This window comes from Arachis hypogaea, chromosome 11 (genome assembly GCF_003086295.3).
Source record: "Arachis hypogaea cultivar Tifrunner chromosome 11, arahy.Tifrunner.gnm2.J5K5, whole genome shotgun sequence".
Classification (NCBI taxonomy): domain Eukaryota; kingdom Viridiplantae; phylum Streptophyta; class Magnoliopsida; order Fabales; family Fabaceae; genus Arachis; species Arachis hypogaea.
The window spans coordinates 2,486,544-2,558,632 of record NC_092046.1 but is presented as its reverse complement, the minus strand read 5'-3'; the positions used below and the strand labels follow the sequence as shown (position 1 = coordinate 2,558,632).

The following is a 72,089-nucleotide window of genomic DNA, read 5'->3' as shown; positions in this document are numbered from 1 at the left end:
CTTTTAATTTAGCGCCAAAATGTGTACAATGTCGTTTTAATATGTCCAATATGATAAGACTTAAGCTATCAAACTAATGACATTGAAGAGGAACTATATTGGTGCACTTTTTTAAATCTAAGAGACCAAATTGTAATAATCAAAAAGTCAAGGACCAAATCAGTGCAACTCGTCAATTTCAAAGACCAAAGTGGAGTTTAACTCGTAAATATATATATGACATGTTTTATCTAAGATATTTACTAACTTAAGTATCAGAATATCTTTGTAGATTGTCCTCCCAATTTAATTTTTGGTATTGTTAGAAAATAAGAAGTAAGTTTTCCATCAACTTCTCAGTTCAAAAAATCCACAATTAATCCGAACACATATAAATATGTAAATGGTGATTGATTTTTAATATTTATAAAATAATTATTAAAATTTATACTAACAAATTAAAATTTGAAACTCATACCTTTACATAAGATAGAGAAACTACCTAAAAGTTACGGGTCATATATATGGTCGATGAACATATATATATGTATAATAAGAAGAAATTGGTTGGTGGTTAAAAAATAAAAGAAGGCATTAAAAACAATTTTTTACTTGAAAATAAAATGATGCTATTGATGATCACTTGAATTTATTTGTCTTTTAGCATGTAATGCATCGAATACAAAAAGAGTGAATGAAGAAACAAACAAAATTGCCGAATGAGGCAACGACACTCTTTCCTTTTCAAGTACCTTAATAACCTTATCTGCAACTCCAAGCTGTGCAAAAGAGCCAGCAAATTAATCAATATTCATATGGACTTTGGAACCATATATATATTGTGTCAACTTTCATAATGGAAAATTATTGTAGTAACATATTATACATTTCTCACGTTTATTTGGTTTATGTAACACAATTGCTTTTACTAGTGCAATTGTAAAAGTTGCAAGTTAAATAATATGTAGTTGCTTTCTTAACAAATTCTTTTTATTATTATATTTTATAGGTGAAAATATTTTTTATACATATAATTAACATAAAATATTTCAAACTATATCAAAAAATTTACATTTTATAAAATAATACCATATAGCAGAATTATCACCAACATAAATTTTGGATTTTGAATGCGTAGTTATTGAGTTTTTAGACTTTTAATTTGAATATGGAAGTAAAAATGGTGTTGAATTTAAACATGGGGAATACAGGTGCTTCACAACCATACGATGTTAGTAGAACAATTTAGAGGGTCCGAGTTACGTTGGATATTCCATTTTATGAAAAAATTGACAATAACAAACAACTCGGAGAGTCTGTTTTCTAGCTTCCGAAATTCGTATTTGTCCAACCACAGGTCGAACCATGCGATTTCTTAAGCAAAATTTTAAAATCAAACAACTCGTATGGTCCGATTTATGTACTCTGAGTTTTTCAATTTTTTTAACACAAATCGGACCCTCCGATTTGTGTACTCTGAATTTTTCTCGCTTTTTAAAACACAAATCGGAGAGTCCGAAATTTGTGTACTTCCACAATTTTAAAAAACACAAAAAATTACTATGTTAAAGTATATCACTTATTTTATTTCCATATCAAAATTTTTTAAGCGGCAATTCTACACTACTACTACTACTACTACTATTATTATTATTATTATTATTATTATTATTATTATTATTAACATAAAGGGTTTGTTTAGGTGGGTAAGCTTTAAAAAAAATTTAGTTATATTTTTTAAGAAATTTTATGAAAAAATAAAAGTAATTTTATATTTAAATATTTTATATAAAAATATCTTTTTATTTATCAATTATGTTTAGGTATAATAATATAGAAGTAATTTTTTGTTTATTTATTATGTGAAAAATATCTTTTTTTTAAGAAAAAAGATGTAAGTTGTAGTTTTTTAAATAATTTTTTTATTTTTTAATATTTTTACTTTTATTATTAAAAATTTAATAAACACGTTAAAAAATATAAAAAAATTATTTTTTATTAACTTAACAACACTCAAACAAATATAAAAAATATTTGATTTTCTGTCTACTTTCAGCTAATTTTGTCGTTCACTGAAAAGAGAAAATTGTGTTTGATTAATGTTTCTGTTGGGTGACAAAAAACATTAATGGCCTAATTGAATTGATTATTAAGAATAAAGAAAAGATTAAGAGTTGATTAGAAATAGTTGATGGCGGCTGTGATGTATAATAATAAGGTGGTGGTGGGTCGTCACATTTTTGAGCTCTTTCTAAGCTTCATATCTGTTTGGTTACCCACCTTTGGATACATCCAATGTCCTTTCAACATCTTTATTTTAACCCCAATAATTTCGGGGATTCTTCAATTCTTCTTTCTTTTTCTTTTTAGTTTTTACCTTGATTGATTCAAAAGACTCTTCCTCATAACCACAATTTACATGCTTTTCTTTTGATTTTTTATATAGGCTAGGCAAATTATATATAAGCCTCCAAAGCCTCAAATAGTGATATTTTGTATAAGATATTTTTTGTTTGCTTTTTACTGTATTTTTAAATTTGATAAGTTAATGATTAATTTATCACATATCTGAATTTTATTTAAAAATTTATTATTAATCAATAAATTTATGCATATATAAAACGAGATTTAAAATTTCAATATTTACTTAAACGAACAAATAAAGTGACACTTATAATTATAAATTCGGACTAGACCAGCTAATTCGATCGAAAAACTGATGAACCGAATTTTAAACCGATCTAAATTAACCATACAAGTAAACGAATCAGTTAAACTCAAAAAATTTGATCAGACTCAGCCTAAACCGAGGATCGAATCGGACCGGTTACCCGCTGACCTCAACATGCGCATCACTCAAATTTCAAAAAATTCAAGAATATTCTAGGCGCTGGTTCGAACTTGAGACCTTCAACATCTTTGTAATATATAGTGCCTTTTTATAAATATATTACAAATTATTAGACATGTCCTAATTAATTTTATTATTAACTCTTTTAGTCATGCAAATTTAAGATATTTTTTATTTTTTTATTCTAATGAATAGTGTTCATATTAATATAATTTATTTTTTATTTTATATTTACTCTATTTTTAAATTAATTATTTTTTAATTATATATAATTATTAAAATAAAAATTAAACTTTGTTAAATATCTATAAATTAAAAAAGATAAACAAAAATTTTTTATTAATCATAACATATTTTTGTTATTGATAATTATATGACATTTATTAATATTAATATTTTTTAACATATATTTAAATAATGTAATAAATACTAATTAATTAATAAATTAAAAAATAAATTAATTTAATATAAAATTAAATTTTATATAATTATTTAATTATGACCGAATCAACCGATTTAATTTATAATCTACCAGTTAAACTAATAATTTAATGACCTAATAATATGACCGAATCGATTTTCGATTCAATTCTTATAACTATAGTGACACCTATCAACTTAAGATTTGAAGCCACCAACTCAGCAAATAAAATAGGCCTATAGTTGAACATATTTCTATGAAGTTAACTCCCATTTAATTCCATTAGCTAATTCGGCAGTAATTTAATATTGCTGAGGGATTTAAGTAGAAAACATGCATTATGATTTTGCCATTTAAAAGTTCAATAGTCTACCTAACTCATAATACAATAGACTTCATTATAGTAGCTTAGTTATTAGTATGAGCGTTAATAATTGTAAAATTCATGAAAGTAAACTGTGAAAAATACTCTTGAATTTCCTGTTTTTGAGATATATATTCCCCTTCTAATTATTGATTTTGAATTTCATTTTTGATAGAAATTACATTCTATATTATTGATATGGTTTATGCAAACCTACAAGTATGGGAATTTATTGGGAAATTTTTTTATATACTTATTTTTGCTCAATTTGAATTCTAAAAAATACATATAACACAACTATTCATAAAAAGTTTACTTTTATTCTTCTGTTTTTATCTGAGCAATTTCACTCATAAAAAATTTATATAGAAAATTGATAATTAACTCATTATTAGATAGATGATGATTACATTATAGGATCTGATAGTGACAGGGTGCGATGTTGTAAGGACGGGGTCGGAGGAAAATCCACAAAGTGAGATATTTTTATTTATATATGTTATAAATAAAAATTATTGATAACAATTTTTGTGAAGAATTTCTTCAATTAAGTAACACTATGCATCATGATCAAGTTTAAAATGTAAAAGATATGGAAGCAAAGAATAATTTTTACATTGAACCATTTAAAAAAAAAAGTAATCATTAAATTAGAAGTTCATATGTTTGTCTTTAAAAAATTTTACATTGAACCATTTTAAATTAAAACCTTGGCATACTTTTTTAAAAGACAAGCATATAAAATTGCGGTAGTTTTAAATCACTGCAAATTTTTTAAAATCCTATTAAACAAAATAGAGATAATTTTAAACCATCTCAAATTAATTCACCCGTCTAGTTACAGTTATACGAGCAGTTGTTTGAAATTTTAGGGATGAGCACGGGTCGATTTGGTTTGTATTTGTATTTTTTTGTACATGTATCCGAACCAAACCAAACCGACTAAGAACGGATTGGTTCGGTTCAAATAATTGGGTACCCGATAACTTTGAAATTTATAAAAAAACCAAATTTTTATCTTAAAAATTCAACAAGTATAATAAACATGTAATATCAATAAAAATAATCCAAACATGTTAAACACCAAATACATTAAAAACTAAATTTATTAAAATCCAAACATATTAATAGTGAATAATCTTTGTCTAATGAAAAAGTCATATATATTTTTTATTTTTTTATTTAATTAATATATGATCGGGTTCGCGGGTTGGTTCGGATTCCACACTCCCAAAACCGATATCCGAACCAATCACTAACAAAGACTATCGGTTTGGTTCAGGTTGAACCCGATTACTCGTTGGTTCTAGAACCAATTTAATTGGTTTGGTTCAGATTCAGATGGGTAATCGAGTTCCCACTACCCGTGCTCATCCCTAAAAAATTGCGAAAATTCATTTTTCTATACCTTAAAGGACGACGATTTATAAGGAGCCACTAATAATACTTTACGCGATTTGAAACCACCACAAAATTCATAAAAGAATTTCAATTTTAATTTGATATAAATGATTTTCTATTATATATTTTATCAATATTATCATTTAATAGTTAAATTGACAAAATATACATCTTATTAAAAATTATATATAAATATAATATAACATAATTTAAATTGACACTGATATTATTTGTTCCTAACTCATACATGCGTTGTGACTTGTGACACCCAAGAAAGCATGGTTCATACATATCTAAATTTGTGTTGTGAGCCGCCGGCAGCTACTTTATATGGTTGGGGGAGGGTCATAGGCCATTTGAAATGCCATTATGAAGGAGCATGAATTAGTATTATGGACCCACCATTATTATTCTTAACTTGTTATCAACCACTAGCATCCATCTCTTTGTGCTTTCATAGGGTCCCACTTCCTTGTTTTGTTGCATATATGTACTACTATTACGTTCAATTGTACCACATTTGATTATTATAGTAAAAAAATCAATGTAAAATTTAACTCAAATTAATTAAATTTTTATTCAAAAAAAATATTTGTGTAAAAATCATACCCCAAATTAAAAGTCTAAAATAAGATTCGAAATTAAAAATAACAAAAAAATTATTCATCTATACATATTTAATTATTTATTTTTTATTTTTACTAGTACCTGATTTTAGTATCAATTTAATAAAGTCATTATTGTCTAGAGTTTGTGATTATATAAAAAGTATATTAACATTTCTTATTGTTAAACAGATAGCATTTTGCAGTGGTTAATAACCGCTGTCATTTTTCCAAGCAGTCCTAATTACGATTTCGTAGCGGATAGAACCGCCGTAAAACTATGCCGCTGCAAAGTACCATTTAGCAGCGGTTACTATTAACCGCTACTAAAAGTTTAGCCGCACGCTATCTTTCAGCGAATTATCAACCGCTGCTAATCGACTGTATAACCGCTGCTATTTGTTAGATGTGGTGTAGTGATCTAAGGAGTATGCTAACATATCATTTTATTGACACAAGGAAACTCCGATTTTTTTAACCATGATATATAATTGATATAGTTGTCTTTTATAGTGTCAAATTTTCAACAAAAAATATTATACATACACAAAATATCAGTCGCTAATTTAATTATCACATATTTATGTATGTATAAATAGATGTATTATTTCATATATTTTTAATATATATTTTAGAATTAACATATATTTACGCAAATAACTAATTTAATACTAATTTTTAGTATACATTATTATACACCAAAAATAGTTAAATATATTTTAATTATTGTTAAGGTTGTAACTCACAATCATTCCTTCTCTCATAACCATCATCTATCTATGTTTTTAAATAAATGATAAACATAGTTTAGTTAATTTTGATCCATCACCATATCGTTTTAATCATATTGATTATCGTCACTATCAATTCCTCAATAATTATCAATTTTGCTAGTTAATATTCGTTAAAATTTTTATCTATTGGAATATTAATATATGTTAAAGGATATTTGAGGAAAAAGAAAAGTCCATCCTCATAGTCATACAAAGTTGCAGGGTGATTTTCTTAGTAATTAATTGGTGTTGCATCATAAATCATAAGACTCAGACACCAGTTAATTGTGTTACATACATTGAATGCTTAACGTGTAGGTAGCAAACGAACAAAACGTGACATAATAAATGATCAAAATCTACATAGTCATGTTTTCTAACAAACAAAAATCCTATCTATGTATTACTGTTTTTCACATTTTTATATAAAAAAGGAGTTTACAAGAATAATTATTATGTTAACAAAATCCTACCTGTTTTGGAAGTCAACATTACTATTTCTAAATTAATAATATCACTTATAAATTATCACACTTATTAAATTAGGAGTAATAATCTCACTATAGAAACTAGTGCATTGTTGGACTGTCAAACCATATTTTATGTTATAAAAATACAAATTCATGAATAAATAAAATTAGTTTTACGGTAGGTCATTTATGATCAAAATAATAGTTTATTTATTTTTTAAGTATAAAGTTAATTTCATTTAATTATAAATAAATTTATTAATATTCTAAATTTTATGAATAAAAATAATAGTTTAATCTAATACGTAAGTATGAATATGAAAAATAATATAAGGATATAAAACATTAAGTAATCTCCCTAATTTTTCATGTACTAATTTGTATTTTAAGAAAAATCAAAAGTCTATGTCACTCACAAAAATAACTTCAACAAATAAATAGATACCACAAATAATCACTCAAAAGACTTAAACAAAACAACAATAATAATAAAAAGTTATATTCTTTGTAAATGACACTTTTGCATTTTGCAAACAACTTATCATTTAATTTGAATTTTTGAAAAAAAATAGATAATTATTTTAAAATTTTATTTAAATAATTCTCTAAACCTTTTTTTCATTTTTAAAGAATTTTTCTGTCATTTAAAAAAAATCAATTGACATAATAAAATTAATAAATTTTAATAACATTTTTTAATAATACTCGAAAAATTCAAATTAAAATATAATATCTAAAGCCTCTTAAAAAATCTAATATCTAATTTCTTTTAAAAAAATATTTAATATTTAACTATACCTAAGAAAATTTATTAATGATGTTACAGAATTAGCATCTTAATTAAAAAGGGAACAATAGCTCTTAAACATTTCACACATATCTTTGTTGGAATAATAATAATAATATTAGGCCAAAAAAACAAATGTTAAAAGGTACCCTCCAAGTACCTATAGAATCCCATGAGAAGAATCTTGATACAAGCATCTTATAAATAGAAAGAAAAAAAAAAAACAGGCAATATTCAAATATCATATAACTTTGTCCCTTGCCAACTTGGATCAGCATGTAACATAATAATATATGCCAAAATTAATAGAACAATTATATAATTTTTTACACTAGAATTCTTACTCAAACTATATATATCTTGCATAGTCCCTTACTCACTCACTTGATTACATATTTTTCTTTTCCTTCTATTCACTTAACTCATTTTCCTTTACACAATAATAATTAAATTAATTACAAATTAACATTAGGACAAAAATAGTTTCTTCTTCTAGTCATCTATTGCTCTGCGAGGGGCAGTTTCGGAATTCCAACAAGCACAAGCATAACGCGATAGAAACCACAATCCCTTCAAAAAGACGAAAAAGCCCCCTATTCAGGCCACGTCAGGAAATCTTCCGGGTCTAACTCGCCGAACTCTTCCTTCCCAAAGCGCTGAGTCAATACCGAGTTAACGCCCATCAAACTTAACGGCACGTCAATGTCAAAACCGAAAGCATCCACATCGCCGTAACGGAGACCCTCAAACGGCGTCGTCTCGCAACCACCAACAACGCCGTCATCGTAAGCAAGGACCGAAGTCGGAGAGGCAAAACCCTCTCTGCTCCCAGAAACCGCCACAAAACCCTCACCGGAAACCACCGCAAAACTCTCGCCGGAAACTTCCGAATCGCCACGGGGAAAGTTAATAGCTGCGCCGGGACCCTTGAACTTAACTGCCGCGGCGTCGTAAACAGCGGCAGCCTCCTCCGCGGTGTCAAAAGTGCCCAACCAAACCCGTTTTCTTCGGTTCGGGTCACGAATCTCTGCCGTCCACCGCCCCCACGGTCTCTGACGAACGCCACGGAACCTTCCAGAACCAGAAATGGTGCGTTTTATTTTCCTCTTGAACCGGTTCCGGTCAACATGGTTTTGACCCGAACCGATTGAAGGAGAAGAAGGTGATGAAGATGCGGTTGGAGAAGAAGAATGCGAAGAGTGAAGCCGAGGGGTCATTATGTGAGTGATAATTTCCCTTTTTACCCTCGGTGATGGGTTTTGCTCTTCTGCTTCATCGTTGGAAGATTCTGAATCGGTGGCGTCGGGATCGGTGAGTATGATTCGAAGGAGCTTCTTCGATCGAAGCCTTTTTGCTGTTTTGCATGGTGGGTCGCCTTCAAAATCGAAGCTTGAGCTTCTTATGGCGAGAGTCTGAAGCTTCAGGGTGGATTGTGCGGACATGAGAGTGAGAGAGAGTAAAAAAATAAGAGAAGAAACGGTTTTAAGCTTTTCTTTGTGAAGGTTGTAGAAATGATAAGAAATAAATTGAAGATGTTTTGGTAGTTGTGTTGTTTGGGAGCATGAAGAAGTAGAAAGAAGAAATGATTTTTGGTGTTAATTTTACCAAAGACGTTTAGTATTTGGGTGTTGATGGAGAAGAAAAAGAAGGGAAAAAAAGGAGAGAGAAACAAAAAAAAAAAAAAAACAATCTTGGTATTTTGTATAATCTCAACACACCACCACCCTTGTGAGGGGTGGTTTAGTGAGAGAAAAAGAGGTGAGGTTGGAAGCTTGTGATCAGAATTGGCGGGAAGGTAGAGGTGGTAGTTTAGTAATTAGTAGTTAGGAGTGTAGAGTGAAGGGAAGAGAAGGAAAAGAGAAAGGGAAATGAAGAGGAGGCACAAAAGAGAAGGAAGAAAAAAAAAATAAGAAATGAATGGAAAGAAAGAGAAGAGTAAGGTCATAAAAGTAGAGAGGAGAGGGTATTTATGGTAGCAGGAGGAGGTGTGCTCCCATTGGAGGAGAGAGAAAAAAGGAGGGAAAATGGGTGAGTGATGGAGGGAAAAGAGAGTGATCTCATGACTGATGACTCACTACTATTACTACCACTAATCTACCACAGCATTGTCTACTGTGTAATTAGAAAGATAGGAAAAAAAAAAAGGGGAGAAATATGAATATCCTAATATAGTGGGGGTGGTTTATTAGTTTAATAGATGACACTTCTCCTAATTAAATTGTAGATATTTGAACGGTGGAAACTCAGGTGTAATCGACTTCACGTGAAGTTGATATCTAAGAATCGTTAAATAATTTGACTGATTTGACTAAATTTTCATCTAATAGTTCTCAATATAAACTTCACGTGAAGTCGACTTGACCTGAGTTTTCACCTATTTGAATACTTCATCTTTCATTTTTTTTGTTGTTGATATTGTATTTATGGTCAGTTATGTATCTTTTGATTTATTTAAAAAAAAAAACTAAAAAGGGAAATACAAATATTTTTTTTTCAATATATCATTAAAAACAAAAGTACTATATACACATCAAAATTAATCATTAATTCAATCATTATATATTATTTGTGTATAAAGTATTTTTTTATTTATTTTTAATATATATTTTATAAAATAAATAATTTAATAGCTGATTTTTAATATACATATGATAAAAAATTATTTTTAAATGCAATTCATGTAAAAAAAATTACAGACAACTAATTGAATATTTTTATCTTAATTTTAAGTAAATTATATTTTTCTTATTTAAAACTATATATAAGAAGGTGAGTATGTGTGTGGTTGTCGGTAGCAAAGGGAGAAAGAAAAATCCGCAGGTTCCAGCTGCCTCTATATATTGAAGTCTTCATCAAATCAACCTTTTCTTATCCTCATTAATTTTAAATTTTCATTTTTGTGTTTGCAAAAATTTTATGTAAGTTTGATATTAGTAATCTTATTTAGGTTAAATTAGTGTAATAGAATTACATAAAATAATAAATATCTCAATTATTTAAATTAAAATTTTGAGTTCAAATTTTAAAGTTCGTTCTTAAATTTTTTTTACTAAGTAAGGATTATAATAAATTTTTTATTAATTAAATAAATTTTAATTCTTTATTTATTATATTTTATATTAATGACTTAAATATAGAATTTAAAATTTAAGATTCAAGTTTATTATTTACAATTTAGAATTTAAAAATTTAAAAATTTTAAATTTTAAATTTAAAGTTCAAAGAGTCTTACACCTTTTATTTTTTTTTTAATGTATTAGCATTAGCCAAATTTTGAAAATAGCAGTCAATTTTGTTTTTTAACAATAAAACTTAGTATCATTGGAAGAAATAAAAGTAAAATTTTATTATTTAAAAGATTTAATTACTTTATTAGTTCTTATAATTTCACTAAATTTATAATTAGATTTTTTTAGTTAGATTCCTACGTTACTTTTCATTTTGTAATTTAGGTAACTTTTTAGTGTAAAAAATATCAAAATTAACCGAATATTTTTCTACAAATTAAAGGTATCCACAATTAATAATCAAATTAGATTTTTAACTACATTATATTTTTTAGAAGAAATAGTATAGAGATCTAATTAAAAAAAAGGTAAAGTATATTTTTTGTCCTTGAAGTTTGATAAAAGTTTCAAAAATATTCTTAAGTTTTATTTTGTTTCAATTTTGTCTCAAAAGTTTTCGATTTGCATCAAATATACCCTTGACGATCAATTTTTCAAAAAATTTAAGACCAACTCAACAATAATTTTATAAGAACAGTCTTCAATACAAGCAAATTAAGTATAATTTTTATGCATTATTGTTAGATTAGTCTTAAATTTTTTGAAAACTTAGCCGTCAAGGGTATATTTTTTTGGTGTCTTTTCTTTGTAAAGAGAGGTATTTTGCGTCAAGGTATATTTGATGCAAATAGAAAATTTTTGGGACAAAATTAAAACAAAATAAAATTTAGGGATATTTTTAAAACTTTTACCAAATTTTAAAGACAAAAAATATACTTTACCCTAAAAAAAATATATAAAAACTTAATTAAAAATTTAGTAAAACTATAAAGATAAATTGAATAATTAAACCTATTTAGAATAATAATTCATCACGCCTAATAGTTAAGGCAAAAACAAAAACATTCAATATTTTCAAAGAAAAGGCCCATTCATTTTCTTGTTCTACCTAAACATAATGTTTAAGAAAGTTCAAAGGAAGCCATGTTGTTTTGTGTATTAGACAAAATTCAATTGAAACCCGAGTAGATAGCAATAAGAGGGAGCACAAACAATTTATTAATATTAATAAAGAGACAAAGAAAGTAAGCAAGGGTGGAGTCCAAAGAAGGTACCAACTTAATTAACTTTCCACGTTCATGAATCTAAGACCACGCAAATTGACTACTTGTTAATTACAATTTCTTATTTCTTTATGAAATATTAGTGTAACAATAACGTTGAAGTTGGGCTATTGACGTGGCTTTGTAATATGTTTACAAGACAAATTCTTAGGTATGTAGTAGTTAGTAGATTTTGTTAATATTTGTATATAGGACATTTGTTAAAAAAAATAAGATATTGAAATTTTTAATACTAGTAAATATATTAAAATTTTCTTTTCTTATGAATAATATCTATTTTTAACAAATAACAAAATTATAATTTTTTTACAATAATTCTAAACTTGACAAAGTAAAGATTAATTAATTACAGATCTAAATTCTATTTATATAAAAGTGTATTGTTGTCTAACAAATTATAAAGTAAGATTTAAATTTATAACACATTTAAATAAATGAATAAACTAATTATTAGAATGACTCAATAACAAGTAACAAAATTTATAATTAAACCAAACTCGAAAAAACACTTGTTGATTGTTTTTTTTTTTTTAAATATTAAGCCGTTTTATTTTTTGTTGACCTAAACGGATTTTTTTTTCGTTAATAATTATCTTTCATGTTATAAATTTTTAAGTGTTAAGTATTATGATTTTGAATAATGGGGCAAAGTAATTCAAATATGGTGATCATGATGAATACTTTATAAGGAGGTAAAACAACAACTTTTATAGTAAAGACTTTTTTTTTTTTTTGGTGTCACATATTAAAGACATTTGAATATTAACATTGCTATGTCAAGAATTTTTATTTTTAATATTGGAGTGGTAGTGATATTTTTTTAAAATGTGAATTGTTGGGGTGTTATACTCAAATGTGGAATCGCTTAACTAGAGAAGCAAAAATTGGACCGTCCAATTTGTGTTAAAAAAAAATTAAAGTAAAGAAATCGAACCTTTCGATTTATGTACTTTCCATAGTTTTAAAAAACACCAAAAATTACAATGTTAAGGTATATCACTGTTTCTACTTCTATAACAAGAAAAATTAGCCCTATTTCAACCATATATATTTAAAAAAGCAAATACAAATAAAATAAAGGTACAAAAAGATATATATCGAACTGAATTATGAAAAAAAAAAAAAGTTACCTCGAATAATGGAATGTAAAATTTTCTTTTTCTGTAAGAATGGCTAAGGATGTTTCATTGTGTTGGCGTATAAAGTGGTAGAATATATATAATTGAGTAAAATCACCATTAATTGTGGAAAAAGAAGAGAAAACAAAAAGAGGTAAAAAAAGGAAAGGGAAATGTGTCTATGACAATGTTCAATGCTGGCCCAGTTCCAACCAATGATGATGAAATGTAAACTCTTTTCAGTACAATCTGCAGAGTTTGTCTATCAACACTGCTCAGCTGGATACCTTAATTAATTTAACTTAAATTATTTTATTAATTTTTATAGCTTGATTAAATTTTATATTTAAAAATTTTTTTAATTAATTTTTTATATTAATTTTACATTTATAATCATATTATTATCTTTCAAAAAATATTTAACTTAACATAATGTATTGAGGTATATTTACTCATAGTGTCAGACAGATTAAAAAAATAGTTTTTTAATGTTTATTGTTAAAAAATATCTAATTATAAATTTAAAATTAGCGTAAAAATTCAATTAAAATTTTTTAAAATATAGAGACCAAATTATAAATTTAAAAAAATTATAAAAATTAACAGAATAATTTAACTATTAATTAAAAAATGTATAGAAAATCAATTTATATCTGTAAATTTCTACTTAAAGTAAGTTTGTACTCTATTTTTCGAAAAAAAAAGCACTCTATTTGATAATAGTAATAAAAATAAATTATTATGATATTTTACTACGTGTAACACAATTCTTGTAAAAAAATTGCCAAATTTATTTTTCTAAATTTTTTTCTCTCTTTCTTTTTTGAATTGACATACAAGGATCAAATTCATGTGTGATCAAAGTGTAACCAACAAAGTAATTTACTTGTATTTTTTAAAAAGAAGCTTTGATGATCTCAATAATAAAAAGATAATTAAAATTTATTAATTATTATAATAATTAATAAATATTAAACAAGACAAATTTTAATTATTTTTTATATTTTTTTAACATTATCGGAATAATTATTAGTTCTCAAATGGCACTATCATGAACTTAGAAAAGGAAACTTCATTTGAATAGTGACAAAAACATAGAAAAATCTAGGAGATCACACTAGATTTGATAAGCGTTATTTATTACTATGTGACCATCATTTTCGGAAAGTGCCAAAGATCAATGTCCAAGGTTGAACTAATTCCAAAAAAATAAAAGAAAAGGTTAACACGTCCTAAAAAGCATTAAAAAAGAAAAACAAAAATATTATGTATGCTAAAAATCAATCATTAAAGTAGTTAATGTATATTTAATATTATATTTTATGTGTTAATAGAGAATTTAATTTTCATGCACTGTTAGTGTAAAGTAATTTACATGTGCATTCAATTATGTAATATAATAACAATAAAAAAATATCAAATCCGACCTTGACAATTATCTCGAAAGGACAAGGTCCCAAAAAAAAAAAAATTCAATCCGACCCCTAATCTTTTTTTTTGGGACTGATTAGTCCTGTGTAAAAAAAAATATTGAAATATTTTTTTTTGCACACGACCCTCATTATCCTTTTGAGCTAATTGTTAGGGACTGAGTTGGATTTTTTTTGTCAAGAGCCTCGTTATCTTTCGAGATAATTGTCAGGAGCTATTTTGTGTTTTTCTCTAAAAATAATTATTTATATTAACTACATGAATAGTCATCTAAAAAAACAAATGTGATTGTATGATTATGTAAAATATTTTACAATGTTGTGCATGATTATACAAAAAAAAAAAAAATTATTATAGGCAAATTGGTGAAAAAGATTTAGTTAGGTTATGGCTTGGGGAAGAAGCAAAGGCAAATAAGCATGCTAGCAAGTCAAGCACGTGTCTGCTATTTTCTATGTTATAGGGAGTTAACACATTTCATAAGGGTGACCACTTTCATTCCGTACACATTGCTTGTGAATCAAGTTATTAGTCTCACTATTTTTCATTTTTTATTTTTATTTTTTTAGGCCAAACTAGATTAAGTTTCTTTAATCATTTTAATTAATCTTTTGTAATTAACTTTCCTTACAAGGTTATATATTGGCATTCCATTGCAGTTTCTCCAAGTAATATTATACTTAATCTGCTTTTATGTCTTATAAATTGTGACACTAATAATATTCGAATAATATATTCTATCACAAAAATAATAATAATAAAAAAGTTATTTATTGGAGACAATTTCATTTAAATATTAAAAACCTTGTAACGAGTATCTCCCTACCAACACTACTTAAAAAAGAACGAAATTTCTACCACAAATTCCTTAGCCAAACATATCATGTGTTATTTTATCAGGTATATCATCTTCAAATTTCTTTTCATTTCTTTTTTTTTTCTTTTTGATAACTTTTTTCCTCAGCCACTATTATTATTTTTCTTTGCGGTTACACAGAATTAATGTCGTTAACCAATGGCATGTATTGTAAGAATTGTTATCTTAATACCAAATGATATTATGAATTATATTTCATATATTTTTTTTAATTTTGTATAAAGTAATTAACAAAAAATAAAAAAAAAATTATATTATAAAAAAAAATATATTTTTTTTTATAAATTCTGGTTAGTTATAGGCCACACTGACCTCAAACGTGTCTTTTCAGGGTGGCAGTGCTAGTGCTTTCCAGCCAGCATCTTTGAGGCTACAACATCATATTAAATTCTCATAAATTCTAAAGGTCAACTCAATTCCTCAAATGTGCTATCAAGATTTTTCCTTCCATTTCATCACTTGCCCCCATAAGGGCATTTAGTTGCTTCATGTAATTTACCTTCTTTATTTTATTTTATTTTTATTTTTTAAAAAATTAAATTAAATTTGTCTAGTGGTTAGTTTATTTAGATTTTGATTTTTTAAAGTTTGAATTTTATTTTAGAGAGTAAAGTGTGATCTCTTACCATTTATTTTATAGGTAGGACCAAAAATAAATATGAGAGAGAAACCATTCAAGGGTAGAATATCACACTTTACCCTCTAAAGTACAAATTTAAAATTTAGAGGATCCAAATTCAGTTTACTAATCCGTTTAAACTAGTGTTGAAGGTTCAAATCCCGCCTAGTGCATTAAGCAATCCATTAACCAGCAACAAACTCTTAAATAAAACTCCGATCCGCGACAAATTAGTGCTTGTCATGCCAAGTTAGGAGATACTGTGAAAAACAAAAAATAAAATCCTTTTTTCCCAACCGAACAAAATATTTTTAATTCAAGTCTTGCAAATATTATTTTAGAGATTAATTTTGAGATAATGACAATGTAAAAACGTTTTATACAATCGTCTAATTATATGTGATTTTGGATAATTATTCACAATTTCACATGATAAATGTGAAATGTAATTAAACGTGTATTTAAAATATATTTTTTTTTTGAAAAGTTTACGCTCTATTTATGTAATGGCAACTACATATATTAGGAAGAGTTTCAAGTGTATCGGAAACACCGGTATTCCAATTGTTTTAACCGTTGATCTGAATTATAAAAAATATATATTAATTGAAATCAATGGTTAAAATAACTAGAACACCGGTATTCTCCGGGACACTTGAAATTTTTTCCATATATTAAACCTTATATACTAGTCTCTAGTGGTAAAAAAGTGAAAAAAAAAAAAAGATAATTAAACATGTGATAATATTTCCCTCGGAATATCTCTGTAGTGATAACTTTGGCAAAATGTGCTATATAATACCCCATGACTAAGTGTCTAAGTAGATTATAGAAACTCTGTATCAAAACTTATCAATGGCAATCATAACAATCTTTTTGACATAAATATGTTTAGGATACTCACTTTAGTCGTATACATTTACTTGATTTAACTTTCTTCTACCATTGAAAAAGATTTTATATCTCATTCAATGATAAAAGAAAGTTATTCAAACAAAGACAGATACATATAAATAATACAACTCTGGTGATGTTATAAAACCTAACAAATTCAGAAGTCAATAGAAAAAAAGTGAGAGAAAACGGGGGAAAAGGAAAACTTTGTCAATTTGTAGCAAAAATTTAAATGAAAAAAGAAAAGGATTTTCCAAGAAATCATATGAAAGTTCTTATTGTTGAAAGTTGCCTAACATAATTGACTTGTCATTATGCTTCCATTTTCCAAGTAACTTAGGCTCTGGCATTTTTTTTTTGACATATGTTTTAATGAGAGGCATGCATAAAACATGAGTTGAACCAAGATGGTGAGATTTCACTTTCTCAAAGGACAACTTCTGAATTTCATTTCATCACCACTATGATCAAATTGAGGTTGCACTGTCTCATTTCAAATAGTACTCAATGGCACATAGTGGATATATTTAGCATAAATAAAATGATGGAGATTTTATAGAGAACTTGAATGCAGCCTGGGCCCAAAAACAGTGTCACGAGAACTTTCACACTACCATAAATTCACAAACATTATCATGCTGTCTATCTATGATGTTACAAGATCTCTCATAATAATAATAAAGAAAATCAAAGGATACATGAGGCATCATGGTGGCATAATAAACTTTTAAATCATGGTTTGAACATTATAGACACAATATTTTCAAGCATTTTTTACAAGGTTTAAACATCCTCAAAATAATTCTTACCAAATAATACAGTTGCAGCTTATTAAGCCAAATCTTTGTGATCCCAGTAAGTTTTTCTTTTCCGAGGAACGCATCTAAGTGAGAAGAGTAGGAGGGGTAACCTGAATTGTTGAAGCAAAACTTGCATGGTAATTTTTAAAGTCGTCATTTGATCACATGATAAAACTACATGACATTATATCTTAATCTTAACCATTGATACAAAATCATTACTCCACTTACTCATAAAACTAGTTTAAAATTTTAACAGCTATATTACTTTATCACAGGTTTGGGAAAGGTCAACAGAAAAGGATGTCTGCAAACGAATACATTACAACTTCCATCACCATCGTCTTACAAAGAAATATTCACAAATGATAACCAACCAATTCCCTTACCATGGCTTAGTTCCACTGATAAGAGAAGATAGAACATTCATTCAAAATATCATTTTGTTTTGACATAATTCGTGATTACGCAGCTACATTAAACAGCAAAGCAAGAGTATTTATAATCATCCCATGGCATACTTCTGTGTCCAGCTGCGTGCGGTGGCTTCATACTTAGCCCTGTCAGTCTTGTACATGTGCGCAATTTCAGGCACAAGAGGATCATCGGGGTTGGGATCCGTCAACAAGGAGCAAATTGACAAAAGAACCTGAAATAGCACAAGACAAGAACTTATGTTTCCCAACATTCAAAACAGGAACAGCATTGGTGAGGCGTCTACATCACATAGAGCTCCATTCAAAAAATGTAAAACAGTTCGTCAGTTCCAGTTGTTATTTTCAACAATTTATGTTTCGGGCTGAGCACATAGTGAATTATCAAGTTTGCATTAGAACTATATATGACACTCAAAAGGTCAACATTGACCAGATACTCATAGAGAAGTACACAAGACATGCAATCTTATATTTCCAGATAACATTTATTAGTCCAGCATTACCTAATGAGAACTGTCTCCAAGATGAAATGCCAAAATATATCTAAAGACCACACACCGGAAAATACGAAATTCCATCTGGCGGCAATCAGCTAGATAAGTAAGCAAGAAAATCAAACCTTGGAAATCGTTAGTGCAGGGCTCCATTGCTCTTTAAGAATGTCAAGGCATATACTTCCATTACTATTGATATTTGGGTGGAATACCTTGGTCCTAAATGCAACCTGATAAAATTTAAAAAGCCACATAACATCCATATATTAGAGAAAATTAAACTAGGAAATTCTCCAGTAATTGAGCACATAAAGATTGCACAAGAATAAAAGACCACAATAGGATGGATACAAAAGTAAAGGATATATGACTGATATTCATAGAACATAATACATGACCATATCGAAACCTATCAACAGTTACATCTAAGCATCTAGTTGCAAGTCTGCAACACATCTTTCTTTCTAATACTGTTGTAATCCTTACTCATTGGTTTTTTGTGCATATGCACACAAGTGAAATGGGCGGCTGGGATGGTGAAACAAGAACTCATAAACAAAAAGAGCTGTAGTTATGCTACACTATTACATAAGCTACACAACGGACAAAATATTCTTTTCAAACTCCACAGTCCGATGCTATTCAATCTTTCCTGTTAACAGACAGATGGCTAGGAAGCATCAAACCAGAGGAAGCAAATCACTGAAAGACAGTTACAAATCAGAAAACAGTGTTATCAAAAGGTACTCGCGCTTAAGCCACCTCAGCAAGCAAGGCATGTTTCCAGCCTTGAAAGTCACATGGCAATAGGTGCCATATGCAAACCTTTTATGAAGAATCCAACAAAATCATAGCATACAATGATAATAAGACAAGCAGAATGAGTAGCAAACACTTTGGCTACATTTTAATCCAGCCATTCGATTCCGTACCAAATGACCAAAAATCTCGATTGAACCTGTGGCGGAGGCTAACTGCCAAGACGTCACCTGACTTGAACTCTTTGCAATCCTCTATTCCTCTTACACAAATACATCTTGTGTAATACAAATGTAAAATGATAAACATAAATACAAGTGCAAGGTCAAGCAGTTCAAGCAGGCCAAGCTGAACAAAAGATTAGTTGCAAACTTGGCTACAAGCAATACGAACAACCCAAGGTTGTCAAATATCTGGTATATCGGGGCCATAGCACTATTGCATAGTGGAAATTTAGCAAAATGCAACGAGCAACAAGCCATGATCCACTATTGATACCTTGATCTCCCCTAAAGGTTGTCAAATATTCGCTATTTGGCGCAATAGCACTATTGTGTAGTGGGAATTTTGACTGCTATCCATTATTAATAACCTTGGAACAACCACCAAGGAAGCAACATTAATTCGTCGTAAGTAGGACCGACTAAAAATTACCAATGCAAGGAACAAAATACATGATAGATTACCTTCGGCGGCTTGAATGGATAGTCCGGAGGAAAATGAATCGAAACAAGGAATACACCACCCGTATACGGGCTATCAGCTGGTCCCATGATTGTTGCTTGCCAGTGAAACATGTCCTCAGCCACAGGACCTAATACAGCACAGAGCTAGCAAACTTCATAAAACAGATAACTAAAATCCAAGAGATGAATACAGACTTCAATGGTGAAAATTGGGAAAAACCCTTGAAGCCTCACATAGTAGTCAACTCCAATCACTATATCATAAAAAATTGACTTTTATTTGTATTTTTGCTATAGAATTCTTCCCTCTTAACCACAATACCTAGATACAGAAAACAATACCCCTCTAAAAATTAGATCACTTCGGCTATGAAAACATAACGAAAGGGGTTGAATAACCAAGAATCAATTAACTATTAGGGGTCCTAAAAGTAAAAAAATTTTAAGCGTTCAATTTCTTTAATATAGCTAAGGTATGAAATTGAAAAGGGATCACAAGGTGGATTACCGGCGCTGCATGACGTAGGAGGGTCCTTCTGCAAATCTTTGAGCTCCTTCAAGATGCGTTTCGATGCCATGCCTACAAAACTACAGTAAACAAAATTAGTTAATTAATTAATTAATTAAAATTGCAAACGAGAAAATGAAAGAAGATGAAGGAAAAAAACCTGAAAGGGTTGAAAATATCGAGAAGGGTTTGGTTTATAGCTGATTACCGGAAAAACGAGAGGAAAAGAGAAATTTGTAATGAGGAAAATGATAGAGAAGGGTAGGTTTTCTAGAACGTTCGGTAATTCGGATTCGCGTGTTCCATGACAGCGTAAGATCAACGTCAAATACCAAACACGGAACACGCCAATTTTATTTGGGTTTAATTAACTTAAGATTTCGATCCTCTAAATCTTAATTTTACTTTAGATAATAAAATATAATTTTTTATTATTTATTTTATAAATAAGACAAAAAAAATAAAAGAATAAAAAATTATATTTTACTTTCTAAAATAAAAATTTAAAATTTACTAATTTAGAGATCTAAATTATTAACTCTAACGTGTCTTAAAGTTATATACTTAGAAAATTTTTATTAAGAATATAAAATTTAAAATTTTAATGTATTTATTAAAAAATTTTAAAATTTTATTAATAATAATTTTAATATACGTTTTAAAGACATATATTAACTAATTTTTTTTTTTAACAAAACCCCATTCATAATTGACTATTTTCATGAAAGACGTTACAATTTTTGACAAAAGAAAAAAAATAGAATAATTATCTAAATTAGTCCCAAAAATTTTAAAAACAAATATTTTAATCTTAAAAAAAATTAATACACAAATTAATCTCTAAAATTTTATAATTTTCAGTTCATTTTTTGGCAGAGTAATTACCAGATCAATTTTCAAGAATTTTAAAACGAACATTTTAATCCCAAAAAAAAATTAATACACAGATCAATTCCTAACATTTTTCTCCGTCAGACATAACAGTCCTCTATAAAAAAAATAAAATTATTATTATTATTAATTGCACAATAATATTATATCATAATTTTTATATTTTTGGACAAAAATAATAATAAATTTATTCATTAAATTTTTATGTATATATTTATAATATAAAAAGTATATATACATATATACATATAGTCACTCAATAATAATAATAATAATAATAATAATAATAATAATAATAATAATAATCAATAAAATTATTAAAGATTACTCTATAAAAATTCAAAGTTAAAATCATTTGATATTTTTGTATTTAATATATTCAAAAGATGTCCTATTTTAAAAAATATATTTGTATTAAAAGAAAATGTTTTAATTTGAATTTCAAAACATCATTATTAATCTTACTTGTGTCTAACAAAAGGAGTGTATTAATATGCTAGTGTCATTAGCCACATGCACAAAGTTAACACATGCATAAAGTTAAATTAATAATAATAAAAATCGATATATAGTAAAAGTAAAATGGACAGGAAGCTGTTATGTTTGACAGATAAAAACGTTGGGGATTAATCTATATATTAATTTCTTTAGGAACAAAAATGTCCGTTTTAAAATCTTTGAAGATTAATTTGAGTAATTATTCTGCCGGAAAATAAATTGAGAACTAATTTGTCTACCTTGAAGATTGATCTATGTATTAATTTTTCTTGAAAACTAAAATGTCGACTTTTAAAATCTTTCGTCTGATTTGGATAATTACTCAAAATAAAATAATTTGGTCATCTTATTCTTTGTGAGACAATATGGTCTTTCAGTCATTTTTACTTATAACTCGCAATATAAAATACACAGCTGTCAAATTAAGATGATAAGGTGATCGTTATTAAGATTGGTCATAATTCATAAATCAGTTTATCTCTCTTCACCATGATCTTTACTTTCTTCTCATTCTCTCTCTTAAGATCTCATCATCCTTGTCAAATAAGCATCACAAAAAATAAACAACTGTATTGGTGATCATGGCTATGGTACTGCAAATGACGATGATGATGATAATTACAAGAATGGTGGCGGCAATGGTAGGTGGTAGCAGTCTAGCAGAGGTGAGGCACATTGTGTTTTGTGTTGAATGGAGAAGAATGAAGATAATTAGTTAGATGATCTTAGTATACATGAGAACGGAATTAGAAATCTGGTCATTTTTTGTCTGCCTTTGATTTTAGACTAAAACAAAAGATAAATTTTCATTAGAATTGAAATCTACATTCTTTAGCTTAGAAAATAATTTTAACTCTTGAACGAATTAAAATCACAGGTTTTAAACACACCTGAACAATTATTTTCCAATGAGTGATTTTATGTAATAATGGCTATTTCTTCAAGTGTTAGTGTTTTCTCTTTTTTGTCTTTTGAATGTTATGCTTACTCTCTCTATGTTGAGAAAAGAAGAATGAAAGAAAGGAAAAATTAGTAAGGATAAAGAATAAAAGTGTCTTTACTGATAAACGAATCAGCCAAACACATAATTATCAAAACCAAATCAATAATCAAACTGGTCAAACTATTAGATCATCAAATTACTGATTCAAACGGTAAATCACTAATTGAACCAATTAAGCCAACCATCGTTAAATAATTATATAAAATTTAATTTTACTTTGTGATCTACCATTTGTGATCCAATTAAGGCCAAATCTAATTGTTTCTCATCCCAGTAAGGGCAGGTTATTATACCAAATCTAATTATTTGTGAACCAGTAAGTCCTTTTTTTCCCTTGGAATGCAACTAGTGAGGAGTGAAAGGAGTAATTGTTGAACCAAATATGCATGGTGATGAAAAAAATATATATACTTGACCACTTAAAACTACATGACATTATAATTTAATCTTAACCATTGATACAAAATCTAATAGCTCAAAATACTCCACTTATATAAGTAGTTTTCACAACTATATATTACTTCATCACAGGTTTAGAATAGAAGGTCAATTTAAAAAAAAAAAAGGAAATCTGCATGCCAATACATTACAACTTCCATCACCATTGTCTCACAAAGAAATATTCACAAATGATAAAAACCAATTCCCTTACCATGGCTTAGTTCCCCTGATAAGAAAAGATAGAACATTCATTCAAAATATCATTTTGTTTGACATAAGTCGTAGTCGTGATTACGCAGCTCAATTTAAACAGCAAACCAAAAGTATTTATAATCATCCCATAGCATACTTCTGTGTCCAGCTGCGTGCGGTAGCTTCATACTTAGCCCTGTCAGTCTTGTACATGTGCGCAATTTCAGGGACAAGAGGATCATCAGGGTTGGGATCCGTCAACAATGAGCAAATTGACAAAAGAACCTGAAATAGAACAAGACTAAAAACTTTATGTTTTCCAACATTCAAAACAGGATCAGCATAAATTAGGTGTTTTCATTCACATAGGATTCCATTTAGAAAATTTAAAAAAGAACAGATCCACTTCTTATTAAGTATCTGCAGACCACATAGTGAATTATCAAGTTGGAACTAAAACTATAATTCAAGTTAGGATTAATGGATGTCTATTTTTAAGTGCAGCTTAGCAACAAGCAAAGCTTCAATTGATAGAAAATCAGAAAACTGAGACTTGAAGTTAATATCGACCAGAAGCTTTAAACAGGTACATAAGACTTGCATTTTTAAATTTGACATAACATTTAGTAGTCCAGTATTACTTAATGAAAATTGTCTCCAAGTATGACAGGTACTAACATCTAGATGTGTATTAAGGAGATCAAACCAAAGATAAGATGAAATGACAAAACATGTCTAAAGACCACACACAGGAAAATATGAAATTCAATTGATGATCAACTAGATGAGTAAGTAGGAAAATCAAACCTTCGAAATTGTTAGTGCAGGGCTCCATTGCTCTTTAAGAATGTCAAGGCATATACTTCCATTACTGTTGATATTTGGGTGGAATACCTTGGTCCTAAATGCAACCTGATATAATTTAAAGATAACATCCATATATTAGAGAAAATTAAACTAGGCAATTCTTCGGTAATAGAGGAAATAAGATTGCACAAGAATAAAAGAGAACAATGAGACGGTTATAAAAGTAAAGGATATATGATATCTCATAGAACATAAGAGATGACCATATGGACAACTAGCACAAATTACAATGTAGCATCTAATTTTGCTAGCTGCAACACCTCGTTTTAATACTGTTGTCATCTTTACTCACTGTTTTTTGTGCATGTGCAAACAAGTGAAAAGGGTGGCTGGGGTAGTAAAACAAGAACACAAAAGATAAGACCTGTAGTTATGTTACGTAACACATAAACTACACAGCTGATGCAATATTCTTTCCAAACTCCACATTCCAATACTAATCAATCTCCCCCGTTAACAGATATATGGCTAGGAAGCACCAAACCATGGAAAGTGAATTACTGAGCAACGTTTACAAGTGAAGTCAGAAACAGATCAGAGTTATCAAAAAGGTTATCACCCTTAAGCTGCCTCAGCAAGTCAAGTCACACATGACACTAGGTGCCTTATGCAAACCATTTATGAAAAATCCAACAAAATCATAACAACAACAACAACAACAAAGCCTTGTCTCACTAGGTGGGGTCGGCTACATAAATCAAACGACGCCATTGAGCTCTGTCATGTACCATGTCTACAAAGTAGTAAACAAGCATAACAAAATCCAACAAAATCATAACATATAATGATAATAAAAGCAAGCATAACAAGTAGTAAACACTTTGGAAAATTTTTAATAAAGCCAATTGATTCAATAACAAATGACCAAAGAATCTCTCCATTGAACCTGTGCTACAATAGGAGATTTCAGGAGGGTGGTAGGCTGACGAGCAAGCCATAATTCCACTTGAGCTTTGTCCAGAATCTCCTTACACAAACGCATTTTATGTAATGCAAATGTAAAATGATAAACATAGATGCAAGTGTAAGTGCAAGTTCAAGCAGGCCAAAACTGGTTTGCAAACTTGCGGCAAGAAATATGAGCAACCACCAAAGAAGCAACATGTCATCATGAGAAGCACCAACCTAAAAGCTACGAATGCAGGCAACAAAGTACATGATAGATTACCTTTGGTGGCTTGAATGGATAGTCCGGAGGAAAATGAATCGAAACAAGGAAAACACCGCCAGTATATGGGCTATCAGCTGGTCCCATGATTGTTGCTTGCCAGTGAAACATGTCCTCAGCCACAGGACCTAATAGAGAACAGAAACTAACATTTTTTACCAAACTTCATGAACAGCTAGCTCAGAAACAACAGATGGGAAAAATCATGAAGCCTCAAGCCTCACATAGTAGTCAGCTCCATATCCAACCCCCCCCCCTTCCCCCCAAAAAAAAACCCAACAAATAAAATAATAAAATAAACACAATAAAAACATTGGGTTTGATTTTGAATTTTGCTCTATAATCCTTCTTTCTTCCTTCTTAACTAGAACATAACAGGCAACAAGGGCTGAATCTTAACATACCTAGATAATAAAAACAATAGAATCAACATGGCAATAATTAACCCCCAAAAATTAGATCCCTTCAGCTATGAAAACATTAAACGAGAGGGGTTGAATAACCAAAAATCAATTAACTTTTACGGTCCTAAAAATTAAACAATTTCCTTAATATGCTAAGATATCAAATTGAAAGGGGATCAAGGTGGGTTACCAGCGCTGCATGACGTAGGAGGGTCCTTCTGCAAATCTTTGAGCTCCTTCAAGATGCGTTTCGATGCCATGCTTAAAAAACTGCGACAAAAAACCCTAAATAGAATAAGTTGAAATTGTAAACGAATAACTGAAGAGGCACGAATATGATAGAAGCGAAGAAGAAGAGAAAAACCTGAAAGGGAAAAGCTAAAGAAAGGGTTGAAAATTTTGGTAAGGGTTTGGTTTGTTGCGTTGATTGGGAAATCAAGAGAGAGAGAAAGAGAAGAAATGGAAATTGGGGGAAATTATAGAAGGCTAGGTTTTCTAGAATGTTCGGTTTTCCGGATTCGCGTGCTCCATATTGATAGCGTAGGATCAACGTCAAATACTCTCTCCGTCTTAAATTAACGACCACATATTAGTTGAGTTAATACTGATGGCTTGAAATTTGATTTCTAACTCAATTTAGTTTTTTAATTTTTAATTAATTTAAATTGTATCTTAAATTAATGATCACATATTAGTTATTAGTTATTATTAGTGTATATTTTCATATTTTATATGGGATAATATATAAAATTATATAAATTATTTTATTAAAAAATTAAATAAAAAATATATATAATAGTTATTATTATAAATATTTTATAATTAAAAAATATTAAAAATAATTAATATTTATCTTAATTAATTTAGATTATTTGAATAGTCATATTTATCTATTTAAATAAATATTTGATGTTCAAAATTCATTTTGTATATCTAACAATTCATTAGTTAGCGATAGATCTTTAATAAATAGAGCATTAATATGTAGTACATTAGTTATTGGCTTATCGAGTTAAGAAATTCGTAGAAAAAAAAATTGTATTTGTCTTTAAAATAGAACAATTTCTCATTAATAGATAATGCTTATGGAGTTTTATCTTTGTTAAAATTTATTTAATGGGTTAAGTACTGAAATCGTCCCTAAAGTAAGGGGTGAAAATCAAATTCGTCTCCGACCTTTTTTGTTATTAAAATCATCCTCAACGTTACAAAATGTTTTAAAATCGTCCTTCCCCGAATTCTTGGACCAAAATACCTCATCATCATCATTCTTCTCTTCACCTTTCTCACCCCAGCACCTCCACTGCCACCACTGTCACCACCGCCACAAACACCACCACCAACACCAACCAACACAACACCAAGAACATAAAGCAACAGCAACAACATAATACCATCAACACCACCACCACCACCACCACCACCACAAACACCACAAACACCACCAACCAACACCAACACCAAAACACCAAGAACCCCAAACAACAGCAACAACACAAAACAACACCAAACCAAAAAACAGAAACAGAAAGCAAAAAAATAAGAAAGCAAGAAAGCAGATGCAGATGGCGGAGGCGGAGGCAGCGAGGAACGGCGACGAAGGCGCGGCGGTCTCCCTCCCCTGTGCACACTCTGTTCCTGATGGCAATGTGGCGTGGTGCGGCGCGATGGACGGTGGCTGTGGCAAGGCGACGATCCTGAGTAACGCGGCGGTGACTGGCGCGATGGCTGCGACAGGACGCGGCTCCTCCAACGGCGGCGATCCCCTCCCCCCTTTCCCCTTCCCACTCCTCCTCCCCCACACCCCTTCCCCCACCCTCCCTCGCGTCCTTTCCCACCCTGCGTCTTTTCCCCTTTTCCCCTTCGCCAGCGCCATCCCCCCTCCCCCCTTCCCCTTCCCCTTCACCTTCCCCTCTTCCTTTTCCCTTCTCCCTTCTCCCCTCTCCCATGCCCCCTCCCGTCACAGAAGAAGAAAACAAATTCGCGGATCTGATGCCACCGACCAACGACAACTCGCGAACAGCGGCGGAGCTTGAGGCCCTCCCTTCCCTCTCCCCCGGATTCTCTTTCTCCCCCACCCCCTTCTCTTTCTCGCCCCCCCCCCCCTTTCCCCTTCCCCATTCCCCTGATTCTCTTTCTCCCTCAGTCTTTCTTTTATTTTTTTTAATTTTATTTTATAATTTTTTAATGAAGGGTAATTTGGTAATAAAAAAAATTGGTAAAAATGATGATTTTATAACGTTTTGTAACGTTGAGGATGATTTTAATAACAAAAAAAGGTCGGGAATGATTTTGATTTTCACTCCAGACCTTAGGGATGATTTCAGTACTTAACCCTTTATTTAGTACAATTTTAATTGTTAAGAAATTTGGTTTGTAAAATCAGCAAAGTCATGTTTTTTTAGTGTAGTCATATTTTAATTGTGGATAATGAGATAAAAAAATGCATTGAATATTTGAACGTGATGATTCATAGTTTGAGACGAGTCTCTTCCTTTCTAATATGGTTGTTGGGGATTAAATTTTATTCAAAGTTGAAAAAAATGTCAAGCAATTTATCGCAAAATTTAGACATAGTTTTATGATAGGGTGTAATGTCACTATTTTATTCATGTAGCATACTCTCACTGGGTGGGGTATAGGATAATTATTATTTTTGTTGTTGCATTGTATAAAGGTAAGAAATCGGTAAGATGTATCTTTTCAACTTTCAAGTAATTTTTTTATTATGAATTCATTTATTCTCTCTTGCATGATCAAATAACCTTTATTCAATTTCATGTAACTTTTGGGATCTTGACTCCAAGACTCTAGACTCTACTTATTGAGTATTCTACACAGTATAATCTACTTTTTTTTTTTAACTAAGCATTACTAGGTATCTACTTTGGATATTACTTTTATATTTATTACATTTACCGTTTACATACATATGTATAGGAGCAATTCTTTCATGACCTTACATTTTTTTTACTCCAATTAGTTTTGGTTATTTTCTTTAGACCGAGATTTGTTTCTTTGCAGGGCGATGTGATTTATATTGCTTATTGCTTTGTTGTTGTTACCAATAAGTCTACTATGCATGCTTGTGATTTTCATTGTAGGTAGTTGATTGCTCCATTGTAAGTGATAATTAGAACCATAAAGTAAAAGACTCAATTGTTGACGATACTCCCTCTTGCCAAGGATACAGGACCTATATGTGAACCTAGGCTGTGTTTGTTTATGGTGGACAAAGACGTGGACAATACATATGTAAAACATGTTTGGATAGAGAGACATAGATAGTGGACACAGTGTCTCTGAGACACTTTTTTTTCATTTTTGTGTCCACTTCTAAATGAAGGACACTGGTGGACACGGAAATAAGAAGGTGGACACGGGATTTTTAATGAAAAATTTTTCCCTTTTTGCCCATAGTAATTTTTCATTATTCCCCTATTACCCCCTTGTATTATCTTGTGAAAAACCTAACCTAAGCTTTCTGCTGTCGTTTCCAATACTCTCTCTTCTTCTTGCTCTCTCTTTCTGCTGATCTTCTTCTTGTGAAAAACCTAACCTAAACTTTTCTGCCGTCGTTTCCAGGTACTCTCTCTTCTTCTTGATCTCTCTTTCTACTGTTGATCTTCTTCTTGCTCTTTCTGTCGTGATTTTGTACTTTGTTCTGTTCTTCCTCTTCCTTCACTTCTTTCACAATAATATCTTCTTCTTGTTCTCTGTTTCTGTCTCTCTTTCTTCTTCTTCTTTTTCCTGATTCTGTATCTTCATTTTTGTTTTCGATTCTTGTCTTGGTTTTTTTTATCTTCTTCTCTTTTCTGATTTGTTATCTTCTTATCTCTTTTTTATTGATTTTTTTGTGCAGTTAATCTAATAACAATATTTCTAATAGCCAATTACCGCTTGTTCCTGTTCCAATTTTTGGAAGACTGTTCTTCTCTTTATCGGTCACATAACCAGGTACTACTTTGCATCTCTCCTTATTGCTTCTTATTTTTGTTTTTTTTTCTATTCAAAAGAATTTCGTTCTGCTTTATTTTCATTTTTTTCGTTTTTTATTTTTTTTATGTTTTTTCAATCTGAAAATTATATAAAAAATAAGAGCTACATTCTTTTCTTTGATAAAATCTCAAATGTTTACAATGATAGTGTGAATGAATGAAAAAATTATTTTGAATTTTAATATATAATATAATTAGTGAGTTTTGTTGTTGTTGCTCTTATGGCTGCTGTGTTTATTGTTGCTGATAATTTTTAGAATGTGTTAATTATATAAGTTATTTTTTATGTGTTATTTAGGGAAGAATGGAACCATCGAATCGCTCTGAGCAATTTAGACGATTTATTTTTTTATTTTATGATTCAGGCTGAGCTTGAAGTAGTAACGATATTAGTTTTGATGTTTGCATTTTTATATTTGAGAAAAAGGAGAAGGGGACATTTGTTGATTAGGAATAGAGAAATTAATACTAATCCCTTAAGACGGAATGTATTAAACCGCTTAATAGAAGGAGGCGATAGAAATTGTATTTGGGAATTAAGGATAAGCGTAGATGCATTAGGAAGATTGTGTGAGTTACTAAAAGTTCAAGGTGGATTAAGAGATGAATGTCGTGTAAGTATACCTGAACAAGTGATTACGTTTTTAATAATACTAGCTCATCATAAAAAGAATCGCACGCTTCAAGTTAGATTTTATAGGCCAGGAGAAACAATAAGTAGGTATTTCAACAAGGTGTTATCCTCAGTCATACGTGTCCAAAGTCTATTGTTTGCAAAAGCTGTTCCTATTCCAGATAACTGCATAGATCCCAGATGGAAATGATTTAAGATAAATGTAGTTAATAATTGAGGTAGTGGTTTTGTATGGGATGATGTGAAGTAATGTGTGGTTGTGGATAACAAAGAGATCCTAGCTGCATATTTGAAGGTTGGTTTACTAGTTTGAATTTACTAAATTATTTATATTTTCTGCAACATGTATTTTTGTCCTTTTATGATATTTTTGTAATTCCTTTTCCTAGAAACAAGGACAAAGGTTGTATACTCCAGGAAAGCCCTTTCCTCTGTATCCTCGTTTGGAGAAAATATTTTGCAAAGAAAGAGCAAGTGGAGTGGATGCTGTAAGTGGCAATGACGCTGAAGAAGAAGTCCAAAAAGATGGAGATGAAGAAATGGATGACGAAGAATTTTTTATGTTCAACTCAACTCAAGATTTCAGTGAATCTCTTCCCCAACAATCTAACTCTGTGGCTTCATCCTCTGAGAGGAAACAAGGAAAGAAGCCACATTCATCTAAGGCGATGAAGGACACTAACATGATGAAGGAACTAATTGAGACCCTAAAATATGTGTTTGATCAACATGGAAAACGTTTGGATGCATTTGCTCAGGCTATGATGAACACTCATGAAGAAAAAAAGGTTGGTGACATGCCTTAGCGAGCTTGGCTTCACAGATGATGAAATTATTTCGATTGCACTTAAGTTCTCCACAAATCCTCAACTGGAGAAAACCTTTTGGTCACTAGGACATACTCAGAAAGCTGGATTTGCCAGAGCTATATTGTATAGTCAGAGTTAGAGTTAATCTCTTCTCAATAAACAAATGACTGAAATTAGTATTATTTTTATGTTTAATTTGTGTGTTAGGATGTGACATGTGATACATTTATTAGTTATGTGGTTCTAATTTGAATTTTGCAATGAGTTTTTATTAGTGCAGATTTTTAATGCAGAATTTGACTTTATGTTAGTGCAGAATTCAGGATTTTGTTTCAATTTTGCATTGAGTTTATAGTGTAGAATGTTGATGCAGAGAGAGATTGATTTGTTATTGCATTGAGTTTTTATTAGTGCAGTTTTTTAATGCAGAATTTGACTTTATGTTAGTGCAGAATTTAGGATTTTGTATCCTTTTTGCATTGAGTTTATAGTGTATAATGTTGATGCAGAGAGAGATTGATTTGTTATTGCATTGAGTTTTTATTAGTGCAGTTTTTTAATGCAGAATTTGACTTTATGTTAGTGCAGAATTTAGGATTTTGTATCCTTTTTGCATTGAGTTTATAGTGTATAATGTTGATGCAGAGAGAGATTGATTTGTTATTGCATTGAGTTTTTATTAGTGCAATTTTTTAGAAATTTGTACTGAAACTTTTTAGATTTTGATCATTTGGCATAACCACTAAATATTTTTTAAAGTGTGTTGGAACCATGAATAATAATTATCCTGAAGGAAAAATTGAGACGCACTTGCCAAATACCTATATCATAAGGAGTATGTTTATTTCTTCCATAATAAATTTGAACCAAGAAGAAATGATTTGTGTTGTCCATAACATAAAATTTGACGAAACAAACCTTTTTTTTAATTTGCAGCATTGCTTAACATAGGAAAAAAAAGAATGCATTATAAATGTAATAATGAAAACAACAAAATAAGTATCTTAAGCAACTATCTCATGAAGGATGAGGAATATGAATAAATATTAAATAATGGTACAAAATTTCGACTGTGGTTTGTCATATCTGTATTGCTATTCTATTTTTTTTTTTTTTTCTAAAAAGCTGGCTTATTCAAAGCAATACTCCTAGCTGTAGCATCTTCAGTATCAAGCACAGTTTTGACTAAGAAATAGCAATAGCAATTCAAATAGGAAGTTTGTAAACTACAAATCCTTTAAATTTCAATACATTCGAAATCTTAACAGCAATGATAGTTCAACTTACAAATTAACCTTACAATACCCTACAGCACCATTGTGCATTTGTTCTTCAATGAATAATTATATCATTAAAAACCAAAAAGGACTATTGTGCATTCAAATTGACAAGACTTAAATAGCTACATTGGAGAATTGCCACAGAAATCATGATCATAGGTATTAAAAGTGCTAGAAAGAAGGAACAATCCCAATGAACAAGGTGGTTGCGGCAGTGGCAGCACAAGTAGGAACACTGAGACCTCCAGGACCAACAATGTCTTTGATTTCGGAATGTTCTAGATTATGCTTGTGTTTCATCTGCCACACAGAAACATATGAAATAGACATATCCATTAGAATTACAATTAGAATTAAGAAGAAAAAAAAAAGAGATACAGAAAGACTCACAGCTTTTTCAATTGATTCAAGCCTTTGTTCAACCTTTTCATCATGGAAATGGCGCAATGAATACCCTGAAACAAGAAATCAACCAATCTTACAATCAATGAACCCAATCAAATAATCAAATCAGATGATATGAATGGAAAGCACTGAGAAATGAAGAGACCGATCCAAGCAGTGGCAACGGAGGCAATGGAAGTCCCAACAGTGAAGACCACGCGGTGCCTCTCGAACGCATCCTGAAAGAAACAAGAAACACAAAACGACAATTGAAGAAGCAAAAACAACAATCAAAATGAATATAGTGAAAAATTTACATTGGTGAGGAAGAAGGTGTCGTTAACGGCGGCCCAGGAATTATTCCTTTCCCAAATAAACTTTCCCCTGACATGTTTTGTTCAAGGTCAAGGGAAAAACATCAATTTACTTATCTTTTTTTTCTTTTTTTTTTAATCAAGGGTTTGGAAACTAATGAAAATCAAGTAAGATAGAACTTACAAAGAGAAGGTCCAGAACAACAGCCAAGAAGAGAAAGAAGAGAGATTGAGTTGGGAGAAACAGAAAACGAGTTAGAAGCGGCGTAAAAAACAGGCAACGTCGTGCAGGTGGAACAACATTCACTCCTCCACCGTTCCTGGAGAAGAGGAAGAGTTAGGGTAGCAGCCAAGGAGTGCAACACAGAGACAGAGACGGTGAGAGGTGGCTATGAAAATTAAAATTAGATGGGCCTATTTTAGTAATTTTACATTATATTTTAGTCTTGTTTATATGTATCCAAACAGAATACTAGACATTACATCAGTGTCTTGTCTATTGTATCCAAACACAATACACAAAGAGTAATTTTTAGTGTCTCTGTCTCAATGTCTCTGTCTCAGTGTCATGTCCTGTCCTGTTTACAAAAACAAACGCAGCCCTAGAGACACCAAACTACCTCACACGAAATTGTCGGATATCATGTGAAAAGCTTAGCCTAAATGTAGTTGTGATTGCACTGCTGTGCGCTTGTGCATGATTATGTCTTTAGTTATATTTTGAGATTTTTTTTTTAAGCTAACTAGTTGAGTTTTTGACGGTGTGGCACGACCTTTACAACGTTAAAATGATAAGTATAAATGTATAATGATTAATGAGTGGTTTTTCAGCGTTATAAGAGACAAGCTGGTATTTTCTGAAAGCAAATGTGTAATTTTGATTATAGCATTAGCTATATGACTTTTTTTAGTTTTTTCTATGTTTGACAAAAAACTTGAAAATTGAGCTGAAATCAGCTATAGTGGCAATTATATATGCGAGGATGTTGCACTTGCTTAGCTTGATTCACGTTTCTAGCTTCCTTAATCTTGGATTCGATATCAACGTTAGTTTAGATATCCAAAGAATTGAATCATGCCATCCACAATAGCTTGTTAAAAAAAACTATTAATGATTTCATCAACCAATTACTGCCTGTTAAAACACGAGTAAAAATTCTAAAGTTTAAAATGGACAGAAATTACAAAAGCTAATCGCCCTTAAATTATAAAAATCAATACAATAGAAATTACAAAAACTAAAAAAAAAGTTGAAAAAACATACATTATTCTGCAAAAGCACCGTGTTCCCATTTAGAATGAGCACATCTATCATAACCCAAATAATACATAAAAACTAAAAAACATAAGACAACTAAGTTTTTTAAATTAATGTTGATAACAAGCTATATATAAAATTCTCCAAGAACTAGTTTCTATCAAGTGCAAATAAAAATGTCAATAAAGTATAGGATATGTCCTTTATAAACCAACTAAAACCTTGGACCCAAGATTGGAACCTGTTAAAACTTTTACTTGTTTAAATGACAAAAGCAATAAGTTTTACTGTAATGTAATATTGTTAAAACTAGCAATCTTTGAACCATTGAGTATGCTTCTTCACAAATTCGTTCAGAAAATCAACAAACTTGTCCTTATTAAGGTTTGGTATCACTACCACATGTGCTTTGCTTTCTTAGTATACTCTAGTCTTGTTATCTGAACACACAAGGCATTGGGCACCCCACAAATTTGTGACCATTGAGCTTCTTAAAGAAATTTTTGGAGCCTGACATAATAGAATATAGAAAAATTAACTCCATGATTACTTATATAGAACAAACTCAAAAATAATTTGGCAAGTTGTACATCACTAAAGAAATTGGTCTTAAATCTTGTTTTGACAAGCAATTAATCTTGTTAAATTTTAAATGCAAGACAAATAACAAGCTACAATAGCATAGACAAAGTTTTGTGCTAGAACCAAAATGTTATAAAAAATAAAGAATTACAACAAAAGTACAATAATACATAGGAGTTCCAATTAGAAAAGAGAGAGAGAGAAAATAAATATACATTCAACAGCATCACGTTTATGAAATTTAAATATTTCTAAAGTTTAAACTAACAAAGTTTACAAAAGGCATCATAAGATAAAATCAACAAATCCCTTCACTCAGTCATCTTTCTTATTTTATTTTATTTTACTTAGCAAATCAATTAATTGTGTATTTAAATTATTTTTTAGTTAGCAAAACAAAAAAAAGAAATATCAAAATAATATTTATTAGGATTAAGTATTTTTTTCGTCCTTAACGTTTTGGGTCAAAATCAAAATTATCTTCAACATTTTTTATTAATATTATCTTCAAGTTATTAAACATTTTAAAATTATTATTTTTTAAATTTTTGGACTAAAATACTCTTCATCATCATCTCTCTCTTTTCCCTTTGCCCTCCTCCCTGCTCCACTCTATCCATCCAAATCTTCAACAACAACAACTATTTTTTTATAATTTCAAAAATTAAATAAAGCTAACACTGAATCAACAGCAACAATATATTCAGATTCCACCCAAATTTTCAACAACAACAACTATTTTTTTAAATTTCAAAAAAATCAAACAAAGCTAACACAGAATCAATAACAATAATATATTCAGATTTAAAAATTCATCAACAACAACAATACCATATTCAAATTCAAGACGAAAAATTCAAGAGAGAAGAACACATGAGAGAGAGAGGAGAAGAAGGAGGAGGAGGAAAACTCAAAGAAGAGGGGCGGTGTTGCTGCTGTCCGTCGCCGTCGCGATTGAGGGAAAGAGGAGGAAGAAGCGACGGCGCGGAAAGCTACTGTCGTCGCCATTGCACTATGGCTGAGGATAAAAACAGATCAAAAGAGGGGAAAGAGCAAAGCCCCTCATCACGAGAAGCTCGACGACGGTGATGGTGCTTGACACCGACAGAGCAGCTCCCACCTCATTCATGTCGCGATAGCGGCAGCCGCACTCTTTCACAACGCAACGGCCGCGACCACACTCTTTCCCGCCGTCACCTCCCCTTCTTCCTTTCATTTCCTTTTTTCTCCCTCTATTTCTCTCTTCTCTCGTTCTCTCTCTCATCTCCTCGTTTTGTCTTTCTCTACAGTCACGACACGACGTGACTGCATTCTTCCCCGTCGTCACCTCCCTCTTCTTCCTTTTCTTTTCTTTCTTCTCCCTTTCTGTTTCTCTCTTCTTTTACTCCGTGTCTTTTTGTTTTTCTATTTTAGGTGGGAGGGTGGGGGTAATGAGTGAGGTGGGGTAATGGTAGTAATAATAGAGAAGGGGTATTTGTGTCATTTAAAAAATTACTATGTTCAAAAGGATGATTTTAATACTAAATTTAACGTTGATGATGATATTAATTAAAAAAAGGTTGGGGACAATTTTAATTTTGATCCAAGACGTTAGGGACGAAAAAATATTTAATCTTATTTATTATAAAAGGTATAGATGTAGTGGAATTATATATTATTTATCAACTATGATACGTGTACACTAAAATTAACCACCAATATAAAATATATGTTGAAATATAATATACATTAAAAATAAATTAAATCACACATATATTTATATATAAATACATTAGTAACTTAATTTTAGTAACTAATTTTAATGTACAAATAATATTTTTAGACAAAAGTACTTTTCATCTTCTTCATTCTCACGTTGATATTTATGAAATATCTACTCTATAATATTCTTATGTACAAATTCTCTGCTCTCAAATTTTCCATTCAACCACATTTTGTTATTGTTAGAAAAGTCAGGTCTTGGATAAGAACAATGTGATTAAAAGAATTTCCCAAAAAATAAAATTAATTTGAAGCTGTCCTTAAGGTTGCGTCTGTTTATAAGAATAAATGTTGAGATAAAGACACAAAAATATAAAATCGTGTTTGACAGATGAGATATGAATAAAAACATTGTATCCAAAGACATTGAATTAGTGTATTTTGTGTCTATCCTGATAGGAAGAATATAGAGACACTAACAAAGGACACAACTTATTTTTCATTTTTTCTTTCATTATTCTTGTTAATTTTTTATAATTATATTTTTATTATTATATTTTTTTCGTCTCAAATTTTTTTAATGGAAAAAAATGAGCATAAATTGAATTTTCATAAGTTATTTTAATTTATCACCAAACAGAATACAAGAATATAAAATTTTGTGTCTCTGTCATTTATATCTTGTTCTCAGTATCTTGTCTTATCCTTTTCTCAAAATACAAACGCAGTCTAAGTAATTGAGGTGGACAATAAAAAAGGACTTGTATGTCTTGGGTGAGAAACTTAAAATATATAGGACCTTTAAGAAAAAAACTATCAAAAGTATCAATGAAGTTTACAAATACTTATCAATGTACCCATAAATTAAGAAAATTAATGCTATATTCATAAAAATGGATTTCGTACGACAAAAGTATTCAAACCCTAATTTTTTTATAAATTTTTAATAAAATTCTCAAACTATCCCACCCTCAATCTCAACTCACTTTTTCAATCCTCCATATAACTCAACCCACACCTTTAAAATCCTTGACATGAAGCTCGAAACTACTCTTACAACAAACGAGGCTGAAATCAATGATGGTGGTGGTGATGGAAGAGGACATCGAGCAATTTCTGGCAGAGAAATCCACAATGGTAAGCTTTTTCTCATTTTTTTCACCACATTCCTTCACACAAAGAAAGCCTCACAAATTAAGAAAAAAGGAGAAAATAACTGAAACAATTAAAAACTGTTCCTTTATAGTTCTTTCTCTGATTCTTCATCGGTATTGGTTGATTTTGTTGTTAATCTTCATCGGTGTCGGCACCGCAGCCGCTGCCGAAAAGAAGCTTCGTCGCCTGCTGCAGCCTGCTTGTCTTCGGCCATGTCTTGGAGCTCTTGTTTCTGTCTGACCCTGATGTTGCCATAGAGGAAACTTTCGATTGCTTTCGCTCTGTCACCGAGACCAAAGAGGAGGATGAAGAGGTTGGAGGCGGCGAGGGCAGCAGCGACACCGGCAATGCCGAGCCGGAAGAGGGTGCCAGCGAAGGAGGCTTAGCTTGCGTGAGAAGATGGGTGATGATCTGTAACGAATTGGAGGTATATATCTAGGGTGGTCGAGAAAGAACATGAAGGCGATGGAGCGGGAATAGAAAATGAAGACTGTGAATGTGATGGGGAAAGCCATGAGAATGAGGGATTTGAATGTGATAGGGAAGGTCAGGAGAAGGCTGATGGAACTGTGAGTAGAAAATGAGGAATTTGCGGTGATGGAATTGAGGTTGAAAATGGAATAATTTAAAAATTTTATTAAAAAATCAACAAAGAAATTAGAATTTGAATATTTTTATCGTACGAAATCTATTTTTTATAAGTATAGCGTTTAGTTTCTTTATTTATAGGTATTTTTGTTAACATTAATAAATTTTATGGGTATTTTGGATAATTTTTCTTACCTTTAATAAGGAATTAAAGATCACCCTTTAAATACTATGTGTGTATTTGGATTATATTTTGCAAACTGGAGTTTGCATAAAATTGATTTTGATGAAAAGTAAGTTTGGATTAACGTGATTTATGTTTGGCAATCTTTATATTAAAATTGATTGTAGTAAAATAAATGTTGTTTGGATTATACTACTCAAAATCACTGTTAGATGAAAAATTACTAAAAGAGACATCAATTTAAATAATTTTTTTATATATATGCAAAATCAGAATACTAACAAAAATAATATAAAAAAATATTTATCATATAAATAAAATAAATACAATAAAAAATAAAAATATGAAAGAGAGTACTATAAATTTTATAATGTCAAATAAAAAAAATATTCTATAATTTTTCTAGTACTGTTAGTACTCTTTAATTTAATTTTATTTTAGACTATATATTTTTATTATTTATGCCTTTATTGTTACTTATAATTAATTTTTTATTTATTTTATCCTTTTTTATAGGATCATAATTTATATTATACAAAATTTTGATAATAAATATAGTATATAATAATTACAATTACAAATTTTACAAGGTCAGAATAAAAAATAAAAAAAATTAATACAAAACAAAAATAGAGTACATCAAAGAATAGAAAAAAAATCATACAGATAAGAAATAATAAAAATTTCATAAAATCAACAACATATATCATATGAACAAAAAAATACAATAAAAAGTAAATAAAATTCGTATGAATAAAATCAAATAAAAAATAAAAAAATTTCATACACAACATACATACAATGCAGTCAAGGATAGAAAAAAAAAGAATTCATATGAACAAAAAATAATAAAAATATCATAAAAAAAGTTAATAACATTTGTCATATGAATAAAAGAAATACAATAAAATAAATAAAAAATCATATAAATAAAGCCAAACAAAAATAAAAAAAGATTTCATAAAAAATATACATATAAAAAATAGTATAGTAAATGATAAAAAAATTCATAAAAACATAACATGAACACAAATAATATAAAAATATTTATCATATAAATAAAAAATATAATAAAAAATATAAAAATAAATACTAAAAATAATAAAAAAATTAAAATATTCAATTTACTAGTAATTAAAATAAATCTAAAATATTTTAATGAAAAAAATTAGAACAAAGAACTATGAAAAACTATTTTAAAATAATTTCATCAAACATTATTGATGTAACTTATGTTTTTAAAGCCATTTTCATTTTGTTACACTAATATAAATAGTACAACTTTTAATTTAAAAAGTTATCGTCAAAAAGTTGATTTTATAGTGTATAAGTATTATTAAATTTATTCTATTACAAAATACTATGTCTATATAAAAAATTAGTTATTAAATTAAAATATATTATTTTAATTTATTTTTAATATATATTTTATATTTTAACATATATTTTATATAAATAACTAATTTTTTATATATACATCACATATTTCTCTAAATCTTCTCTTTAACTTTATACAAACATAACTAATATTTGTTTTAGGTTGCCACGCTGTAATTATATACACATCCTCACATTATGTTCCAATGAATCCTCTATGCTTCATCCCTTCTCCTCCTTCTCATGGTTTTTATTTTAAAATATATTTTTTTGGGTATAAGTGTTTCTTAAGCGCACTTATTATATATATAAAATGAGCCACACGTGTGTGTGAATCTAGCTAGGTAAATACTAATATACTATAGCATAATAAAATAAAAAGGTTAAAATTTATCTAGTTACTCTTTATTTAATAAAAAAAATATTTAAAGATGAATTATAATCTATGATATATTTGTATTTATATTCTAATTATTGTTGTATCCTACCTAATTATGTTGATGAAATCCCCATATAGATCAAATTATAGATGCCTACACTGAAAAACGAAACAAAATATATGTCTAGATTGGAAACTTGAAACATATACATTGTCTCTAATGGTTTAATTTGGCTATGCATAAACCCTTTTTTTTTTTTCTATGAATCTGTCAACTAGATGAATGTGAAGGGTGCAATGAATGAATATGAAATTGGTTGAGCAAAATTTGCATGTCATCAGTTATTTGAAGGCCTACAATAAAATTGTACAAAAACAAACTCATTAGTATATAATAGAATCCACATCATCATCATTTTTAGAGAGGAGTCATATTTTAAAAGAAACATAAATAAAAATAAAAAAATTGTTTATTTTTCAAAATTAATGTATACTTATCTATCTATATCTTATTTAAAATCTGACGATGAATTTAGATAGATAAATATACATTGAGAGATAAGAACAACCCAACACTTATCTCAAAATTATTTCTCATGTGTCCACCCTAATCATATATGGGAGTTTCAAATTCCATCAAACTATTACTTACCACATCCGTGCATCAAAAAATGGCATAATCATACCAAATAAAAAAAATTAAATTAAATTTTGTCACAAAATAAGAGGAAAGATATTGGTTGAAAATAAAATAATGATATATAAGGTAAAAACTCAGGTGCAGTTGACTTCATGTGAAATTGATAGCTGAGAGCCGTTAGATGAAAATTTTGTCAAATCAGTCAAATCATCTAACAGCTCTGAATTATCAACTTCACGTAAAGTTGACTGCACCTGAACTTCCACTGTTATATAAATATAAAGATAACTATTCGCGTAATTACAGATATTTTTATGTAAATATAATAATTTAGTTGCTAATGCATAATATATTAGGCAATTTAGTCAAACATGTTTAACAATCTGACGATATTTATCTACATCTTCATATTTTTCACACAAACTTCATAATTATTATATTTACCTGAAACCAAACATTCGGAGGTCACACTCAGGTCTTCTTCCCAAATTCACATCGGATTGTTTGATATGACGACAAGAAGCCAAGAATGGGACATTAGCCATTTCCAAACCCCCCAACTTTAAACCAATTTTTCCGCCAACAAATATATCATACATCACTTCCTTCGCTTGAATATCAGAGTTCAATTCTTCAACGGCATGTCTGTCCACGTCAGCATTCTTATTTTCCATTTTTATATGGTAATCTGTATCATTTTGAGGTTTCTGAGAGAACTTATCGATACGATCTTCGCCTAATTTGATGCCTTGGCTGTTGACAAGAACATCAAGAGGGCTATACAACAATGTAAGCTTCTCGTTTTTGTTTGAAATCCTCAAAAGCAAGAATACAGTTGTAGATAACTTGTCTTGATGGTCAAGTTGTAATTTCGTTATGTTAAGTTGCCTAATGCATATACTTGGCATTCCTGACTGGAGGAATGCCAAGTATGATATTCCAACAAAGAGGAGGACGATGAGTATTGTGAAAATAATGATGCATGTCCATGCACAAATCATAAACATACATGATCGCCCGGACTTGTCACGAAAATCCGGGGCCTCCAAATCTTTAACTTTTTCATTTTTGTTTTTGTTTTTGCTTTTGTTGGTGGATTCGTCGTCAAAGGAGACACGGCGGGTCCTGTGCGGCGGGGGCTTGTCAGCATCGGTCACCTGTTTGCTGGTGCTATCCTGCCGCGACAAGCCCGCCATATCTTCAAAATTTTACTTTGTAACCCACCCACCTTGATGTGAGTGAATTGAACAAAGGAATTGGTTAGGAAAATGTGAGTTTAGCATGGCAACATGAATAAAGATAGTTAATGGGTTATTTATATGTTTTTAGGGTGTAACGGTTTTCTCGTAGCCCTAAATGTATACGAATCTATATGTAGTAAATTATGGTTGTTGGAGGGTAAAAAAAGAGACATATATGTGTAAGAGGTTTGACGTTTAGAGACTTTATATAGTTTGGTCCAGTTGGTTGATGCATGTATTTTGGCAAAATATTTATTATAATAAATTGAATTAGGTTGAATGAACATAATTTGAAGAAGCAATAACCCATCAATAAATAAAGCGAGTGTGAAAAGTTGCATTGTAACCCTGGAAATAACAATATTGATTTGTGAACTTAACAACTTTATCAATGTAGGACTAGAACATAAAGAAAATAAAAAATGAAACCAATGCAACTAAAATCTAATATAAACGGAGTGAGACTGTTATATCCTTTTATGCACTATGAGTTGGCCATTGTTAAACCATATATATAGGGTGCGGATTGGTTGAATAGGGTTGAAACTCAATCCGCACCCTATTCGACCCGTACGAAAATCTAATCCGCACTCTTACTCTATCCGCGGATCGGGTTGGCAACCCTATTCGATCAGTTTGAATACCCGTGAGTAGGTTGCATATTATCACCCCTACTAGAAAATAGGTCACCGAAAAGTTGAGATTTGAGAGTTGAATGTGATAAAATCACGAAGGTTAGAGTTAGGATTTAAAGAAAACACATTATAAACAACGACAGGCAGAGTTTCATATTAGGCAAGGGACAATGCCCCCTAAATTTTATATTAATACTAAGAAAAAAATTATTTTATTTAATATTTATTAATTATCTTTTATCTCCCAAATATTAATATAAATTTTGATGGTTTCTTATAAATTATACATAAATTTAGTTTAGTTTTCTCTAAAATTTACTCATATATAAACTATAAAGCAGCAAATCTTTCAGTCCATTTCCATTTTCCATTTTTTATTTTCTGTTGTTTATTTTTTTGAATTTAGGCCAAAATGAAAAAAAAAAGGACTGTTTATACAAGTTTTTCGTAAGTCATGTGATAAACATGTTTCTATGTTCACTTTTCTGTGAGACCTATTTTATTATTATTATTATTATTTTTGGTACATAAGATAGACATGCTTCTTATGTGACCTACAAGGAAAAAAAAAATCAAAACTAAACAAAATTAAATATCTTCAAATCTAAAATAAGCTTCATAACTTATTTGTAAATTCTCCAAATTCTGACCTTCTCGTCAAATTCTAATCACTATTCTCAACTTAGCGATAAAAATGAAACAAGAACAAACTTCAAACCATATAGTTTCATTATTCCTCATGGTGTTCTTAACCATGATCATAAGCTGTTATTCTTGGGTTGGAGTGAATTGGGGAACCATAACAACACACCAACTTCCACCTAATAAGGTGGTTAAGATGCTTAAGGAAAATGGTTTCAAAAAATTGAAGCTTTTTGATTCTGATGAGTTGATTATGGATGCTCTTAGAGGGAGTGATATAGAGGTCATGATTGCAATACCAAATATCATGTTGGAAAAGATGAGTTCTAGTTCTGAGGCAGATTCTTGGGTGTTTGAGAATGTAACTAATTACATGCACAATGGTGGAGGTGGTGGTGGTGTTGTGAATATCAAGTTGAGTTGTCATGTTTCTTCTTAACTATGTTCCATGTTTCATGTTCCTTGTTCATTGTTCATGTTCATGTTGTGTTTTTGCTTTTTTCCTCCTACAAAAAAGTTGGTTGAAAGGTGAAAACTCAGGTGAAGTCGACTTCACGTGAAGTTGATACTCGAGAGCCGTTGGATGAAAATTTAGTCAAATCAGTCAAATCATCTAACGGCTCTTGGGTATCAACTTCACGTGAAGTCGACTTCACCTGAGTTTCCACCTTTGTGCGAATATAATATCTGAATAGATTCGAATAAAGTTGCTTTTAAACCCAAAATTGTGATATGTCATATTTTTACTATACTAATCTGTTTGAATTGACAGTTATTTTGAAACCGAATAATAGCACAAATTCAATTTAAAGGGTATGTTTGAATTGTTGTTGATATTGCAGGTATATTGCTGTGGGAAATGAGCCTTTTCTTAAAGCATATAACGGAAGATACCTAAACAAAACTCTGCCAGCTCTCATGAACATACAAAGATCACTCATCAAAGCTGGTTTTGGATTAGAGATCAAAGTCACAGTTCCATTCAATGCTGACATATACTATTCACCTGACTCAAATCCATTGCCATCAGGTGGTGAATTCAGGCCCGAGGCCAAAGAATTCACCATTGACATAATCCAATTCTTGTACTCAAACAATGCTCCTTTCACAGTTAACATCTACCCTTTCTTGAGCCTCTATTATGGCAATGATCATTTCCCTATTGACTATGCATTCTTTGAAGAAAACAACAAGAAGCACTCTCTTAGGGATGGAAACTTAGTTTACAGCAATGTGTTTGATGCAAATCTTGATACCCTTTTGTGGGCCCTACACAAGGAAGGTTACCCTGACATGGATATCATAGTTGGTGAAGTTGGTTGGCCAACAGATGGTGACAAAAATGGAAATGTCAATAATGCCAAGAAGTTCAACCAAGGCCTAATTCAACATGCTCTAAGTGGAATTGGGACTCCAAAGAGAAAAGGTATGATGATTGATATGTACCTATTTAGCCTCATTGATGAGAATTCCAAGAGTGTTGCACCAGGGAATTTTGAGAGGCATTGGGGGATTTTTGAGTTTGATGGGAAGCCAAAGTATGAACTAGACTTAGAAGGGCAAAATAGGGAAAAGGGTCTTGTCCCTGTGGAAGGTGTAAGGTATATGGAGAAAAAATGGTGTGTTTTGGATCCTTATGCTTCTAATTTAGACTATTTAGCTGTTAGCATTGACTATGCTTGTAGCTTATCTGATTGCACTTCTTTGGGTATGGTTGTAGTTGTGGTGAGTTAACTCTAGAAGGTAATGCATCTTATGCATTTAATATGTATTATCAAGTGAATGATCAAAGGGAATGGGATTGTGATTTCAATGGCTTGGCTGTGATTACACATGAGGATCCTTCACAAAATGGATGCCAGTTCCCAGTGATGATAGCTCATGGTGGCTCTTCTTTGATGTTGCATGGGGGTATTATGGACATTTTCAAGAAAGCATTAGAGGTTTATGTTATTTTTGTGGTTTTGCTACAATTGACACACTTAGAAGATTTTCTGTGTTGAAATTGAGAACTACATTAATATTTAACTTTTGTCATAAATCTATTTCAGGAAATTGTCTCCTTGTTTTCTTACTTCATACAATCTTATTTAACAGTTTACACAAACTCACTTTTGAAAGAATAATAAAAAGAAAAGTAAAAATAAATAACTGCAGCCCAAAAAGAACTCAACTGCAAAGAGGTTATCTTTTTTAGGTTAAATTATTTCATTATTCCTTATAATTTCACCAAATTTGTAATTGAGTCTCTACACTTTAACCGTTTTTAATTAAGTCTCTACACCAGTTTTAAATTTATAACGTTTACTATTAAAATGAATCTAATCATAAATTTTAAACTATTGCAAGGACTCATTTAAAAACTTTTAAAATGAGAGGATCTAATTACAAATTTTTCCAAAACTATATGGATTAACAGAGAAATTTAATTTTTTTTTATTAACACTAACCATCAATACAGTATTCATTGAAGGGCTAATAGACAAGTGCGACTTAACGTTAACAACAATTACAGAAGACAAAATGTGCTTGAATGAAGATCATCAATTGAATCATGATGTTAATACATAAGAATTCATGAAAAAAGTAACAACTTACCTATAGAAGAAAATGACTCAAGGGATTCCATCTGTAAGAACTACTGAACAATTGGATAGAATATACCTTTGAATGTTGCTTCTTTGTTAAGGCAAGAATATAACACCCAAGATGGTTAATTATGGAGTTTGAACATTTGAGTCCTTGGACTTATACTCTTCAGAAGACGGCCGGTTTTCCGAGTCAGATTGCCGGACCTCTTCTATCATTTTCATCACTTCATCCATGTTCGGCCGCATATCCGGCATCTTTGCTACACAGGTCATGGCTATTTGCAGCATTTGCACCATTTCTTCTTCAATGTTTTGGTACCTCATTAGCTCCACGTCGAAAACCTCGGCAGTCCATTCTTCCCTAACAACAGATTGGACCCACCTAGGCAGATCAACCATGTCCTCGCGTCCGGGAGACTGAAGTGGCGCTTTCCCGGTAAGCATCTCTAGCAGTAGGACACCAAAGCTGTACACATCTGATTTATGAGAGTGCTTTCGGGTCTCAACTACCTCGGGTGCACGGTAACCTACAGCTCTAGAAGGTGTTACAGGCACATTCATAAGAGGGGCTAGGCCGAAATCAGATATGCAGCCGTCTTTATCATGGTTGATTAGGACATTTGAGGACTTAATGTTTCCATGTGCAAATTTCGGACCGCCAACAGAATGAAGGTGAGCTAGTCCTCTGGCTGTTCCGAGAGCGATTTTAAGACGTGTGTCCCAATCTAATGGAGTTCTTCCACCTGCCCTGTTGCCTGTAATCAAATATAAACCAATCTAATGATGACAATGACAGTTCCAACTAAATGTAATGAAAGAAGACAAGTTTAGATTTTGAAATTCTGGTTGAAACTATGTGAAAGAAATTCATACCGTGCAAGAGGGAGGATAAGTTGCCACTAGGGACATAATCATAAACCAGAAGCTTCTCGTCTTTCGAATAATAATAAGCGCGAAGAGGCACCACATTTTGGTGTTGTCCAACCCTTCCAATGATCTCCATCTGCTGCTCAAAGTCCTTCTTACCAACCACAACTTCCTTCAACCTTTTCACCACAACTGTGGTCGACTCCTCTAGTATAGCCTTGTATGCAGTTCCATAGCTACCCTTTCCCAAAACTTCGGCCGAAGCTCTTAGCAAATCCTCAAGATCAAAATTGTAAGAGCTTCCCTCGAAGAAAACCAGCTTGTTCTTCTCAGGTTCTTGCACTCCACTACCAAACTGTTCTTTCGGCTTCTCACTCCTACCTCCAATAGAACCCTTCCCTTTAACTGCACCAGGAGCTTCTTCCTCATCTTTCTTCTTTACACAGCAAAGGACAATAACAAGAGCTACAAGAGAAAGCAGCACGCCTCCTCCAACCGCAATTGCAATGATAGCTACTTTACTCAGTTTATTCTTTGAGCTTCCAATAGATGGCTGTGGAGCCGGTGTCACAGCTGGTGGAGCTGCCGGTGGAACCCCAGAGCATGGCTTCAAAGGTGGTCCACATAAGAGAATGTTTCCTTCAAAAGAGGAGTTGGGAAAAATCCCAAGAGCTGAAGGGATAGAACCATTCAAATGGTTGTAGCTTAAATTCAAGTTCCTGAGACTGGTAGCATTTAGATTAGGTATCTCTCCAGATAATGAGTTGTTCTGGAGATTCAAACTAGTTAATTGTGTCAAATTTTGCAGTGTCTTTGGAATGCTTCCGGTGAAGGCATTATATGATAAATCGAGTACATTGAGTTTAGGTGACAATGAGGAAGGTATGTCACCGGAAAGGTTGTTATGCTGCAGATAAAGATACTCGAGAGACGGAAGAGAAGCAATGTCAGCAGGCAGATTTCCACCAAGTAGGTTGGACCGAAGGCTAATGATTTTTACAGCATCAAGCTTGCCAAGTGTGTTGGTCGGAATTGCGCCAACTAGTCCAACTCCGGGGAGCCGGACATAAATAACACGAGTTCTATTTTGATTGCAAGTTATGCCTACCCAAGATGTACAAACTGAGGATGCAGGATTCCACTGAAGATTTCGACGGTGAGGAATGGCATTGGCGAAATCAAGAAGAGCTTGCTTGTCTGAGCTCAGATCAGCAGCAATAGTAGTCAGAGGAAAAAGAAAAACTATGATGAACAAGAAAGGAGTCACTGATCTACAAATGAAGTTCATGGAGAGTTGCTTGCTGTCTGGACAACTGAATTCAGAGTAAACGTTTCCAAACTTCATAGCTTCCTGGTTAACATTATGGTAAACCAAAGTTAGCATCTAACAACACACAGAATTAAACAATATATACAAAGCCTAGCTTGTAGAATTAACTGAAAACATTTCAGAAGATAATAGTTGAAACAGAATCATTCCCAGAAAACAATATATATTGTTCAATGAAGAAGGACAAAAACATTGAAATCATTTGTGAATAAAGTTCAGGCAGAAAAGCAAAGGAACCAACGATTGGTGTATCAAAAAAACGCCCTTCTTCTCTCAATTTTGCAAGACATAAGATACAAGACAACACAAAGAAGAATTTCAAAATGTCAAATCTTCCAAAAATAAAGATACTAAAAACAAAAAGAATTTGCTATATTTTAGGCATTTAGATAAAGAGAAAAGTGACACAGAGGTGAAGGAAAAGGATATCACTCAAATGTAGAATTAAGCCATAAAAATAAGCTCTTTTAAGCTTTGTGGTAACTTAATAAACTCTTTTTTTCCCCTTACTAAATTTGATTCAATGGAACTAGCATTTGTGCAGTTCATGCTCAGAGACATCTACTTTTCCTGCCAACTTTCAACCAACACAAGCTTACCCTCGAGTGTTTTTTTTTTTTTGCTTCTCAGGAAGAGATAAATGAATAAAAATAAAAACCAAAACTTTTCTTCAAAAGCATACCTTACCCCCCCCCCCCCCCCCCCATGTAGCAGCTCAGAGTAGTTCAACAACTAATATACATATTCCTTGAAAAACAAATCTTTCTCCAAGAGGATCTTTCAGATCCTTAAAAAAAGAAAAGAAAAGAAAAAGTTGTCACTAACACATCAAATCAGCACAAAAAGATATACTCAGAAAATGCTTTAAAACACATTGCAAGCCACAATGTGGAGAATTAATGAAAACCACTCTAAGAAAACCAGATCTGCAAGCAAAATTGAGAGCACCATTTTGATATTAAAAAACCAAAAAAGGTGAGATTTTTGAGTGAGTAATTACCTTAAAGGAACCAAAATGGCAACAGAGGAAGAACTCATGAGAACTTCTAGAAGCAGGTTTCTCACTATAACAGTTGAAACAACATATCAAACAGCTTGTGTGCATAAACAAAGATCAGCTAGTTGATGGGGTTGTGAGAAGAGTTACTTCAGCTTCAGATTCTCAAAAGTCAACAGTACTAGCTAGCTAGTTTGCTATAGCATGCAAAATATGAAGAACTTGGTTTCATTGGAAAAAGAACATAGAACTATAGAAATTAAAAAACCTCCCATGAAACAAAGGGAATTTGGCTTAAACTAAGAAGCATTTTAAGCTAGAGAGAATAATAATAGCAACTACAAGAACAGAAGCTTCATAATGAATTCAACAAAACAAAAATTCAGGAAAGTGACTTCATTATTTATTTCATTTTATTTTATTTTTTGTATATACAGGAAGAATAAGTTTGTTTTGTTTGGTAAGCATAAATAAGCTGAAATACCAACGAGTTATAACTTAAATGGTATAGTCTCTATTTATTTTTGCTTTTAATGTTTATAGTAAGAAATATTAATTAAACAAATCTTAAAAGCAATAGCTCAAATGACATAGTCTCCCTATACTCAATTAAGAGGTTGCGGGGTTTGAGTCTTCATATCTTCAGTAAAATATATATATATATATATATATATATATATTTTAAATTAATGATTTAAATTTAAATTAAATAAAATTTAGTCGTCAGTTTAAAAGAAAAAAAAGTTACACAGCAAAACATATAAGTAACAAAATATAAATAGTGGAATGAAATAGGTAATAAAATATAAATAATTTTAAGTTTGCATGGACTAATAAATATCCCAATATAAATGAATCATAAATTAATTTTTTAATAGTTGTTTAATTAGTATAATACATCAAAATAGATAGTTGAAGTGACATACAAAAATATGGAATGGTTTGTTGCAAAAAATTCAACAGATAATCACGTAGTATTGTGTTATAGAAGAAAATGCATATTGTAAAAACTAAAAAGCAAAAAATATCAATTTTCGCAAGACAAAAAAAATATTTTTTCCTAACCTGCGAAAATTCTAGGTTCATATTCTTAAAATTAAGAGTAATATTTTTAGTCGCATAATTTAATTTTCAACAAATTTTAATTATCAAATCGATCTCTAATTTTTTATTTTTTGTTATATATATTAATTTTTGCGTCAAATTTTGATAAAAAAAATTAAATAAATTAATCTTAATTCTTATTTAATAAAAGAAAAAAATCTCTAAATTTTTTTAAATTTTTATATCAATCTTTTTATATAAACGAATAATCTAATTAAAAAACTATTTTGTCTAATAAAATAAAAATTAAAGACTAATTTAGTGATTAAAATTTATTGAGGACTAAAATTAATTTGCATGACCTACTTCAAAAAAAAAATTCACATTTTTTAAAATCATATATAAAATTTTCAGTCATAAATGTTCTAATAATTAACAAAATTAAAAGAAAAAAGAAAAATAGAATTATTAAATACTTACTTACTCACAAATGTGTTGGTAACTATTGGATCAATGTAAAATGCAGAGACAGACACACTAATCTCAACCATCAAATGTGTCTTTCTCTATCTTGGCCTGACCTACCACACACACCCAAAGAGAGAGAGAGAGAGAAATATTAAGTACTTTTTTTTTTTTAATTATTTTAATCATTTCCATGGGTGACAGAAAGTGAAAGGTTTGAAACTTTGTTGATAGAAGTCAGAAGGCATGCACATGTACTATAATTATGTGTTAGAAATATCCTTAAACATCTAATACCAAAAGTAGTGTTATTATTACCTGTCAGTCAATACTCAATTTAATGTTACAACAAGAATCAGCAAATAGCAATAAATAAATAAAATTATTTTAAAAACTAATTGTTGTGCATTCATTGATTTTTACAATGTTTTTCAGTTAAATAACATTTATATTTATAACATTTTTGAAAGAATGATTAATTGAATTGATGCATCATGCATGTAACTACCTATGGTCAACAAAATTAAATAGAGTAAAAAAAATTTTCACTTTTATTTTTTTAATTTAGTCAATTTATATCTTAATAATTAAAAAATGATAATTTGTTTTTTATTATTCTTTTTTATTAGACGCAAGAGTTTTTGTGAGATTTTTTTATAAAGAATGATAAAAAAATATTTATGTGTAACATAATTTTATATGACTTAGCCTTTATTATTTTTATGTGGATGACAATCATTTATTTGAAATTGTGTAATTTTTATAAATTATCAAAATGATATCCAATCAAATGGTTAATATTCTTCTCCAATGTCATTTATATGAATATATAGACGATAAACAATTCTAATCAAATAATTATCATCTATGTAGGACAGGAGAATATCATATCATACAAGTTAATGTTGTATTTAAGTATTTTTTGTCTTTTTTACTAGAAATTCTCATAAAAAGACTCATATGTCTAACGAAAAAAATAAAAAATAAATTATTATTTTTTAATTGTTAAAGTATGAGTTGTCTAAATTAAAAAAAAAAAAGATAATTGTTTTTTTTTTTTTTCCTCTTCTTGCGTGTATTATTTACCTATTGATGAATCCTATTGGAGAAACGGAAAAAAGAAAATGTTGTCACCTAATTAATCACATGCATGGAGTGACCAATACATTTAAATGTTTAATTGAACCTTGCTTCTCCTTTGCTTGCATGGCACACTTAGATACTTTTCTCATTACTATGTTCATGTTGTGATTATGAAAGTTATTTTCATTTTAAGTCAATTATTATGTAAAGATGTAAATTTATATAAAAAAAAACTATAAAAATTTATTAAAATTATAAAAATTATTATTTGATAGTGTTAGTGATACTGTTAACACTATATGTGTGACTATTTTTAACTAAAAAAGCACAATTCGTATAAAATAAATCTTTATAATAATAATGTGCCCCTTGATTTTAATATGTGCTTCTTGGGTAACATTTCACAGTTCTCCATCATCATCATGATGTTTTAAGGAAGAAAAACGAAAAACATATGATATATGCTTATTAGAAATGAGATTCACACATGATCAAATAATGTGAAAAATTTATATCAGAAAATCCCTACTATTTTTAGTTACACTTTATTGGACTTTCAAATTATAGTATTGTTAGGAAAAACAAACTGTGTTACTTGTCAATTTTCCTTCTTTTTTTTTCCCTTCTAATAATTGATTGTATATTTCATTTTATTAAAAAATATGTATTTCTTTTGGATATAAAATTTGGAATTAGTTGTTTTCATCAGTTTAATAAGAAATTTTTTTATCAAACCCATTAACCCAAGATCATGGGTAACTATTTTTTCTTAAATAAGTTGCCGCTGCTATGTATAGTTGAAAAATAATGACCTTTATAAAAGGTTTTTGGTAATTAATACCAATTAGATTTTAAGAATTATGGTGATATTATTTGTTTTAGTAATTAAATAATTTTATATTTTTTTTAACAAATTTGTAGTTGACTCTATAGCATTGCACGATTGGCTATAACGCTTTATGAGCTTTTCTTTTTCTGTCCTTTGTCGGTATATATTGATTGAGAACACTAAATAAATAAAATATATGTCAAATAGAATATATTTCGTTGAAATTCGAATTTCCCATCAAACAATAGTCTCCTATGTCCCCCCTAAAAATAAATAAATAAATCAATCAATCCAAAGAAGACGGAAAGAAAAAAGAAATTTATGAATTTTGTTCTATAATTTGTCCTTTTGCTGTAGTGAACGGAATAAATTGAATTTTTTTTTATATATTACATACAAACAAATATCACCAATAATTACTTCTATAGATTACGTAATGTACTATTAATCTATTTTATGAGAAAATTATATTATATTTAAAAGGTATATCATATAGAAGCAATGTCTTTAGGTCTCTCCGAAATTGCGTGTGTTGGGACCACCGGTAGGCAATAGTTTTAAAGTTAATTGTGATACAAACTTGCATATGGATTCAAATTTAGCGGAATTTTGGTGTATTATTAGAGATTCTAAGGGAGATTGGATCTCGGGCTGCTCTGGAAGCATTCTCCCTGGTCTATAATCAGATGTGAATTATTTGCTGCTTGGAGGGGGCTGGTTTTAGCTTGGGATTGCGGTTTGAGGGATATTATATGTGAAACGGATTGCCTTGACATTCTGCCCATCATGCATGAGTTTACAAGTCGGTATTCATCTGAAATAACAGATTTGGTTCACAAGATTCATGAGCTTTTATCTCGTCCTTGGCTTGTTCACGTTGAATGGGTGTCCCGAGAAGCAAATAGAGCTGCGGATTGGATGGCTAAATATGGTGCCAAGAGTAACTCTAATCATGTTATTTGGTCTGAGCCCAACGAATCATCCGCTTGGATTTAGGATAGTTTTTGCTTTGTTTCTTTCCTTGTTTAGACACAAAAAAAAATATATGAAATCAAGCACTGGACACTTAAAAACACAAATTATTTTAGTTAGTTTGATAACTATTATTTATTTGTTATCAGTGACGGATCCAGAAAATTTTAGAAGTGTGGGCAAAAATATCTAATTAATTAACTTGTCATTTTAAACTTAAAACATCTTAATTAAATTTTAAATAACTTGTCATTCTAACTAACTTTACTTTTATTTATTTTTATACATATTTAATAAAAAAAAGAGTGAATTAGTTGGCACGTTAGCACTTATTAATACACTAATATTTATAATTTGAAATTAAATTTATATATAAATAGTAAATACCAAAAAAAACCTGTATATAAAAAGTATGTTTATATAAAATAATAGAAACTCAATTTATAATTATTTTTATTTTTTTAAATAATTACATTTTTTATATATTTTTTAATTTAATTTTGATACACTATCAGATTAAAAATTTGATGCATCTATTTAATTATGTATTATAATTAAAAAATATATTTTTTTACATTTATCACCTAAATAGTTATCTAAAAGAATAAATATAATTAAATGACTATGTAAAAATATACATATTTAATATATCAAAATTAACTTCTATACTTTTAAACAATTATTCTACTACTCATTATAATTTTCAAATATTAATTACCATCCATTGGATTAGAAAATTTATTTGTTATAATATTTATGACATAAAATATTTGTTACAAGTAAAATTATTTAAGAGATAAAATTAAAAAGTATTATATAATTTTAAAATAAAAAATATTAATTAATAAATAGATATTATTTTTTCTTATTTCAACTCATTTTTGAAGAAAAAAATTAATAATTTTACTTATATTTAAAAAACTGAATTTTAGTTGGATAATTAAGTAATTAATTAGCTTTAAAAATTATATTAACACTATTTATTAATTCTTTATTGAATTAATTTATTTACTTATTTTTTATTTTTATATTAAATCAAATTTAACAAAATAATATTGTTACATATTTAATTTAATAAAAAAATATTTATAACATAAATCTCAAGACAAAATTTTATAAATTTTTATGAGGCAAAAAATATAATTATATCAAGAATAAATATAAATATATATATATATATTTTTTTTATTTTAGTGGGGGCAAGTGCCCCCCTCCTATATACCTTGGGTCCGTCCCTGTTTGTTATTTTAGTAAAATATTTTTGCTCCGTATTATTTACTGCTGTCCAGTCAAATATATAGTTCATCTAAAGAAATTTTGTTTTTCCTAAATATTAGTCATTTAAAAAATATTTTATTTTATTTTAATTGAATTTTATTAGGCAGTCAACAGTTTTTTTTTTTTTCAACATATGTAGTTACTGTTCATAGAATGGATATAAAATAGGTTTATTTACTCTGTTGGTCCCTATAGTTTTGCGAAATTTTTAATTAGGTCCCTATACTTTTTTTCCTTTAAATTGAGTCTTTGCACCAATTTTTTTTGTTAATTGGGTCTCTACACTTTTTTTTATTTGGGTCCCTGTACCAATTTTTTTTTTAGTTTGGTCCCTATAAAATTAAGCCAATTAGACCTAATTGAAAAAAAAATTGGTGCACGGACCCAATTAAAAAGAAAAAAGTATAAGAACCTAATTAAAAATTTCATAAAATTATAGTGACCAACAAAATAATTAAACCTATAAAATATAATTATTTATTTGTTAAAAGATTTAATGTATTGGTCAACTGTAAGCCAAAATTTAGTAGTATAGTCCTCTCGAATATTTGTTAATTTTAAGGGTTTATAAGAAAAAACTTTGATTAAAAATAAATTTTTAAGTTACTAATAATGCAGTATTGTTGGTAGCATCAAAATATTTATTATTGAAAACTTTAAGGTAGCATTTGGTAGAGAGACAGAGCTGAAAAATTGAAACTGAGAGACAGAGACTCAGAGATAGAGATTGAAATAAATTTCAGTATTCTATTTGGTGCAAAATGGGAGACGGAAATTGAAATAAGAATGAAGCTCTAATTTAATTTGTACAAAGGGTAAAATTAGAATTAATTAATTGAAATGAGAGTATTTTAGGTATAAAATGTTATTAAAGTTTCAGTCTCTGTCTCTAAAAATTTCAGTCTCCTATGTCCCCTACTGAAATACTGAAATTTTAGGGATAGAGACAAAAATTTAATACCAGTCTCTAAATCAACAAATATAATATTGAGTTTCAGTCTTTTAGTCTCTATCTCAATACCTCAAAATAAACGCTAAGTAAAGAAAACTAAACAGTAGAATAATTATAAATTAAAAGAGACTTGTCATAATAAACATTGGATCCAGTTTTCATTCCAAAAAACCAAGTCAACAGATTAATTTAAAACATGGAACAAGTTAGTACCTCATACCAAATCCTTCTTTTTTAAGTGTGTATATCAATATATCATATGTTGTTCATTTGTCAAATATTATAACATGCAAAAGAAAATGACATATAGTAACATTAAAAAAAAAAAAAAACAAGAGGATCAAATCTCATAGTCAGAGAGGATATATTAGCACATGCAACATGTGATATTAACAGAATATGTAGAGAGAGAGAAAAATAAGTGATAATTAAATCTTGTAAACTAATATAAAAAAAATAAGTTATATGAAAATTTTTAATAAAAAATATAAATTTAACTTTAATTTAAAATACTGACAGTATAAATAATTTACAAAGTCATCTAATTAGATTTATGTGTTTAAATAATTTTTTAGATAATAAATTTAAAAGTTAATTAATTTTATTAATGTAATAATATACGATAAATTGCGTATGTAAAATTTTTTTTACATGATATAGTACATGAAAATTAACAAATCTAACCACTGTGACTTTTCAAATTTCCAACCACTTCTTCTCTACCTCTTCTTCTTTTCATAAAATAGAAACTTCTCAAACAAATTCTAACTTAGAGATATATTTAAAAAATAATAATTACACAAATGGGGGGCATAGAAATTTGAAAACTCAATAATGTTATAAATTATTGAAACGAAGATAGAACTAGGAGACAAATAATAATCCATGAATCAGGTAACCAACTATTTAAATTAAAAAAAAAATCTATGATATGATGTGCTAACAAAATAACCCCATTATTATATGTATTTTTTTATTTAGAGAAAGGAATTTTAAAAAAGTAATATAAACAAATTAAATAATTTTGGTATAAAGGTTGAAGGGTAAACTATGGAAACCACACAGAAGCAAAGAGAAATTCTAGCTAATTAAGTATATGAATGTTAAGCAACAATGATGATGGAATATGCATTGCAAGTTTGCAACCATAATTTTGCGGTAATTTTAAATAAAATTAAACCTTGAATGAAGTGAACTATGACACTACCTAGGGTGTGTTTGGTAACCACATTTGAAGGAAAAAAGTACTTTAGGGCTTATTGAAAGTTTCACTTTTTTGTTTGGCTAAATTTTTTCTCTACAAACGCAGAAGTGATTTTGTTCATAAAATCACGTTTACAAAAAGCAACCATTTCAAGCTTCTCCGTTGCACTAACGTGCTTTTAGCCAATACCTTCAATATTTATTTTTATTTTACCAACTTTATCCTTTATACATGTTATTGCATTATTTATTATAAAATTCTTATTATTTCTCTCATTATGAACTCTTTTTTATTATTTATTATTTATATTTTTTATTAATTTTTTTATTTGACATTATATATTTTTATAGTTATAATTTTTGTGTATTATATTTATTATTATCTTTTTATAATAGAATTTATTGATCCTATTAAGTAAAATAAATTAAATAAAAAATTAATCATAAATAATAATAATAGTTAAAAATTATAATATACTAAAAAAGAGTACTAAGAGTATTAAAAATATACTATATAAAAAACATATAAGAAAAAAGTATAAAAAAAATTAAACATGTATAAAAAAATAATATTATAATTTAATGTCATGTCCTTTTAAGTAATTATCTGTCTAAAAGTAATTTTAACTAATATTATCCAAACAATATTTATTTTATCAAAATTAATTTTGGTAAAAAAATGCCAAACATAAATCATGTTGACACAAACTTACTTCTATCTAAAATCAATTCTATAAAATTATTTTTATTCAAGCTCCAATTTGACCAACCATAATCTAAACACACACTAGACGTGTTTAGTTTAGCGTTGAGAATAAGAAAAATACGTTTAAGTACATTAAATATTTTCATTTTATATTTAAATATTTTTTTATTCTGAACGTAAAAATAATTTTACATCTTAAACGTATGTGTATGTTTACGTGAAGTTAAAAATTTTAGCTTTTACATTCACTTGTTACTATTGGATAATTAGTTGAAAAAATTTATTTCTGTCCTATTAATTCTATTCTTTATTTTTTTCTTTAAAAAATAGTACAAAAAATAATCTATTTCTACATCTGATTTGTTGTGATATTTAATTTTAATAGTTTTATCTATCAAGAACTTTTAAATTTGTTTCGGTTACTATAAAAATAAAGATAAATATTTTTATTTTTTTATCATTAGATTCAACAGAAATAATCTAGTGAATGTGATGCTTCATCAACCCTAAAAATCATGATGTCTCAACTTTAGCAAAAAGGGTACATTATTACAATAAATTGTAGGGCACATATCCCTAATAATATTAGGGATACCACCCGTTTCGTTTTCTTTAGTTTGTGATCCAAATTTTCTCAGAGTGATGATTATAGAGAAGAATTCAAAATACACAGTCTTGAAAAAGTGTCATTTAATTTTAACAATCTTTTTAAAGTTTAATCTAATAAAAAAATATATGTAGTAAATGTTTACATATTTATTTTTTTTCTAGATGAGTAAATAGAGATTGAACTCTAATTTTTTTATTATAAAAAATTTGATATTATATTATAAAAAATTTTCTCTAAAAATTTAAGTTATATATTAAAAAAAACCAACTAAGGAGTAGTTTCAAAAACTTTGTTGCGCGGTGTTTGTGTTCATTGATAAAAAATTTAAATTTCAAAATTTTATACATTGAAAAAAAAATGTTAGAAGTCTCTGCTTTAAATGTGTAAAAGAAGTTTATTTTTTTTTTTTCTAAAGATAAGAGACTCAAACCCGCAACCTCTTAGATGAATATGAGGAGACTATGCCATTTGAACTATTACTCATTGGCAAGAAGTTTAAATTCTTACTATATGAAGAGTTGAAAGAATATATACCATGAGACTATATTTTTTAAAAGAAAAGAAAATTATTTTTTAGTTACAATAATATTTCAATGGAGATCAAATGTATTAGGATGAGAATAAAATGTTGTAAGTTTTATTTAAAAAAAAAAAAGGAAAGAAGGACAATATTTTAGGTAAAATGAATGCATATGCATTACGTATTGTAGGGTCTTTATTTCCTCTCTCTTTGCCTTTTCTCTCTCACACGCATGCAAGCAAATTAGAATATATAGAATCAAATAAGAATGAAAAGTAATAATCAATAAAAGATGAGATCATTATCTACAGAAAATTAAAATATGGCCCTCCATTTTCTTAATATATAACTTCCCATTTACTTTTCAATATTAACTTGTGTCTTTGACTGAGGAAAAAAATATTTCTAGTTTGTATTTTGAAAATAACACCACTATATATCCTCAATTGATTTAATTACTGGAGACAAAATTAAAACTACTATACCATAATACCACCTAAATTTACCCATAATCAAATTAATAGAATTTTTTTTGTCGTTAGCAAATAGTATTGATCTATAACTCCATAGAATTTTATATGAAATAATAACCTAATAATAAAAGTATAAAGACCTAGTTAAAATTTTAGTAAAAATATAAAGACCAATAGAATAATAAACTTAAAAAAATTATGTTCTTATTGATGCAAACATACTATTCATGTAACTAAATAAAGAGAAAGAATTCAAACATTATTATTTAAAAATATAATAAAAACTTCCTTAGTATTAAGTTCAGTCAGAATATGATTTTCATGACTCAATAAATGTTGCTAAATATTTTATAATTTTTAAATAAATGTCACTTTTTAAATGCATAAATAAAATCATTTAAAAATATTAAATAATTTACCTAGATTTTAAATAATTTTGGATGTATTTAAATAATTTAAAAATGTTAAATATTCTTTGTTGAGGTTTTTTTTAATCACAGGTGGGTTCCATTCAGAGATTACAAGTAATTAAACATGCTCATTATTTGATACAAATGGCATAAAAAAGTAATCAATATTTCTTTTTTTGATTTTAATTTGTTCAAAAATTTTAGAAATAAGTAAACCTAGCTAACTCGATTTTCAAAATTAATTCAAAAGATAAAATGATCATATAGTTATAAATTCATATAGTTGTTTAATAAAAATGCTTCATAAATATTAGTGTTTTAATAATTTTAATCGTTAATGTCAATTATGTATAATATTGTATAATAAAAACCAATAACTAAAATTACTTGCACATTAATATTTTTGGAGTTCCTAATAAATTTCTTATAAAATATTATTGTATCTAATTAAGATAAAAACACATAAAAAAAGATAAATTAGAGACTATGATGCTCAGATAATACAAGATACGACACAACAAAAAATACGTAGACATACAAATTTTAATATTTTATATTACCCAAAAACACGACATATATTTAAACTATAAATTAAAATAATTTTTAGATAAATTATAATAATATTTTGATATTTTATTGATATTAAAATATAAATTAATTTTAAAATTTTTTATATTTTTAATATATAAAATATTTATAAAATAATTTTTTATTTTAATAAATAATAATATATATTATTTTTAAATTTATTTTAAAAATAATATTAAAAATAAGTTAAACATATTAATACGTAATAATATTTAAATATATTTAAATATATTTTTAAAAAATTATATTTTATTAAGATACGATTAAATACAGACGATATATAATTTAGATAAACATAAAATATGTATCATATTTAAAATATATCTGATATGAGAATACAAGAATTCAATCAAGAATTGTTGATTCATACATCAGAGGTAGTAGTGGTAACACTAACACATGCATGGAGGACACTGAATGTAGTGCATGGATTATTCGTTGTCCTTAGACAGCAACAAATTAAAGAATCTTCCAGCCCTTTGCTAACTTGCAATTCCTTCTATAAAACAATTAAATCCCCATTCCCTCATTTTTGTCCATAGTAACCCAGGGACCAATCTTGTACTTCTCTTAATAATTGAATTATATTAAATATATATTGTACAAAAAAAATAAATAAAAATGATATGTGAGTCCTACCACCAACCTAACTACTTTATTATATTTTGTAATTGTTATAAGATGACACTACATATATCATTTATAGATAAGATGTACAATTACAATATATAACTAAACAACAAGCTTAGCATTGAAATTACATTTTTTTTGTCTTCTTATTCAAGGCATCAACTACAAAAATTCTAAAATAGCAAAACTGATTTAGTTATTGAATATTAGTAATTAATTAATTTGGTTGGTTACTAAAATTAATTATTATTTTAAAAATTTCTTGTAATAATTTCTATGGCTGTCAAATTAAATTCTTTGGCACTAATTTTTTTTTTCTTTTCTTTTTTTAAAGGCATTTGTTTTCTTTTGTTGCACATGATATCTTCTAATTCGACAGATTAATGACTAATTCGTTGTAGATTAAAATTTTATTTAAAAATTTATCGTTGACTAATAAATTACTATATATATATACAAGACAAAATTTAAACTTTAATTTTATTTAAGCAGACGAGTGAACTAACCATTATAATCAAGTTAGTTAAAGACATTTGCTACTAATCATCGTGTTCATGCAATTACATTAGCAAGATCCGAACTTTTGACTAAATGCTTAAAAACCTAGATAATAAATGCCAAGCTAAGTGTGTTTGTCCTCTTAATTGGTTAGAATTGAGATTACCTAACCCTCAATAAGATTGATGTGATTTAGATTCGAATAATTGGATCACTAAATAATGACATATATACGCGATAATGCTGATGCATGGCCACTTTAATTATAGTGAGCAAGATCAAGTGGGAATTTATGATTCAAAACTGAGCAACGTTTCTTAATAAAGAAATTAGTAAGGTACAATCATTATTTATTAGGATACTGTTATTATTGGTATTAGATATATCAGAGTGGAGAGAATATTATTTAATAAAAATAACAAGAGAGTACCATAGTTAATTACCATTTTGAAAGTTAATAAATGGAGAAAGTAATTTTAAAAGAATGAGATTAAATAAAGTAGTTTTTTTTAATACAGGATTACTACTAGCGCATTGTTGGATACTTCGTGCTCGTCAAGCTATGCTACCACAATTTTATTGATTATGTTAACAAAAAAAAAAATTATAATATAATAGTAAAAAAGTTAGTAAAGAATATAATTTGAATGAACTATATTTGATTTTTTATAATTACTAGTTTAAAATTGTTTTTACAAAATTATATGAAAAAAAAATGAGAATGAAAGACCAAAATTTAAATCATATTATTATTTTTTATTTTATTCTATTTCATTTTATTTATGTTATTACTTCTTTGTATTGTTTTTCCTAAAAAAAATTCTTGATTTGTTGACTTTTCCACTATTTACGCACATGACCTTGTCTTTATCTTTTATAACTAAATCAACTTATTCATATGAATTTGATTTCAGCAACGGATTCAGAAAATTTTAAAAGTAGGAAAAAATAATATAATAAAATAATAAAAAATATATATTAATATTAATATTAATATATTTAGATATTTAAATTTTGGAGTATATTAACTAATTAAATTTTTAATAAATAAATATAATTAATACATTTAAAAGTATAGTAATTTAATTTAAAAATATTTTTTTCATTAATATTTCGGTAATATTGCATGAGTAATACATTTATTATTAATATTTATGCTTAGTGAAGCATTTAATATCCGTCAAATTATATTTATATTGATTATCTTTTATATGATACAAAAAAATTATAACTTAATAGCTAAAAAATCTATACGAAATATAACTCGAATGAACTAATTTAGAATTTTGACTATTTTTTATTTTGATGTCTGAATTTTTTCTAAAATTATGCGAGAGAGACAAAAAAATTGTGAAAAAAAATAAAAATTTAAATTAAACAATCACAATTATCTTTATATGTAGATATAGATAAAATAATATATTTTTTTCTATTAAACAAATATCAAATAATTTTTTTGATATTTAATTGTAAAGTTGATATTTTATAATATTATAATAATTTTTTTTTAACGAAAACAATATTATATGTATGTATAAACAAAATTAAATTAAACAAAGTATATAATAAATATTAATAATCTCATTTATATTTAAAAAGTTAAACTTAACTTTAGGCAATTAAATCATTAGATTATTATTGATTATTATTAATATTTGTTTTGAATTTATATAATACAATAATTTTTATTGTTATATTAATATCTAATAATATAAATATTTCTTACACATAACTTTTTTTTTGAAGTGTGGGGCAAATAAATTATTGTAATAGAAGTAATTCTCTACACATATATATACTTATTATTAATCTTTTAAAAGTTTAATGGAACAATTGCCCTCACACCTCTACACATAAATCTGTCCCTGCTTCATTTAGAATTTAGTTTAATTGTACTATGTAAATTAAACATGTAAACAAAATATCAATTAATAGAATAATCAAATAATACGAAGATATTATCACCTAATTATACAAAAATATATATATTTTTAAATAAAAATATTAAAGACCAATATTTTTTAGTAATATTAGTCAACACTTTTAAATTTTAATAAATATTTTATTTTTATACTATTAAAAATTATGATTTAGTATTAACAAAAAATAATAAATTTTATTAGTCATGTAATATTATTTTCTTTTAATATGGATCAATAATGGTGTGATACAAGAAAAGAACATAGTGCAATATATATATATATTTTATATACACCTGTTCTTTTGGTTAGCGTTTGGTTTCAAAGACACAGACACAAAGACATGGACACGCTAGAATATGTTTTATGTTTGTTTGTTAAAACACAAATCTTTGATGGACACATTAGTATACAAGTATACACAAAATACATATATTCAGTGTACTTTTAAAATAATGAAACACAGACACAGTCAATTAGACACAATTTTTTACTCATTTATCTTCTTTTTCTTCTTCTTCATCCCCTGTTCTCCTTCCTCCCTCCTCCTTCTTTCCTTCCGCCGTCGCATCCCCTCATCCAGATTCGCTGTCAGCGTTGCATCTCCCCGTCCAGATCCCTCGTCCAGATCCACCGCCGCTGCCGCGTCTCCGCTTTCACCCAGATCCGCGTGCCACCGCCACTGCGTCTCCTACTTCCTCCAAATTCGAGCGCTGTGTCTCCTCCTCTGTCTAGATCTGCGCGCCGCCACTCGTCTCCTCCTTCGTTCAGATCCGCCGTCGCCGCTAAGTCTCCTTCTTCGTCCAGATTTGTGGTTGTCGCCTCTCTTCCCTCTTCGCGATGTCCATGGCCGCCTCTCCATCTTCCTCTTCGAGTTTGCCATTGCCGCCTCTTCCTCTATCTTGGTTCTCTTTTCACAGTTTGCTCTTCAGTTACCTTCTCCTCTCTTTTATTTTTCTGTTGAAAAATAAAATTTTTTGTTGATTCTTGTAAAATTTTTGTTGATTGATTTATGGTGAATTGTGTGTGATGATGAATCTGAAGTGGTGGAAATGGTAGATGATAGTGATAACAATGGTGACTGATATTTTTTTTATAAAGATAATATGGACTTTTTCTAATTTTATTGTGTCTTGTTCAATATTTACCAAATACAGTATATAAACACTAATAATTTATGTTCATGTCTTTAATATCTATATTTCTGTGTCTTTGTCTCAAGAGATACATAAACCAAAAGCTGCCTTGTGGAACAAATCACAGGAACCGAGACTTCCACCTACTCATCGTTGAATGTAGGAAATTAAAATTCTCTCTGTGTCTTGGGTTAATAGAAAATGTTGGGCATCACTACTACATTTCTATTGTACTAGCTTTCTTCACAAGCAAATGTTTCATAAACCTACAATTTCATATCATTCTTTTCTTCCCTTCCTCTATAGCTATAATCAATCAAGCACTAGTTTGTAAAAAACAACTACTTTGCCATTAGATCATAATAGTAATAATAATATCCACTAACTCACTCCCCTAATAGTGAGGGTTGCAATAATTAGGTAGAGCACCATGATAGGACTACCTCCTCTTAATTATACAATTGCCACCAAAAAGGTTACTATTAACTTACCTGCATTGAAAGTTTAAGCATCATAGTGCTCAATGACCAATTGACAATTGTTTCAACGGTAGCACAACATTGTACTTGATTGGTGAAAATTACTCCATTAAATCCTAGCATAATTGTTGTAAAATTCCTAATGGGCACTTAATTAATGCTTTTACTAATACTTTTAATTTGGTATTAATTTCAATATTTCATTATATTATCCGATAGAGCATTATCCTAAGATCCTAATTTTTGGAAACTAGACCAGCAAAAGGAAAACCACTGCCACCCTAATTCAGAAATTGGAACGATTCATAACTCCACTTAGGGTGCACATGGACCGGGTGAAACCGAGTTTGATGTGACTTAGATCCGGCTCGAAATATACAACGGGTCTATTTATTAGACCCGAATCCGGCCCTAAACCCGATGAAACCAATACACTTTCGGGCCACAATTATACCGGGTGAAAATCAGGTGAAAACCGGGCCGTTAACATTACATTACATTGATACCTTCTTGTAAGCTAGCATGTAAAAATATCCAAATTTCCAAGACTCCAACCATTAGTTAACATGGTAAAATTCACTTAGAAAAATATAACAAGAACCAACCCTTCTTTAAAATTAAAGCATAACCACAATCAATACTAATATTGTCTAATAATACCAAATATTTAAATCAATACAAATAACACAATCTTATGTATCAGTCTAAAGTCTTATGCATTCTAAACATAAAACATTAACTTATAGTCTTATAATGACTAATAACACAAAATATTAAGGTTTACAATACTTAAATTCCACATAAGAATAGTCATGATCTATCACTAATAACACAAAATATTAATTATGTATGATGACCGGGCCACCGGCCGACTTCGGGTGACCCGAGCTATGGCCCGGACCCGACCCGAAATAATAATCGGGTCTATTTTTGAGACCCGTACCCGACCCTAAACCCGATGAAATCACACCAAATTAGTCCCTAAAGTGTTCGGGACCGGGCCGGGCCTTCGGGCTGGGCCGGGTCTGTGCACCCCTAACTCCACCACATTCTCCTACATAAAACATATATCCATGATGCATCACCTCAACAATTTCAACAAGGAAAAGTATACGGAATCAAAAGGTTATCGGCCAAAAACTAAATAAAATCACATTAATTTATATTAATAATTAATTTTAAATTTTTTAAATTTAAAATTTTAAAAATTTAAATTTGATTAAGTAAACCTAATTAAAACCTATAAAAACCTTCATCTTCTCTCTCACATTAACCTACCCACTTCCAACAATCACACACACAGACCTCTCTCTTACCGTTAGACCCTCTCCACCTCTCCACCACAACTTACTCCTCTTCTATCACCGACATCTGGCAACACTGGTGATCGTTATTATGAGGATTGTAATTCAAAGAGATTAAGTGCAGATGAAACGTGTAACAATGATTTTAAAGTAGAAGCTAAAGGTTCTTGTAGATCTACATAAGTTGCTTCTGAAGAGCTTGGAATATGCATGACTGGAGGCTCTCCTTTGCAAATGGTGAGGGTTTGGCAAGGTCATGTTCACTGTATAGTCGGTCCTTGAATTGCACAGGAAGTGATAAATTGGAGAATCTTGCTGTGGAAACTGGCCACAATTTTGAAAATGATTTTTCCACCATTAATGTGTGTTCTCAGTCTCAAAATATCATTCCACTCATGTCAAACCAGAATATGCAATTTCCAATGTTCCAAGGTCCTACAACAATGAGTTACTTCCATCAAAATTCAGTTTCATGGCTGGCAGCTCCTACAAATGGCTTGATGCCCTACCCACACCCGAATCATTATTTATATGCTGGCCCTCTTGGATATGGTTTGAATGAGGATTAAAGAGACTCCAAACTACACAATTACAAAAATATAAAAAAAACATTCATTTAATATGAAAAAAAACATCTTAATACTTAACAAAAAAATCTAGTTATATTTTAACAAAAATAATTAAATATCTATAAAATTTAAAAAAATATATATAATTTTTAAAGAAATAGAGACATTCACATTTGCAATACAAAAAAATTCGAAAAATATATAAAAGAACATCCATTTAGTATGAAAAAGAAACATTATGATACTTAGCAGAAAAAACATCCATATATATTAACTCGTAGAGATTTTGAATTCACCCAAAAATATTTGGCTGATTTTTGGCTAATACCCTTTTGGTTCCTTAGCATTGTTCTTTCAACAAACTTTTACAATGGTACTCTTTTTTCTTTTTTGTCTTTTGGGTCAAGTACATATTATAATACAAGAGCAAAACAATTTAGGAAACAGAGAACCTTCTCCTTCTGGGCCGATTGAAATCCACAGGCCCATCATCTAATTGGGTCGTATCTTTTGACCCATTTCTAAACGGGTTCATCTTTCCCAGCCTCCTAGAAACAGAGGACAAAAACGTGGCCTTCTTCTTCATCGTTGACGACGACGAAGACGTCGTTTCCAGAACGTTCTTCTCCAGATCCGTAACGTACATCTTCATCCTCATCAGCTCCGTCCTCAGCTCCTCATTCTCCTTTACCAACGACACATCCGCCGCTGCAGCTGCCGCCGCCGCCGCACGGTGTTCCTCTTCTTCCTCACTCCTCAGTCTCAGTTGGTCGTAGTAAAGAGCGTGAAGCACCATCTGCACCGGTAAACGCTTGTTCTGCGACGCGTGCACACGCGCCTCGTATGATAGCTTCAACGGATCCATCACACTACACAACTTCTCCCTCTCTATCTCATCAAGCTTCGAGTGCGCCTACAGAAAAAGGAAAATAAATAAATAAATAAATAAATAAGTAGCAGAAGAGTTAAACGGTGTAGTTTTGTGATTTAATGTACCTTGAGGTAGATATCTACGGCGCGGTAGAGATCGTCGTCGATCTCGCGTGCAAATTTGGGAATTAGAGTTGCGATGGCGTTGAACTTCGAGATTGTGAGATCATTGAACGAAGCAATCTCGGCGAGGTAAGCGTCGACGGTTTTGGTCACGCGGCGCAGCGCGACGGAGCAGTTATCGTCGGCGGCAGAGATAACCGCTGCATGCTTTTCGTTCTCTATGAACGCCGACACGATCCTCCGTACGGTCTCGAGATCTGAGAGCCTGTCGCCGTCGTAGGCGAACGACAGAACGAGGATGTCGTCCACCGTTGCGAGTTCTAGAACCGCCGCGATCCGCTTCTCCAGTTCGCTCCTGCAGTAGTTAGATGCTCTGAGGTAGATCGCGCAGCGGAGGAGGCAGCAGACGAAGCTAGCCGGAAAAGCGGTTTTATCAGAGGGGAAGAGATCTACCACCGATTCCAGAAGCTTCCGCGGATTTGTTCGGTGATCAGAATCGGAATCACTAGGATTCAAAAGACGGATTCTGTCGGTGGAGAGAGATCGCTCTGCGTAAGCGATTAACGCTGCTGCTAGGGTTTTCGGTTTGGCGCCGCGATTCTTCATGGCGGCGATGACTTTTCCGAAGAAATCTACGTCGAGAACGGCAAGATCCTCCGTCCACCAGTTCGCCGGTGACCTGCTCGGAAAATTTGCCTCGCTGCAAGCCTTGGCGCTGACGGCCTCCACGCAGCGTTTCACGATATTTAGTTCGTCGGCGAGAGGGAGGAGGTTCCGGCACGATCTCAGTACCGTGATGGCGCCGGTGAGTGTGAAGAACGCAACATGAGAGAGATAGTCCTCAGTTTTTCCGGCGAGGTTGTTCCCTTCCGTCATCTGGAGGAACTCCGCGGCACAGCGCAAAGCGGCGACGTTTTGAGCCGTTATATCGAACTTAACGCCGTAACAGAACTTCGCTGCCTTCTCAAAGGTTCCACTACCTCCCGGAATGCCCGAAAGGTCGATCCTGGTGAGTTCATTTTCTTCAATCTCTTCTGATTCCTTTATCAGTTTTCTGATGTAGTTGCTCTTTGCCACTAGCATAAACTGCACATACATGAACAAAAAAAAAAAAAAGAAAAGATTATTGGTCACGTGCAAAATTGGGTGCATGCATGCATAGATTACGATTCATGCTCTTATACGGTGAGAAAGTTAACAAAATAAAAATCATAGATTACATTCATGCTCTTATACAGTAGCTCTATGCAGTAGTTTTGGTACCTTGTGGAGAGGGAAACTTGCTTCTCCAACTTGAACTATAAGATCTGATGGAAGTTCTTGAGAGAAAACCCTGAAAATTAAGATAATAATGCAACGTATATAGTATAGTTAGGAAAATATAGACATAATACATGATCAAATAATAAGTGGAATAATCATAGAGTTTAGAGAGTTAATTAGAATTTGGTTGCATGGAAAATGGATATAGATCAGAGGTAGTGGCGAAATACCATTGGCTGGTTCTCTCCATGGCAAGGGAGAGTGTTCTATTGGGAGCAGCCATGATGAATGATGAGCTGTGCTTTATTTATTTCTCTGTGTGTGGTTGAAAATAGCTAAGTTAGGATATTGAAGGATGCATATCATTATAATGGATTACATATGTGGTGAGAGGCTGGGCTGTTATAATATAAGGAGATTTTGAAGCTTGTAGCTTTCATGCTTTTAATTATGATTTAATTTTATCTTCATAGGGGCGGGGCTAGCTAGCTGGACTATATTCTGAGTTTGTGGTATTGTGCATTGTTCCAAATATGTGATGATAATAATGATAAGTTAGAGAAATATTTGAGCTGCTTTTCAGCGCAACTAGTTGTATATATTTTGATTGGAAAAGTCTAGGAGACTAGCAAGTTTGTTAAATTCTGGCCAGTATATAACTAGCAAAGAAAAGTGAGTTATTGGATGAAATCTCACACCAATCTCACACCATTAAAACCATTATTGATAGTTATTTGATGAGTACAAATCACAAAAGTTGCTGACCCCTAACATTTCTCATTTTGATTTGTTCAAATAAATTATTATTATATATACGGAAAACTCATATATTTTAAGAATAAGAAAAAAAAAATATATATATATATATATATATATATATATTTCACTTATTTAATATATTCAAGACTTTTAATGAAAGAATTCTTAAGGTTATTATATGGCCTTAAAAGTGAATTTAAATTAGGTCTGTTTTGATAAAATTTTAATTTTTTAAAAAATAATTTACTAAAGTTGGTTTTTAGAGAATAGTTTTGAAAAAGTTGTAATCGATATGTTTGGTAAATAAAAAAAAAGTAATTTTCAATAAGTACAAGTTACAAAAATTATTGCACTTAGTAAATTAATTTTAATATTTAACATGACTTATTTAATATACATATGTGTAGAAAGGAAGAATAAATATAGATATTTATTAATATGTAAAGGTATATTAGATTTCTAACTTTGAGAAATACAAGTTAAGTTTAAAAAGTATCTTCATATATACTTTCAAAAGTACTTATCATAATTTTTCCAAACTAAAAGTATAAGCATGTGACTTTTTAATTTGCCAATTGTAATTTGTCTCTCTGAAAAATTTATCAAACTAAATTTTAGTCACATGGATGTTTTTGGATGTTGAATAATTGATCTAGTTACAACCTTTATTTTCAACTCCAATAACATGTGTTATGTATTAAACAATTTAAAAAAGAAAAATAAAAACTTAATGTTACTATGATCTCTCTCAGTGTAACTACATTTTTTTTTTTTAATTTACTTAGTGACTTAGTGTGAACTTGTTGAATGTTAGTATCTATTTACAACGTTTTTCTTTAACTCTAGTAATAGTATTTTGATAAAAGAACATATAATGGGAAGTGAATTTTGTCAATTAAAAATACTTTTTTGCTATAAGTTGATAAAATAGATTCTAATATAGATTTCACAGAAGTGTATATATATAATTAAAAAAATTCAAAAGAATATTTAATTGAGAATATCAGTTCTTGTTAAATAGGATAAGAAAAAAGTTTGAAGACTAACAAGTTTAATGTATATTGGTCAGTATTTTAATTTTGGCTAACATTTCAACATTTTTAGTCTAATAATTTAACGTTATACTTTTACTCAATACTTTTAAATATGATTAATTAATTATTAGTCAAAAACAATAAATTGTGTTCATCTTTTAACATTGTTCATGGGATAATTGTTTTTATATTATCCGATTTATTTTAGTTGGAGCATTTCCTTTTCAAGGTAGTATTGTAATTGGAAGACATTTTCCACATGCATAGTTGTCCTACTGTTTAATATGCTTGCAATAGTGCAGACAATAAGTTCCCATCGGCTCCACTGGAATTTAATTTTCACTATGCAGAATATTGTGCGCTACGTAGTATATACTCGGGCGTTACCTTTATTCTATAATGAAATATTAAAATTGAAAAGTTTTATTTATCTTATTATTCGGTTTTCAGATCTTTCATTTTTCTTTTCTTTCTGATAATTCAAACGCTTGCATATGATTGGCAACCACCTACATTTTCATTAAATATCAACCCCACCATATCCAATACTATTCAATATATATAAAAAAAATTATAAATAAATATAAATTTTGTCTACATTCATGATTCACCAATATATATTCATAATAATTTTGACGTCCACTCCCCCCCCCCCCCTTTAACTGTTTTAAGTTACTACTTATTTTGAACATGAGTT

General features: G+C 29.6%; 7 protein-coding genes and 1 pseudogene across 9 annotated transcripts; 1 reads left to right on the top strand and 7 right to left on the bottom strand.

Annotated features, from left to right (window-relative positions):
• Window positions 1–7,901: 7,901 nt before the first annotated feature.
• Window positions 7,902–9,725, bottom strand: LOC112719864 (pathogenesis-related genes transcriptional activator PTI6). The gene has a single exon (XM_025770588.3). The coding sequence runs from the start codon at window positions 9,091–9,093 to the stop codon at window positions 8,245–8,247; it is 849 nt and encodes a 282-aa protein (XP_025626373.1). The 5' UTR covers window positions 9,094–9,725; the 3' UTR covers window positions 7,902–8,244.
• Window positions 9,726–18,045: 8,320 nt separating this feature from the next.
• LOC112719863 (ubiquitin-conjugating enzyme E2-17 kDa) lies at window positions 18,046–22,800 on the bottom strand. The gene is made up of 5 exons (XM_025770587.3): window positions 20,786–22,800; window positions 20,626–20,705; window positions 20,118–20,245; window positions 18,798–18,902; window positions 18,046–18,390 (listed from the first exon to the last, which is right to left on the bottom strand). Exons 2-5 carry the CDS (start codon window positions 20,693–20,695, stop codon window positions 18,247–18,249), a joined length of 447 nt encoding a protein of 148 aa, XP_025626372.1. The 5' UTR covers window positions 20,696–20,705; window positions 20,786–22,800; the 3' UTR covers window positions 18,046–18,246.
• Window positions 22,801–23,488: 688 nt separating this feature from the next.
• LOC112719862 (ubiquitin-conjugating enzyme E2-17 kDa) lies at window positions 23,489–26,684 on the bottom strand. 2 transcript variants are annotated; one of them, XM_025770585.2, is made up of 5 exons: window positions 26,454–26,684; window positions 26,280–26,359; window positions 25,686–25,813; window positions 24,458–24,562; window positions 23,489–23,935 (listed from the first exon to the last, which is right to left on the bottom strand). In XM_025770585.2, the coding sequence occupies exons 2-5, from the start codon at window positions 26,347–26,349 to the stop codon at window positions 23,792–23,794; spliced, it is 447 nt and encodes a 148-aa protein (XP_025626370.1). In that variant the 5' UTR covers window positions 26,350–26,359; window positions 26,454–26,684; the 3' UTR covers window positions 23,489–23,791. The 2 variants fall into 2 exon arrangements, with proteins under 2 accessions (XP_025626370.1, XP_025626371.1); XM_025770586.3 differs by having other exon boundaries at window positions 26,280–26,374; window positions 26,454–26,673.
• Window positions 26,685–32,981: 6,297 nt separating this feature from the next.
• LOC112723955 (uncharacterized) lies at window positions 32,982–36,564 on the bottom strand. The gene is made up of 6 exons (XM_025775294.1): window positions 36,418–36,564; window positions 33,749–33,828; window positions 33,512–33,587; window positions 33,361–33,433; window positions 33,201–33,265; window positions 32,982–33,110 (listed from the first exon to the last, which is right to left on the bottom strand). The coding sequence occupies exons 1-6, from the start codon at window positions 36,562–36,564 to the stop codon at window positions 32,982–32,984; spliced, it is 570 nt and encodes a 189-aa protein (XP_025631079.1).
• Window positions 36,565–40,892: 4,328 nt separating this feature from the next.
• LOC112723732 (uncharacterized) lies at window positions 40,893–42,648 on the bottom strand. Its single transcript, XM_025775178.3, has 2 exons — window positions 41,817–42,648; window positions 40,893–41,086 (listed from the first exon to the last, which is right to left on the bottom strand). Exons 1-2 carry the CDS (start codon window positions 42,566–42,568, stop codon window positions 41,071–41,073), a joined length of 768 nt encoding a protein of 255 aa, XP_025630963.1. The 5' UTR covers window positions 42,569–42,648; the 3' UTR covers window positions 40,893–41,070.
• A 1,354-nt stretch (window positions 42,649–44,002) lies between these two features.
• Window positions 44,003–45,893, top strand: LOC112723952 (glucan endo-1,3-beta-glucosidase 8-like; annotated as a pseudogene).
• A 409-nt stretch (window positions 45,894–46,302) lies between these two features.
• On the bottom strand, window positions 46,303–50,163 carry LOC112719861 (probable inactive receptor kinase At5g58300). 2 transcript variants are annotated; one of them, XM_025770583.3, is made up of 3 exons: window positions 49,679–50,163; window positions 47,355–48,699; window positions 46,303–47,236 (listed from the first exon to the last, which is right to left on the bottom strand). In XM_025770583.3, exons 1-3 carry the CDS (start codon window positions 49,781–49,783, stop codon window positions 46,608–46,610), a joined length of 2,079 nt encoding a protein of 692 aa, XP_025626368.1. In that variant the 5' UTR covers window positions 49,784–50,163; the 3' UTR covers window positions 46,303–46,607. The 2 variants fall into 2 exon arrangements, with proteins under 2 accessions (XP_025626368.1, XP_072062389.1); XM_072206288.1 differs by lacking the exon at window positions 49,679–50,163 and adding an exon at window positions 49,189–49,383.
• A 17,425-nt stretch (window positions 50,164–67,588) lies between these two features.
• Window positions 67,589–70,173, bottom strand: LOC112719860 (root phototropism protein 2). The gene is made up of 4 exons (XM_025770582.3): window positions 69,830–70,173; window positions 69,600–69,669; window positions 68,340–69,422; window positions 67,589–68,256 (listed from the first exon to the last, which is right to left on the bottom strand). Exons 1-4 carry the CDS (start codon window positions 69,880–69,882, stop codon window positions 67,780–67,782), a joined length of 1,683 nt encoding a protein of 560 aa, XP_025626367.1. The 5' UTR covers window positions 69,883–70,173; the 3' UTR covers window positions 67,589–67,779.
• Window positions 70,174–72,089: the final 1,916 nt, after the last annotated feature.

What these genes read in the sequence shown, in the direction of transcription:
- LOC112719864 (XM_025770588.3), bottom strand. Translation starts at nt 9,093, where the DNA reads ATGTCCGCACAATCCACCCTGAAGCTTCAGACTCTCGCCATAAGAAGC.
- LOC112719863 (XM_025770587.3), bottom strand. Translation starts at nt 20,695, where the DNA reads ATGGCATCGAAACGCATCTTGAAGGAGCTCAAAGATTTGCAGAAGGAC. An exon ending in TCCTACGTCATGCAGCGCCG is followed by an intron (nt 20,246 to 20,625) that starts GTAATCCACCTT and finishes GTGCTGTATTAG; the next exon opens with GTCCTGTGGCTGAGGACATG. An exon ending in CTGCACTAACGATTTCCAAG is followed by an intron (nt 18,391 to 18,797) that starts GTTTGATTTTCT and finishes GTGCTATTTCAG; the next exon opens with GTTCTTTTGTCAATTTGCTC.
- LOC112719862 (XM_025770585.2), bottom strand. Translation starts at nt 26,349, where the DNA reads ATGGCATCGAAACGCATCTTGAAGGAGCTCAAAGATTTGCAGAAGGAC. An exon ending in ATCCATTCAAGCCACCAAAG is followed by an intron (nt 24,563 to 25,685) that starts GTAATCTATCAT and finishes AAATTATATCAG; the next exon opens with GTTGCATTTAGGACCAAGGT. An exon ending in CTGCACTAACAATTTCGAAG is followed by an intron (nt 23,936 to 24,457) that starts GTTTGATTTTCC and finishes GTTCTATTTCAG; the next exon opens with GTTCTTTTGTCAATTTGCTC.
- LOC112723955 (XM_025775294.1), bottom strand. Translation starts at nt 36,564, where the DNA reads ATGAAAGGAAGAAGGGGAGGTGACGGCGGGAAAGAGTGTGGTCGCGGC. An exon ending in TCACCGTCGTCGAGCTTCTC is followed by an intron (nt 33,829 to 36,417) that starts GTGATGAGGGGC and finishes CCTCTTCTCCAG; the next exon opens with GAACGGTGGAGGAGTGAATG. An exon ending in ACACCTTCTTCCTCACCAAT is followed by an intron (nt 33,434 to 33,511) that starts GTAAATTTTTCA and finishes TGTTTCTTTCAG; the next exon opens with GATGCGTTCGAGAGGCACCG.
- LOC112723732 (XM_025775178.3), bottom strand. Translation starts at nt 42,568, where the DNA reads ATGGCGGGCTTGTCGCGGCAGGATAGCACCAGCAAACAGGTGACCGAT.
- LOC112719861 (XM_025770583.3), bottom strand. Translation starts at nt 49,783, where the DNA reads ATGCACACAAGCTGTTTGATATGTTGTTTCAACTGTTATAGTGAGAAA. An exon ending in GCCATTTTGGTTCCTTTAAG is followed by an intron (nt 48,700 to 49,678) that starts GTAATTACTCAC and finishes AATGTTAACCAG; the next exon opens with GAAGCTATGAAGTTTGGAAA. An exon ending in CTTATCCTCCCTCTTGCACG is followed by an intron (nt 47,237 to 47,354) that starts GTATGAATTTCT and finishes ATTTGATTACAG; the next exon opens with GCAACAGGGCAGGTGGAAGA.
- LOC112719860 (XM_025770582.3), bottom strand. Translation starts at nt 69,882, where the DNA reads ATGGCTGCTCCCAATAGAACACTCTCCCTTGCCATGGAGAGAACCAGC. An exon ending in ATGGAGAGAACCAGCCAATG is followed by an intron (nt 69,670 to 69,829) that starts GTATTTCGCCAC and finishes CTTAATTTTCAG; the next exon opens with GGTTTTCTCTCAAGAACTTC. An exon ending in CAAGTTTCCCTCTCCACAAG is followed by an intron (nt 69,423 to 69,599) that starts GTACCAAAACTA and finishes ATGTATGTGCAG; the next exon opens with TTTATGCTAGTGGCAAAGAG.